The following is a 72,089-nucleotide window of genomic DNA, read 5'->3' on the forward strand; positions in this document are numbered from 1 at the left end:
ACCTCACCCTGCCAATTCCTTAGCTGATCCTGTTTCCTCAGACTGGAAGCCTCTGAGTCCTCATTCAGAATGAATCTCAGCTGAACTGCTGTTAAAAGCCTAAAAGTTTAACCATGCTCTAGTTCCTCGTCCTCACAACTTATATACCTTTCTGCTTCCTGCCATCACTTCCTGGGATTAAAGCTCACTTTGTGGGATTAAAGGCATGAGTCACCATGCCTGGTTGTTTCCTGTGTGGCTTTAACCTCGCGGATCAGATCTCTGCCTCCCAAGTGATAGGATTAAAGGCATGTGTGTCACCATTTTCTGGCCTCTATGTCTATCTAGTGGCTGTTCTGTCCTCTGACCCCAGATAAATTTATTAGGGTGCACAATATATTGGGCAACACAATATCACCACAGTCTTAGTTGTTTCTGGGGTCTCTGTTCTTTGGTGATACAGTGTTCAGGTTTCTCTATTTTATAGGCAAAGTTTCAAAGGAAAGATAAGTTTATTCATTTTTCTTTTAGTATAATAAGAAATGACTAATTTCTGGATGGTTAAAATGATGCACATATATAAAGAGTGTGCATGAGATCAACAGTACACTTATATTAAGCAAGTATATTGGCCCAATGCTGTGTTTATTGTGTGCAATCTGGGATGTGTTTACAAGTTACTCCACTTTAATATTATAATAAAGTTATTATTAGTTATTCATTAAGATGAAAACTCATGTCCCATCGCACTCCATTTCAAAGAACTAAGTTGAGAAGTAAGAAATTTTAAATGTGATTAAAAATAGAATAATTTTAGTTCCAAATTTATATTAGTTGTTAAATAGTATAATTTTATTGATTTTTAAAATAGGTATATTAATTTGTACAATTGCATAGGAAATTTTCATTTCAGTATCCGACAAATGACATACAGTAATGGCATAGGAATGTTGTCACCAAACCCTAAGTCAATGAGCAAAAATCCCCTGACATTTATTTATATTCACCATACAAGCAGAGAGTTTACATACAAATTCTATTTATTCTATGCATCATATCGATCTAATCCATAGACATAAATACATTTACAATTAGTTAATTCTGGGTTACTTTTCCCCCCTCCTAGTGGGCTCCACTGAAATTTGAGAAGCATGTAATTTTTAGTACTTTCAAAAACCTTTCTTCAAATTTCTTAGTTTATGTAGACTGACTTAGAATAGGCAACAGGAGAGGTGGGTAACAGTTCCATCTTACCCTATTTGTCCTTTAAGCACCCATTTCTTTGTTTGCGACAGAAGAAAGAGGGCTAAGGTACAGGAAGGGCAGCAGCCCCTTCAGGGGTTCCTGTTTCCTTAGAAAGAGACAGAAGCTGTTCCCCACATGGCATGTCCACTGCAGTTCCCACAGATGGCCTGGCAGTGCCTGCAGTTTGTCCTTGTGGGACTGAGAAATACCACCAGCAGGACACAGGGGACACAGGCCCACTCCAGAAAAGATCAATGCTGGTGCGAAAGACTTGGTTCTTGAAAAAGGAGTTACTAACACATGCTTGTCTTGTGTTACAAACACATCTGAGCTGACTTCTGAAAAATTTACCTGTGGCTTCAAGAATTTAGAGAACTCCCAGGGAATGATCTGTCCTCAGCATAATGCTTTGTCAAAGGAAAAGAGACACTAACAAGAATGGCAAAGGCAGACACCCTCTGCGTGAAACAGGCCATTTTAAAAGGAAAGGAAACCTGCCAATCACTTGCTGCAAGTGCCCTCCCTTTGCTTCCGTGTGTAGAGGTTGAGGGCTTCTGGCACAGAGAGCGCCAGCTATAAGGATTCCTTCTGACTGGCTGTGCTGCAGAGAGCTAACAGCTAATGTGATGGAGCAGTGAGCAGCCGTCTTTTCATCTTGCTACTGTTTTCCAGAGTGCGGTGTAATCTATTCCAGGCATCTGCAACTAGAGGCAAAACATGCCAATTATTTTTATTGATCTAAATCCTTCATAGGTGCGACACCTTGCCAGGGCAGCATATGGAAATTTAGATAAGGAAATGATTGCAGAGACATGGAAACGGCTTTGCTATTTGGAAAAGGATGTGTAGTCCTTAAAAAAAAATAAATAAAGAGAAAAAGAGGCACTTGGTATTCCAGAGCCTAAGAGCACCAAAGACAAATTATGCAGTCTCTGCAATGGAAATTGATTACTAAGCCTTCCATGAGTCACATGCCTTAGGAATTAAGCACTCCAATCTATTATTGTCAGTATCCCAATGGGTCAACCAGGCTGTGAATGGGAATTTGCATTAAATTGATTTGCGTGTTTTTTCTTGAACTAACATCACTCAATCAAGAGACACATTCAGACAGAGTGAGATAAGTCTGAATTTGATTTAGAAAAGTGAAGGAGGAAGGGATTAGCAGGCAGAATTTAAAAGCACCAGAAAGCTGGCAGCCTATGATGGTCTGGGAAAACCAGGTGAGCAGCTTCTATGCCATACATATAGCACAGACAAACAAGGCGAATTTGTTTTCCAGCTCTGTAGCATGTCAAGACCAGCATGATGCCAAAGCTCACCCATTAATGCTGAAGGCTTCTCAAAGGATTCTGGATATGATTCAGAAATGACAAAAACATTTGTTATCTACCAGGGTCGAGTGTCCACATTTCTGGTGTACATTAACAATGATATTTTGGATTCAGGAAAGTCACTCACTCTGCATGAAGAAGCTCTTTTTATGTAAAAAGAGTTCTGCGTAGGTCTAACAGGCCACGATTCTATAAACAGGAAATATATCCTAGATCAGATCTCACCCAGCTGACAGCTTTTGCAAACTACAAGCTGGCATTCCTAATGCACCCTAGCTACATCCCAAAAGTTCTCATAACACAATCATAACCAACGGGTTAGGAAAGGCATGAGTTCCGAGGCTTATAGTGGGTTTTAAAGTTACTAGATGTATTTTGATAGGCATTAAGAATTGATAATAATAGATGTTTGAGGCACCCATTGATAGTCAAAAAGATTCTGTTCAACTAACAAATTATGAATAAAGCAAATGAGTATTCATTTATAATTAACCATGCACACATATAAGCCAACAAGAATTCACACAAGTTGCTTCAAAAGTGGAATGGGAATAATTATTTTATTTAGTTCTTTACAGAAGGAAAAAGATGGTAAATTCTCCTAAAGCCTAAATTTTAATGTGTTCTTGTTAAATATTTCAGTTCAAGCTGTATGCCTTCAAGTCTAACAAAACATCTTAACTTTGAAGTATTATTTTATTGCTTGGAGCTGGTTCAAGGATATGAAGATGACGGTGAGTGACAGGTCTTACCTGTTTTAACTATTGGGAAGAGAAGCTGGGAAATGTGTGAGTTAACTGGTTTACTGACCAAACAGGACCTGTAGGAGTAGTGATTGGCCTCTTATGTTAGAGTCTCTTTTCCCATCCTGTCTGTTCTTGGGGTTGCCATGGCAACTTTGAATGTGTCCTCACTCTTGATTACTGCCTGCCACAAGTCTTGAGGTATCTTAGAATTTAGGTGTCAGCACTGCCACATGTCCCTTATATGATTGTCATTGAAAGACACAGCAATCAGACTGTGTCTTTAATCATGCTGTGACTTAGTATTCCCAGGTTATGCATCTTCAGATGTATTAAGCTGTGTCTTTTCTGGGTTTAAAAGTGCTTCCTTAAGAGATCAATATTTTTATCTTAAAAGTTACTTAGTCCCTTGAACTTCTCTCTTAAGCAGAAGTTGGAGAAGTTTTGGAGACAAGCTGTTTGCACAGGGTATGCTCTCTGTTTGAAATGTTGGCATTTGAGCGAACTGCAGTCAACAATTTTCCTCCATGTGAATTAGAATTGTTTAATCAAACTCCACTTAACTTGAACCACGGTTCTGTTGTTGAATTCTTGTTTAAACCATACACATCCTTATTAAAACCTTGAAAATCCAATATTCCAGTAATAAAAAATTACTGTATTATAATGCTATTGCAAACATACACTATATACTGAGGCCCAGGATGATTAAAAAATAGGTAGAAATTGATAAAAAATAAACAGCATCTATTTTTTCAAGGATATAAAAGTTTGGTCAAGAGGAGACTTTGAAAGAGTATGAAATGTTTATATTAACCTCACCTGTGAAATGCATAGCAAAGATCCAGGAGACAAAGCTGGAGGGAAGGTTGTGTGTTTCCATCACTAAGGGAAGATGACCTTGAACTGTCAAGTGTTCAGTGGGGCTGAGGTGTGTTTTTTAGGATACCAGGACTGTGCCAATTTGGGATACAAGTTGGGAAATGGAATATTGTCAAGTGGTAAGGATCCAAAGATTGAAGGATGGGTGTGGAAATCTGCACTTCTACAAAGCTTCTATCAAAATTTGGGAAATTTTGAGCAGGAAAAAATGTGGGCTCACATTTCCTAGGCCATTAGGGGGCATCAGCTGAATGTATGATGTTTATCTAAAGCAAGCCCCCTTCTTCCACTCACTTTCTGACCCTGGAGAGAAGATTAAACAGCTGGTCAGTGTTTATGCAGATGTCATGGTTGAGTTTCCAGCTGTACAGACATGTCCTTCAAAGAGGAGAGACACTGAAAACTCTAGCTTAGTTTTGTGATTCTCTTTACTTAACAGTAAGATGCTACAGTGTGCTGCCTGAGCACAGTCTTGATGTTTACAAATGGAGAAATCCAGGTTATTACTTCTATCATTAACATCACGCAAGCCAAAGCATCCAATAATAAATCCAAATCCTGTAATAAAAATATCAATATGTTATGGTCTCAGTTATAAAAGGAGTGGACCCAGATCTCCATGGTAGGCATTAAGTTGGCCACAATAAGTGTTAAACTATCCAGTGCTTTTCCTACTTATATGTTTGCATCCTTGTTTACCATGCCTTTCTAAGTATAGGGCTTTAGTGAGCTTCACAAGTGGCTGAGTCCCCAAAGTCCTCAGTAGGACACTCATGTAAAAGTAACCCTACTTTTCCTTTTTGATCTATTTCTGCTGCCATGTCTGAGACTTAGTTCTGTCTTTGCTAGGCCCTAGATACAAGGAGACCAAAGCACCGGTAGCTACCAACTGTAGCTTAAGATTCCATGACCTTCCCAGCTGCTACTGTACAAGGACATGTAGAAAAATGAAACATGAGTTACCAAGTTAGGGTAAGTGGCTATGATTTGAGCTAAGACTTAGCCGAGATCTTGATAGCTTATAGCTATCCATAAAGATCTGTTTGGCTTTCACAGGATGGGAGGGTGATTTAATTAGAAAGACTTGAAATCTTTCTGGCATCCACTTCCAAAGATACAATGTTTTTTGATTTAATTAGAAAGACTTGAAATCTTTCTGGCATCCCTTCCAAAGATACAATGTTTTTTGAGTTGCTACTTTAGCCGGAAGGAGGCATGTTGTTGTTTGTTTTTCCTTTTTTTTTGGGGGGAGGGACGCCATACAGCTCCCAAATAATTCATACACGGAAGCTTATTTTTACTTATGAATGCTCAGCCTTAGCTTGGCTTATTAAGAGCCAGTTTTTCTTAACTTTAAATTAACCCATCAGGTTTAAATGAATCCCCAGGGTAGTCTTGGCCAGGAGGAGATGGGAATGGAGGGGAGGGGATGGGGCAAAGGTGGGGGCAGGGGTGGGAGGGGGGAAGACAGGGGAACCCATGGCTGATGTGTAAAATTAAAACACAAATATAATTTAAAAAGTTTTAAAAATTAATTAATTAATTAGCCCATCTATCTTTTGCCTCTGGGCTTTTACCCTTTTCTATTTCTGTATATCTTTTTTACTCTGTTGTTGGTTGTGTGACTGGGTGGCTCGTCCCTGGAGTCCTCCTCCTTCTCTGGCTCCTTCTTTCTTCCTCACAGATTTCTCCTTTTATATATTTTCTCTGCCTGCCAGCCCCACATATTCTTTCTCCTACCTCACTTTTGGCCATTCAGTTTTTTTTATTAGACCATCAGGTGTTTTGGACAGGCACAGTAACACACTTTAAAACAATAGTCTACCACAGAGGCACCTTATAGTAGCTTCCAGTCAGCTTATATGATTATAATTTTCATAGGTGAGACCATGACTCTATTAGGAAAGTTGCGCTATGTGCTAAGAATCCCAATTCTATCCATGATATCTGGGAGGGAGAGATCAGGTCTGCAGAATGGGATGACTATATTAGGCACTGTTTTCTTCATTGCAATGAGTATCCATGGGACACATTTTAAAGGAAGGATTTCTTTTGGCTTACAGTTTGTCTAGGGTTGACTGAGTCCATTTTTGGGGGCCTGAGATGAAGCAGAATATCATAGCAGCTGGAATGTGGTAGAGTGGAGCTATTCATTTTATGGTGGTCAGGAAGCAGAGAGAGGGAGGGAGACAAGGGGATGAAGACAGTACAATCCTCAAGGACAGGATCCTGGTGACTTACATTCTCCAATAGAACCTACCTTCTATTGTCTCTGAAACACTGCACATTGTTGGTGTCAAAATCTTCAACACATGAGCCTTTCATATTCAAAGTATGGCACTGACCTGCTATAGTATAGATTAGTCAGGATTCTGCCATTATCTGGCCTTATATGGCTCAGCTATGACAAAGGACTACCCTGATGCTTTGTGTCTTCACAATCATTATCAATCTGTGTTGTCCAAAAGTCCTCAAAATCTGTGTGAATGAATTCTTTTCTAATGAATATTTTCCTCACAGAGATGCCCAGAGGATATTCTGGGGAAGGAGCTATTACATTGTACACTTGCTTAGGCTTCCAGAACCCTCCATTTCTTGACACTCAGCTAAGTTTCAATAGATGGGGATGAAAGCCATTTAGGTTTAGAAACTACATAGTGGATTACAACTTTTTAATGGAGACTTTTTAAGTCTCCCCCAGACTTGCCAGCCATCATTTATTTCCTTTGCTGGTACAACTTGAGAGTCACCCATTGGTTACTTGTCTACTTTGCTCCCGGGTCAACACATGCCATGAATGCTTTTTATAGTGTCCTGTGTGTTAGGTACCATTGTTTGCCCTTCAGTTTTGTTATTCTCAGGGACACATTTTCTCTTTTGACTTTTGCCTTCCATTGGTTGGGATCCCATCATCCCAATTATTATAACTGAGCAAAGTGCTATAAACATCTTCCCAAACATCACTGAATTTATAGATATGGCTACCATTTAACATGCTGGTGAGATTGCATTTGTACTTATCTCAACAGCACATTTCTTCTGGACCTAGAACATGAATCTTAGTAGTGGGTTTTCTTGTGACACATAACTGTTAGGTGGATCTTCAGCTGAAGATAGCATGCCCACTGTGATGTGCTTACTTCACAGAGTGCTTTAATGCTTTTCTTTCCTGCCTTCTAAGGAACTAGTAATGTTTCAACTTCTCTAGCACACACTATTGCTTTTTCCATATTCCTAGTAATCATGCTTATAAAAATTCATACCATTCCCTGGAATTCTTGCTAAGATCCTAAATCATGCACCTTAGGAAATTATTCTCAAGTGTTTTTATCCAGTGTATCTTACATGGGTTTGTATTACATTTGTTGTTATTTTCCCATGGTGTTTGAGACAAAGACTCACTGTGTAGCCTGGGTTGGCCTTAGGCTCTCAGTCCTCCTATTGTTTCCTCCTAGCACTGGGATTTATATCATATCGTGTGCCACCATAATTAGTTTAACCTCTGTTTCTGATAAACATTTCATTATATAGTCATTAAAAGTACTTATAATTAAAATATACATAAAATAATTTTTTATCATTATTGTGTGCGGAGTTAGGGTGCAGCACATGACATGGCATGCATGTGGTGATCACAAGACACCTTTGTGATGCCAGTACCAAATTTACATGCATAACTCAGGGTTTCTGGGCCTGCATGACAAGTGTCTTTACCTACTTACTTGTCTCATCAGCTCCTTTTTATATTTTAATTGACATATAGTATTTATATGTATTTATGAGGCACAGCATGCTGATTAAATGTGTGTATACAGTGGTCTTGTTGGTTGGTTTTGTCTGTCAACTTGACACAACCTGGAATCACCTTGGAAAGAGTTTTAATGAGGAATTATCTAGATTGGGTTGGTCTGTGGGAGACTGTCTTGATTGCTAATTAATTTGGGAAGAACTAGCACACTGTAGATGGTACCATTTCAGTGGGTAGGCCCTGAACCGCATATGAGTGAAGAAAGCTAGATGATAATGAGCAAGTAAGCATCCCTTATTTATTTCCTCTCTGCTCTTGATGTGGATTTAATGCCTTAAGTTCCTGCCTTGAGTTCCCTGCAGCTGTGGACTACAACCTAAGGTCATGAGCCAATAAGCTCATGCTTTTCAACAGAATATTTTATCATAACAACATAAATGAAACCAGGACAAAGGGTAATATAAGAGAAACTAATGTTTCTATTTCCTCAAATATTTATCACTGCTATACATTGAAAACTCTAAGACCTTTTAGTTATTTTGAAATATATAACACATTGTAATAGACTATAGTTATCCTTCTTTACATCTTAAAAATGAGATTAAGAGTTTATTAGCTCAGGAGTTGTCTGGCTCTCTTGACTCTGCACCATCACAATCCATTCGTGTGTATACTCTCTTGACTTCTGCCCCATATTCTAGCTGTACCCTGCAGCTTTTCATTGGCATAGACCCTTTCTTGCCCTTGAGCAAGATGCTCTCAGCAAGACTATGTTTTCATCTTTACTAACTGGTATAAGATCCTGTACTTCTACAAATTTTCCAGCAAAAATAACGCCTTTGGGCTAGCCCATAGGGACTCTATGAGAAGTAAAAAAGATGTCGGCCTTTGCTTCATTATCAGACTTTTATGGTTCTGAGGTCTTGTCTACAGTTCTTGGAGACAAGAAGGAGGTTGTTTTCTAGCCCCCTTCCCATTTTTAGCACCTAGAACTTGTATACAGTGACTTGCTCTTGGCATTTATGTTTGTCAGGGCCTGGAAAGCAGTTTTCTCTGGTGATTATCACTTCTATGATAATTTGTATTTCCTAAGCTACATGCTGACTGATAGATTGGATTAAAAGGCCTTAGTATTTCTACATAGAAATTTGTATGCTTCATAAAAGAAAATCTCTGCATAATCTTGTTAAAATAGTTTAAACATATTTACTTTAGGATTTCCAGATGGTTTTCTTGGTCAGTGTTTTTATTTCTTCTGCAAAGGAGAAACCTATATTTATGGTTATTTATGCAGTGAGTCTGTGAACATACAGATTAAACATTCTCTCTTTGATTTCTATAAAATGTGCATAAGCATTCTCATACATATAATTCAGGTGTGGTATTAGTTACATGTCTTGTCATTGTGTTATTACACCTTTTGGATATGTAGTTCCCTCCCATCATGGTGGGAAATTTATAAAGTCAAGAAGTTGAGGCAGCTGATCTCACTATATCCACAGTTAACAAGTCTTGAAAGATGAACGCTAGCACTAATTTTTTCTTTTATTCAGTTTGAAGCCCTAGCCTGTGGAATGGCTCTGCCAGTCATCAGGACAGGCCTTCTTATCTTAATTGACTAAATCTAGATAACCTTCACAGAGATGTCTGGAAGTGTATTGCCTATCATCCCGTCAAATTGACAATCAATATTAATCATACAAGTGATTATATTTAAGTTTGAATTTTGAGTGTAAACCTCATTTTTCTTGTTGCAAACCATTCATTAACAGTCTTAGAGAAGAGCTGGTAGGATTGCTTAGTGGATAAAGACAAAGCATTTGTCACCAAGCCCGACAACCTTAGTTGAACCACTACAATCCACACAGTGGAAGGAGAGGACTGACTCATGTTCTCTGACCTCTACCTGTGCTCTGTAGCATGCATACAAATTCTTGCTAAATGAATCAATAAATAAAATTTTAATTAAAAATTGAGACTAAAAAATAAGTTATCAGGAAAGGACATTTTGTTTTGTTTTGTTTTTTTAAGAGAAATGAGTGGAATAGAACTTCTCTTCATTGACTTGTTTCTTTTTTTCTAAGTCTTCTTCAAAACCATGAACAAAAAGCTGCAAAAGTAAGCTAGTGGGATGCACATGAGTTTTAGCACCCTATAGGTTATAATGCTTAGTTTATTCATAAATATTTCAGTATGTGCTTCCAAGGTTGATTTATTAGATTTGTTTCAAAATAATATGGCATCGGGGAAGTAGGCAGAATATAGATGAAATAGAAGTGGCTTTGAGTTAATAAATGAAGCTGCATTTTACGTACATGGGTTCATTAAGTATACGAGTTGGCAAATAACACAGGCTATTTTACATTTATTGTAGAAAGTATCATTGATCTCTTATTTAATTTTAAATGTATTGTTGTCAGTTTGGCATGGGATTCTCTGTCTCATACATATGTTGTTGAGGGAGGCAGATTGGAAGAAGTAAAGAAAACAAATATCAATTTTTTCTTAGCTGTAAGTTTCTTCTAGTTATCATTATTAAATTATTAATAGTTCAAATTTCCCCTTTGTTTACTGATCAATTTACCAATTTGAGAAAAAAAAAAACTAACACAAATGCAAGGAGAAATTGGCAAATGTTATGTGCTAATAAGATCTGAAAGGACTTACTTTATTTTGAGATTATATTATATGCATACAAATCAAAGTATGTTTTCCATTAATAAAAGTTATTGTCAAGGATAAACAATACATATTGATGTAGGAATACTCAGTACTAAATGACTATTTTACTATCATCTTCTTTTATTTAGCACTGGCTATACATATCTCTTCTATCAGTTTCTTTTCACATTTTTCCTCCATAAGACTATAGCCAGGATTTTTAGAAAATATTTAGATTCTCAGTATTTTATTTTAATTTATGTTTAATTATTATAATTGGTAATTCTACTGTCTTGTGGATTTTATGACCTTTTTTTCACCCCTAATTATTGTCATGGCTTCTTGGATTGGTTGAATCTTCTTATACCTTTTCTTTCAACTAGTCTGGGATTTATTGATCATATTTCTAGTATTTTAATGCTCGCCTTTATTTGTTAACATGACTATTGGCTTAGAGGGAGATTGATCTTAGTCTTTGTATTGATTAGGTGGGGGATAAAGATGGGATAGATTCTAAGTGTCTCTTCCTTCAACTCCCATGTTCTTCTGATGCTTTAGCCTTATTGTTTAGACTCCTGGTTAGATACCTCTCACTCTAAGCTGCAGATCCTTTCAGTTTTGCCTGTATTTTTAAAATATTTTTTAATGATTTATTCATTTTTATTTTGTATGTACTGGTGTTTTGCCTGCACATTTGTCTGTGTGAGGGTGTCAAAATACTTGGAGCTGGGGTTGCAGACAATGGGTTCTGAGCTGCCATGTGGGTGCTGGCAATTGAACCTGGGTCATCTAGAAGAGCAGCCAGTGCTCTTAACTGCTGAGCCATTTATCCAGTCCCACTTTTGCCTATGTTTTATCATCTATAGATGCCACAGCTACTCTGTGTGGGCTATGATCAACTTGACCCAGATGCCACTTGACAGCTCCTTGCTTGGTATTCTGTATTTCTTGCTTCCTGCTTTGATCCTTTTTTGTAGTTCTTACATCCATCCTGAAAGAAAACAGAGCCAACACAATGCAAAGCTTTGCTCATTCCCAGTGACCTAATATGACATGTTGTTACCTGATTTTCCCTACAACTCATTTGAAATTCTTAGATGTATTTTGTATGACTATTGGGGGAATTTTTACAGGCTTAAGCAATGAAGGTTTTCCTTTTCTGTTTTGTCCTTCCTATCACCCACTCCTTCTCTCTAGAACTATCCTCTCCTTCTCTCTAGAACTATCCTCTTCAATAAAAGAGTGACATGCAAGTGCTCCATCTTAGGCGCTCTGAAAACTAAAGGTTGGATTCCAGGGTTCTGAAATGGGGTTTTGGGCTCCTCAAGGCTGTCCATAAGGGCCGATGCTACTATAGCCCTGCTTAGTGACCTCAAGCCAACCTTCAGATACATCTAGACCACAATGGACAGTTTCTAGTTCTACACTTACATCTCTTTATGTATCTACCACTGGGCTTCTTCTTGTGATCCCAGAGCCTTAAACTCACATGATCAGTAGCCTAGACATGCTCAGAAAATATTCTTAGAAAAAACTTCAGTCAATGAAGAATGAGAGTTGATAGACAAAGCCTACACCTTCATGGACAATGCATGCATATTCTGCAAGGGTGCTAAGGCATGCTGGATCTTTGGCTAACAAAGGGAAGAAAGAATGTAGATTCATGAGCAGAGTCCCACCTTTTTGAATTAGGGGCCTATGATAAATCTATTAGGATGTCTCTTCTGAGCTTCGAACAGTGAGTCCCTTTGAGCAGTCCATACTGTAATGCCATAGAAACTGAAGGCTCCCCTCAGGGAACCATCAAGTACAGAAAATTAAACCTATGCAAAAAGAGTAGTAGCCTTACATATCTGGCACAAGGGCTGGAGTGAGAAATGACTCTGGAGCTGTGTGTAGGTGGCACCTCCAGGCCGGAGAGTTTCTTGTTTGGATATTTAACAATTTGACACAGGAGCTGGAGATTTTCCACAAGGAACCATTGTACTTTGTCTTTAAATAAATTATGTTAGAACAGCTTGACAGTCAAAGAACAATTGTGAAGATATTGTAAAATGTTCTCATCACTCTTAAATCCATTTTCCCTAATAGCATCCCACATTAACTCAGATCTGTTTGTTTCAGTTAATGAACCAATTCTGATACATTAACATCAGCTAAAGTCCATGCTTTATCCAGAGTTCCTTAGTTTCTACCTACTGCTCTTTTGCTATTTGGATTCTGACAAAATTACCAGGTTGTATTTTGTTGTCCCATCTCCTTCAGCATCTCTTGTATAGGACACTTTCTCAGAATTTCCTCATTTTCAGCAAGTTTCACAGGTTTTAGGAGTACCAGTCAGATAATGTTAAGAATTTCTTTAGTTAAATTATGTGTAATATTTAATACATACTTTTGACTGGACTGGTGGGTTTCAGGGGGAAGATGGCAGAGATAAAGGGTGGTTTTCATCCTGTCACTCACATGATGCACATTGTCAGCATAACTCATTGTGTTGGATGCCCCCTTTGAGCACGTGGCTGAAATTGTGTTCACCCTGTTTCTCCACTTCACAGCTATAATTTTCTCTTAGTTTTTGACTTTAGGGAAAAGGGATCTAAGACACCTACTCATTTAGAGACCTTATCATAAAATCTGCTACTTCCAATCATACATGCTTTAATGAGAAATAGTTTATAAACACATTTTGTTTCCACTGATACAGGTGTTATCCTCACTATTAGAAACAAGACAATAAAGCCCAGAAAGCAGAGTCTTTTTGCTTACAGTGCTAACTAGGAAACAGTAGAAGCAGAGAGCGCCACCTTTGAAGGCAATGCCTTTTCTTGTATACTACTGGATAGCTTTACGCAGAAGCCGAACACACAAGCAATGGATCTTACTAGTCAGCTATAACTCAGCAGTTCCTTTCACAGTTTTGCCTTGCCTTTTAAAGTGACACCCTTGTTGACTGAGATTTGTAGCAAACCAATGTTTTAACACCTTCAATTTTTAAAATTCTGAGATCAGTTGTTTGTCTTCAGATAATAGCGGACCCTGGTAATTCTCAGCACTCACTGGAATGTCATTTCTAGGTCTGTAGAGACAAAGCTCCCAAATGGTCAGTCATCTCTTATATGCCCATAATCTTTAGTAAATCTGCACAAGATAATACCCCAGCTTACCTTTTATTTTCAGAAAATATTTTCTGCCAGATCTGCAAGAGATATAGGGGCTATAGATGGGAAATTACACTTCATCTACATGCCTTTCTGCTATATACACTAAAGCTAAAGGCCCAGAGGATCAAATAAGCTAATAGCATTTGAAAAGATTCATCTTATCAATGTGCAAGAATTCTAAGTGTATCACAATAAAGAATATAATTCATAGGTTCTTGTGTCTCCAATTACAGAAGACTCAGTGGGGATATAAAGAAGACAGGTCATGTTATTTCTGTTCCCCTCTTCTTACTAATATTAATGTGGCCATTTCTCCTGCTGAGAGATCATGTACTTACTAATCTGTCTCACTCAATAACTTATCCCCCTTTATAATGGATTATTCTTCATAGGGCATTTCTCTTGGCAGGTAAGTGTCCTTCTTAAGTCTTTGGTATTTTGTTTGGGGAATGAAAAGAATGACTATATGGCCCCAGCTTCCTTCCATTTTTCCTTTACATTTTTCTTTAACCTACAGCTAGGCAACTCTAGTCATTTCTCAGAATTCTCTGAGTATTTGCAGCCTTGCTCCTGCTTACGGTAACATCACACTTGTTTCCCCGATCAATTCTGTACCCTCTCCATGGGTTGAGAGCCCTTCCTCTGTAGTCTTTCTTCAAGTAGTCTTTCTCTTTATTCCAGAACTACATAAAAGTGGTTACATATTTTATAATTAAATACCACTAACTAATACACCTGTGCATATCTTCCATCCCTACATCTCTAGACTAATTAGAAAAGAGAGATCCAACTTTGCTACCACAAGAAAATATCAGAAATAATGCCTTTTGTCAACTCTCCTCACAAAGAAATGTATAGAATTACAAATGGTAGAGCTGAACTCAGCATGTCAGTCAGTGCTAGTACCTGGGAGACTAAGGCAGGGCCAGGAGGGGCTCGAGTTTAAGGCCTTTCTAGGTTATTTAGTGAGACCTTGTGCCTAATAAAAAAATTACCTAGAGGCCAATGAGTTTCTCAAGAGTAACTGTTTAAAAACTAACTAATCATTTTCTATTCTGAATAAATATAATAATGATTATATTCTCTGCCTATTAAAATATACATGGAAACATAAATATTACAGCATCAATCAAGATAATGAGATTATTTCTTTAATGTTAATAAGATTCACTTATGCTTCAGCTTCTTTCAGCTATCCACATATTCAACCTTTGGGAAAACTGAAAATAAATTTCCCTGCAGGTCCATGATGGGCATGGGTGGCAGAAATCATACTCTGCTGCTCAGATACTCCCTATAGGGTATAGGCCCGAGTCCCAAGGTGTCAAGAACACTGTGATCACAGATCATTTAGTCATTGACCTTGTTTTTCCTTTAAAAATTATTTAATAAATGTTCTATGTACACTCTTTTTAAATCCTATTCTTTCCCCTTTTCCAACTCCTCCCAGATTCTCCCCACTCCCTACCCACCCAAATTCCTTCTCAAAGTTCAAAACAAACAAATGAACAAAAACTCCAATAAAACAAAAATTACTAAATCAAAACAAAATGCACATGTACACACACACACACACACACACACACACACACACACACACACACACAAATGGAGTCTGTTCTGTGTTTGCCAACTACTCCTGAACCTGGGGCCCTTCCTAGAGTGTGGTTATGTCCCTAATGTCATCAGCCCTCTTAAAGGATTCTTCTAGGGCAGAGAGCAGTTGTTTCTACAGCCAGTGCAGATGGAGTGCACCCAATACACCACCGTTCCAGGAGTAACAAGCCCCAGCCTGCTTGCCCCAGCTCTAGGCAGGTCTGAACTATATTGTGTCTGTAGATCTGTCTTCCCACAATCTTGACAGGTGTATTCCTTTGGACAGCATTGAAATCTACTCTGCTAGGTCCCATTTGCTTCCTTTCCCTTCTACATCTGAGGACCCCAAAGCCCTCTCCAATAACTTTCCTGCCTGTTAATTCCCATCCAAAAATCTGCTTGTTGCAGACTAGTTCCTAGAAAACAGGGCACAGGGGGAGTAACACAATGAGTATTGTGATGTATCCCTTTGGATAAAATTATTACCTCCTCTAATAAAAATGAAAGTCTTTTATCTACTGGATTAGGATACAGGGAGAGAGAGACACACATAACCTGAATATCAATCTGGACATGAGTACTATCTGGAGAATATTAAATCAAAGCCTGCCAGATCCAAATGGGCATTAACACATAGCATCTACCTCATGTCAGGTAGCACAGTGGTCACACTCATGTTCCTTCTTCATCTCACATTTACCCCACCCACTAACAAACAATCTGAATTCTTTTATTGAGAACTTAAGTGTTAAAGAAATGTCTGCTTCAAGAAGTGTGTCTAGCAGAGATAAGTAGATCAGTCATGCTCCCAGAAATTGATTGCAAGAAGGCTGTAATCATGGAGAACAAGGACAGTATAGCAATGTTTGAAAGCATGCTCAGAGAGTGGAGCCAGGAGTCAAGATGGGGCTATATGCATTCTCTGCTTCCATAACTGCACAGTTGTGGATGGTAAAGAGGTGAACTGATCTTTTGTACTTTTCTATGGATTAACGGTTGAATTTGCTTTAAGTTCCTTAAAAGGTCCTAGCAGGCAGAAGAGAAGAATCAAGCTAATGGAACCTAACTTGTATCTGTACTCCAAGCAGCCCTCAGATGCTTCAGGGGAAGGTGATCTGGTTCATGTTGAACTCTTGCCCTGTCCATTGTAAAAACTCGTTTACATGACCAGAGAGGAAGAACGGAAAGCCGTGTTAGAGACAGTCAAGAACAGCATTTGTTAAACTCCGTGAAGTTATAGATGACATTTAATCAAAAGGAAGAGGAAGGTGACTAAAGTAGCCACCATCTTGCCATCACTGAATAGCAAGGACCGCTTAAGGAAGAGGGAGTTTAGCCTTAAAGTCCAAGGCAGTGATACACAATTGTGATTCTATGAATTCTTGGGAGAAGATGAATTTCAGATGTCACCTGAGGGTGCAGCAAATAGGATGAGGGGAGCTAGCCACCTCTGACACATCTTCAAGAAGTAAAAGCCATGTAGTCACAGGCATCTTGCATACCCTCTTCCCTCAGGCTGAATGGAATGGAAATGTCAACCTATGTAAAAGCACAGAAGAATGTTGAACGTTTTTTACATGCTGCAATATTTCAGGGCTTCATTCTATTTCATCCAGGAAGATAACATGCACTTATTATTATTTTTTTAATGTGGAATTAAACTGACTTTTCAAGATTCTTGTTTTGTATTTCCTTTAACCCCCAAACTAAAATGTCTCGTGTTATTTATTTGTTTGTTTGCTTATCTATCTATCTATCTATCTATCTATTTATTTATTTATTTATAAGTACTGTGGATTCAAGCTATGCATGGCTTTGGTATTATTCTATCTAGGTAAGTATTCTGTCATTGAGCTATATCCTCAGCTAAACTCTTTTAACTTTTTAAAATAAGAACTGTAGCTATGGATACATGGTTTCATCAAATCATAAAATGCTTTTCTCTGTCTGTATGAAGATGATACACCCATATACACTGGTTATTGTATGTAAAGTGATCATACCTATTCATACAGCCTAACTCTTTTAGTCTGCTAGTGTGTTAAATTACATCAATTTTCAAATTGTGTATAAACTTTTTATTGCTGAAATGAATTCAAGTTTGTCATGATACATTTCAAATATATATCAGTACTCATTACTTATTTTAACTGTAGTTTATCAATTTAAAAACAATAAAGGCCTTGGTAGCAGTATTCTTACACTTATTTTTTTGTGTGTTATTCACAATACTATAATCACCTTGTAACAATATTTGTAAAACTGAAAAGGAAAGGGACCCAAGTCTAGTCCTCATATGCTCTCTAGATTTGACAAACTTATATATCAAATAAATGATTGTTGAATTTCAGAAAGGAATTTTAGCTAACAAATTACATACTATGTCTCATTGGTTCAGAACCTGGCAGTTAACAGAGATTCAATGAAGGCAAGGAGTGGGGGCAGGTTTTCTCTAAGAATGTGCTAGTTTGTAATATGACACACATTTAATTCAGAAGTCTCAACTTGATAGTAGCCTTCCCAGGGGAGAAGTGGCCCCATCAGCCATGTTACTCCTTCTCTGTTTGCTCAGGGTGTCGTAGATTCTTTACACTCACATCTCTCATTCTTCCTAATTAGTTCTCCTTCTTCATTTTTCCTAATTGACACTAAACACCATGAAGTCAATGATGATGTAGTGTCTCTCTAGCATACATCCTAATTGGCACACACCCTTTGTCACTTTGAACATATAAGGCTTCACTTCCTGTGATTTTTCACTGAATGTGACACTTGAGAAATTATGAACTTACTGAAACAGTAAGGAAGGAGAGAGTGGTCTGTGAACTGGCTACATTCAGAAGAGAACAAGTTAGATGGATGAAGTGCACGGTAGACATCAGGTGAGAGTTAAGATGCTCTCAATACTTATGGGCAACATAGTGCTTATCTTTCTGCATTTTATTTGGAATAGTGTCCAAATAAAGAAGGTGTACCCAGACCACATCAAGTGGTTACATGGTCATTAGCACCATGTGGTCACAACTGCTTTTATGTGTTAAGAACAAACCTTTTTTAGTTGTTTCCTCAGAATTGGACATGACCATTGTCACCCGGAGTCATAGCAGCTGTGATCACTCACAGGAGTCCCTCTCAAGGCCTGATTTATTAGAGAAGGATGATCATAAGATCCTCACAGGTCCTTCCATTTCCCCAAGATTGTGTCACAGGTATGCAATTGTCTGGGTGGAACTCTTCAGTCACCACATAGTTTTACCTAAGTTGTTCATGTTGGGGTCAGACTTGCCAGTGTTTCAGCTGCCCCAGTCACTCACACTCCAGGAACTCATTGGTTCACATTGGGCATCCTTTCTTGGTCTGTGAGAGGCCTCTCTACCTGGGGTGATTAAAGGTTTCCACATGTCTCCCCAGAAAAAGTCAAGTGACCTAAACAATCATTTCTGGGATGTCTGTGAGAGTGGGTCTAGAAAGAATTAACATCTGAGTTGATAGACTGAATAAAAGAATCTGCCTTTTCAATGTGAGTGAGCACCACCCAGACTCCCAGGTCCCAAGAGAAACAGAAAGACTAAAGATGGGAAATTTCATTCTTCATCTTCATTCATGCCTGAACAGCGGAACTCACTTCCTGCTCACACTCTGGGGCCAGCTTCCCTACGGTGCTGTGGGCCTTGGGCTGAGCAGCACTGCCCGAGCTCCTCTTTTTCAGGCCTTTGGATACAGACAGACTTATACTACTTTCTAGTTCTTTCTCTTCCAGATGGCCCGTGAAGGGACTTCTCTGACTCTGGGATGGTGTGACCCCTTTCTCACAATGAAGCACATATCTGTATCTCTAGGTAGATAGATATCACATATCTATCAACATTATTTCTGTTTCTCTGGAGAATTCTAGCAAATGCACACATTTTATTTATCCATATATCTGTTGATAAACACTTAGATTATTTCCATATTTGTGGCTCTTGTGAGTTTTACCATTGTGACTATGAAACTATGGAATGGCAAATGTCTTGATCTTAAGTCCTTTGGATGAACACCCCAATGTGGTGCTACTGATAGATTATATAGATGTTTTAGTTTTAACTTATAAAGACTCTCCATACTGTTTCAATAGTGATTATAAAAATTCACATTCTCACCAATGCTCTACAGTATACCCACCTTAGTCTGTCACCTATATTTACTTTGTATTCTGCCAGTAGCATAGCATGTATGCAGTAATAGTTCATTAGGAATATTTAATTTTCTGATGGCTAGTGGTGCTTTAAATTTTTTCATATACTGGCGGGCCATTTGCATGGAGTTCCTTATAGTTAATGGTAGTCCTTTAGGGGACATAAAAAGTATTTTCTATCATTCTGTAGGTTGTCTCTTTTAAAAATATTTTTATATTATAATATACAGTTACATATCCTCCTTCTTCCTTTTCTGCTGGTGGCCATGTCAGAGGAGCAGCAGGTGGCAATTGACTTTAGGGGATCAACCCACCAGGAAGCAAAGTTCCAATGAGTGGATCTCAGATCTGCAAGGCCCCCAAGAACCTCAGCTCCAGAATGTTTCTTTCTATTGCTGTATCTTTGCATATTTGTCCCTGCATTTTTTTTTCTGGTATCTGGTATGGTGTAAATGGGTGTGGTGAGATTCCCACTGTCCTTAATGTAGTATGATTATCTCATGGAAAAATCTTGTTCTGTTGGATATTTTTATCTGTGAATTAAGAAGATGATTTCCTCCTAAGCTGTACTGTTTAAAGCAATGATTTTATACAATAATAGTGTTAGTTTAAATAGGATTTTGATGATTGAGGGATTATGATAGAGGTTAGCTTAGCGGGAAAATTAATATAGTTTAAAAAAAAATGTGGTGTTGCCTCCAACACCTGATAAATCAGAGGCTGCAGAGGATAGAAAATGTGAACAAGGATATGTCATGCAGCTAGTTTCTCTTGAGGAGTCCTATAGACTGTGACTTAGGTTAATGATTAAAAAAAACAAGTGAGTCCCAGAAGCCCAGCTAGCTCAAGTTCTTTCCATCTAAATGATGAGATATGTGTTTACAAGTTTTGGTGTGCGTCATAGATAAAAACAAAGCCTTAAATATGACTTGAGGTTAGGTAAAGTTTTTTTTTTTAATGGTTTGAGGTAAAAAAAAAAATCTTGGAAAACAATTTAAAATCACATTTTTAATCACTGAGTGAGGGACACATTGAGGTCAAGAAACAAGATTAATGACAGCCTGGCTATTGCTGGCTGATGTACCTTTCTTGGTAGGATGGGTTGGTGATCAAGGGTGATGATTAATTCCTTGAACTGATTTCTGCCCTCAGCTTCCTGATTTAAAAAGCTTTTGATGAGTGGGTATGCACCCTGAGGATTTAAAATAGAGCTGACTGGTTGTTTTTCATACATAAAAGTTTAGATTTGTGATTTTTCTAAGATGTCTTATGATTATCTTTTGAGATAAGTAATAAAACAAATCTCCTTTCTTTGTAAACCCAAAATGCAGCCTACTAGTAAAGGACCTAATTGAGAAAAATATTTTGTTTGCTTATACTCTGTTAATATATGACAGGTTGCTTGGATATGAATGGATGTGGGCTCTTGGTACAACTTTTTTTCACCTGTAATACATAAAATGTTTAATCATATAAGGGATATAGGAAACATGCTGTCTTTTACTTGTATCATTGTAATCATTCACTTGAAAAATAGAATATAACCATATTGTAATTTTTATATTACTTGAAATTTTTTTCTGTGATATTCAGGCTATAAGGGAAAAAATATCAAGTTAGTCAGAAGGAAATCATCAAGAAAAACAGAAGGGATACATATGTATAGAGGTAAGATAAGGAAATAAAAAGAAAGAGAGAGGACAGAAGCACTTGAAGAGTGTGTGTGTGTGTGTGTGTGTGTGTGTGTGTGTGTGTGTGTGTGTGTGTTTCTTCCCGTTTTGCAGTCCCAGAGTGTTAAGTTTAGGCCCCCTTGTTGGTTCCACAGAATTAAGTTTTATGCCCTTGAATGGAAGAGTCAAGTTGAGTGATTAGTTTGCTGACTCCATGGTTTCCCCTCAAACCCTGAGCTGCTGGAGGCTGGTCCGCATGGCCATGATACTTTTCCTCCTTCCAAACTCTCCCATGCACTCCCATCCCTATCCCACACGCTTTCAAAGTCATGGTTGCTTTTCTTCTAATTGTTATATGTGTTCCTAAATATATAAATAACACATGCTCAGTCTGTCTAATGTTACTTGTATTTATATGCTTTTTGGGCTGACAATTTGATACTGAATTACCAGTTGGTCTGCTTTTCCATGGGTAAGACTGTTTCTCCTGCTCTCAACATTACTGATATGACTGTGGTTTTTACTCTAGGGTGAGTGAAGTCATGGATCTTGGAGCATAACCTACAACTTCCACTTTATTAAACCACATGACTGCCTTAACATGAGCTGGATAGAGACAACATCAATAGACATGCCAAAGCAGATGGAGAAAGTTCAGGAGGCTTCAACTCTACACAGAGAACTACAGGCAACTAAACATATCCAAATTAACTACTTTTTTTATTGTTTTGATAAAACACCATGTCCAAGGCAACTTATAGAAGGAAGGGTTTGTTTTGAGTTTGAGGTTCTTGATGGTGGAACAAAGGCATGGTGGCTGGAGTACCAGTGCATTATGGATGGGGATATACCTAGGTAGGTGGGCCTAGGTGTGGTGATATATTGTGTACCCTAATAAATTTGCCTGAAGGTCAGAGAACAAAACAAGCCACTAGATTAAACACAGAGAAAGGCAGTAGTGGCACACACCTTTAATCCTAGCACTCAGGAGGCAGAGATCTGTCAGAATCTGTGAGTTCAAAGCCACCCTGGACTACATGAGACTGACTCAGTCTAGGAAAGAAACAGAGCCAGACAGTGGTAGCACACACCTTTAATCCTAGCATTTGAGATCTCATGCCTCTGCTTGGGAAGTACACATGCCTTTAATCCCAGGAAGTAATATGGCAGGGCAGAGAAAGGTATTATTATAAGGTATGAGGAGACAGGAACTAAAAATCTTCTAGCTGAGGAAAGCTTTGCAGGTTATGGAGTCCTAGAGATAAGAGGTGGCTTGTTCCTTTGTCTCTCTGATTTTTCAGCATTCACACCAATATCAGGCTTCATTTTTTTTTTTTTAATAAAAAGACCATTTAGCAATTTGTGTTATATCTAGCATCCAACTTGTGGGGCACAAATTCATGAAAAAGACACTTGGCTGTGGCCTTGCAGTCCCCAGCTCAGGCCCCAGCTACATGTGGCCAGAATCTCCACCTTGCCTGGGCCAGACTCCCTAACCTGCTGGCTAAGTTTTCGCTGCGGCCTTTCTGCAGCAAACTCCATAGGCTTTTGGGCCCCCAAAACCATAGGAGTTAGCCATTTTTCACATATCGCTCCTGTGAGATGGTTGGATTTTCCCTTCTTTCATCTCCTGGTAGGTTTTGGCTTTCCTTGAGGCCCCTCCTTGGGCTGCTGTATCATTGTCATCTGAATCATCATTGTCAGCCAATTTGGTGAGTCAATTGGGATTTCTTTTTTTTTCCAGTTTTTTTTTTTTTAATTATATTTGTGTTTTAATTTTACACATCAGCCATGGGTTCCCCTGTCCTTCCCCCGCCTGCCCCCACCTCCCTCCCAGCTCCTCCCCTCCATTACCATCTCCTCCAGGGCCAAGACTCCCCTGGGAATTCATTTAAACCTGGTGGACTCAGAACAGGCAGCTACAGCCCCCTCCTTCCAGGCTGAACAAAGTGTCCCTGTGTAAGCCCAAGGTTCCAAACAGCCAGCTCATGCACTAAGGATAGGTCCAGGTCCCACAGACTGGGTGCCTCCCAAACAGTTCAAGCTATTCAATTGTCTCACTTATCCAGAGGGCCTGATCCAGCTGGGGGCTCCACAGCCTTTGGTTCATAATTCATGTGCTTCCATCTGTTTGGCTATTTGTCCCTGTGCCTTTTCCAATCTTGGTCTCAACAATTCACACTCTTACAGTCCCTCCTCTTTCTCAACAATTGGACTTCTGGAGCTCCACCTGGGGCCTGGCTGAGGATCTCTGCATCCACTTCCATCAGTTATTGGATGAGAGTTCTAGCATGACTGTTAGGGTGTTTGGCCATCTGATCACCAGACTAGGTGAGATCAGGCTTTCTCTCGACCATTGCCAGCAGTCTACAGAGGATGTATCATTGTGGATTTATGGAGACCTCTCCAGCACTCTGCCTATTCCTGTTCTCATGTGGTCTTCATTTATCATGGTCTGTTATTCTGTGTTCTGCTTTTCTGTTCTTGATCCAGCTGGGATCTCCTTCTCCCCTAAGCTTTCTTTCCCTCAAACCTTGCCCTTCATTACTCCCACTGTCGTCCAGGTTGTTCATGTAGATCTCATCCATTTCTCTGTCATTGGGCAATCCCTGTGTCTTTCCTAGGGTCCTATGTTCTAGGTAGCCTCCTTGTAGTTGTGTAGCAGTCTAGTCATCTTTGTTTTACATCTAGTATCTTACTATGAGTGAGTACATACCATGTTTGTCTTTCTGAGTCTGGGTTACCTCACTCAGGATGATTTTTTTCTAGATCCATCCATTTGCCTGCAAACCTCATGATGTCATTGTTTTTCTCTGCTGAGTAGCTCTTGAACAGGAATAAGCAAAGTCTCCGAGGAGGCACAGATGCCAGGAAATTATCAAATTGAGAGCTGAAATCAATAAAATAGAAATAAAGAGAACAATACAAAGGATTAATGAAACAAAGAGTTGGTTCTTTGAGAAGATCAACAAGATAGACAAGCCCTATCCAAACTAACCAAAAGACAGAGAGAGAGCATCCAAATTAACAAAACCAGAAATGAAAAGGGGGACATAACAACAGACAATGAGGAAATCCAGAGAATCATCAGGTCATACTTCAAAAACCTCTACTCCACAAAACTGAAAAATCTAAAAGAAATGGATAATGTTCTGGATAAGTACCACATACCTAAGTTAAATCAAGACCAGATAAACCATTTAAATAGTCCAATAGCCCCCTTAAGAAATAGAATCAATCATTAAAAGTCTCCCAACCAAAAAAAGCCCAGGACCAGATGGTTTCAGTGCAGAATTCTACCAGATCTTCCAAGAAGACTTAATACCAATACTCTATAAATTGTTCCACACAATAGAAACAGAAGGAATATTACCAAACTTCTTCTATGAGACTACAATTACCCTGATTCATAAACCAAACAAAGATGCAACAAAGAAAGAGAACTATAGACCGATCTCCCTCATGAACATTGATACAAAAATACTCAATAAAATACTGGCAAACAGACTCCAAGAACACCTCAAAACAATTATCCACCATGATCAAGTAGGCTTCATCCCAGGGATGCAAGGGTGGTTCAACATAGGAAAGTCCATCAATGTAATATACCATATGAATAAACTCAAAGAAAAAAAACACATGATCATCTCACTAGATGCAGAAAAGGCATTTGACAAAATCCAACACCCCTTCATGATGAAGGTCTTGGAGCAACCAGGAATACAGGGAACATACCTAAACATAATAAAGGCAAGCTACAGCAAGCCAACAGCCAACATCAAATTAAATGGAGAGAAACTCAAAGCAATACCACTAAAATCAGGAACAAGGCAAGGCTGTCCCTTCTCCCCATACTTATTCATTATAGTACTTGAAGTTCCAGCCAGAGCAATAAGACAACATAAGGAGATTAAGGGGATACAAATTGGAAAGGAAGAAGTCAAGCTTTCCCTATTTGCAGATGACATGATAGTATACAGGAGTGACCCCAAAAATTCAACCAAGGAACTGATACAGCTAATAAAAACCGTCAACAACATAGCAGGATACAAGATCAACTAAAAACAAATCAGTAGCCCTCCTATATACAATAGACAAACAGGCTGAGAAGGAAATCAGAGATACATCACCCTTTACAATAGCCACAAATGAAATAAAATACCTTGGGGTTACTCTAACTAAGCATGTGAAGGACCTATATGACAAGAACTTTAAGTCCCTGAAAAAAGAAATTGAAGAAGATGTCAGAAAATGGAAAGATCTCCCATGCTCATGGATATGCAGGATTAACATAGTAAAAATGGCAATCTTACCAAAAGCAATCTACAGATTCAATGTAATCCTCATTAAATTACCAACACAATTCTTCACAGATCTGGAAAGAATAATACTCAACTTCATATGGAAAAACAAAAAACCCAGGATAGGGATTTCTTAAAGGGAGAAATTCATTAAATGAGAACTTTCCCCCACATTAAAAAATGGGAAACATTTTTAAAAAGGAGGGTGTTTGGTCTCTGTTTGATAATATATTAGACAATCTGAAAATGGAACAATTAAATTAGAGGATAATTAATGTTAATGGGATAGATGTAATGTCAATTATAAACATTATTTGTTTTATCATTAAAAAAGTTGGTTAATATGAGTGTCACGATAAAAGTTTTAGAAAACCTGGTTAAATCAGGTCATAGAGATATTCAGATTCAGACAGAGGAATTTCAAGAGCCAATTTCAGCATTTCATCATAAGGTTACAGAGAAACAGCCTAAGGCTTTCAAACAGCCAATCTTAATCTATCCAGTAACTTTACAGGAACTACCCTAGTGATAGATGTCCTTAAGGCTGTGTAAGACCTACTGGAATTCTGTGCAAATGTTAGATTTGAGGAGATTCAAAGAAGCAATAGTTTCATATGGCATCCACTCATCTTTCATGAAGTAGATGTTGAACTTGTGGTCAACTTGTAATAGAATTATCCCTCAAGACTGTAGTTAGAGTTTTTCTGCCTGGCCCAGTCAGGACAAATCTCTCTTACCCTCCAGTCCTACAGTCGCTCAGACCCAACCAAGAAAGCACACAGAGACTTACATTGTTTAGAAACTGTATGGCCGTGGCAGGCTGCTTGTTATCTACTTCTTCTCTCTTAAATTAACCCATTTCTGTTAGTCTATACTTTGCCACATGGCTTGTGGCTTACCAGTGTCTTTACATGTTGCTTTTCATGGCGGTGGCTGCCGGTGTCTCCCCTCTGCCTTCTACTTCCCAGAATTCTCTTCTCTCTTGTCCTGCCTATACTTCCTGCCTGGCCACTGGCCAATCAGAACTTTATTTACACAGAGCGATATCCACAGCACTTCCCCCTTTTTTTTTTTTTTAAGGAAGGTTTTAACTTTTACATAGTACAATTACATATAACAAAACAATTATCAAGCAAGAATTACAGTTACAATATTAAAGAAGATATCCTATCTTATATTTGTGAGTCTAAGGTTTTATATCTAACTTATCTTGTATCATAACTGAGAAAACTATCTAGTCTTCAACCATATCAAAGACCTCAGAAGGCTATAATATTACCTGAGAACCGGGAGAAGGATGTAAGCATTTTTCAGGAGTCTTGTGAGAGTAGACAGAGACAGCTGGCAGCCTGGATAGTCACCAAACGTTCCTTTGTAAAGTTGGGGCATCTGTTTTCAGCCCACAGGGCTAGAGTCTCTCGATCACTTCTCTCAGTGTCCTGTAGAATGTCTGGTAGTTTCCTCTGCGAAGGAGGAACCTGAAGGACCATTTTGTCAAGCAAAGTTTAGTGGTCACCTTTCTATGGGTCCTGCATGTCCAGTCGATCAAGCAGTCCAGGCAAGAACAGTTTCTTGTCCAAATGGCTATTTTTGTCAAGGTGAAGATAAATTCCATATGAAGTGTCTTCAATGCCCATCCTCCTCTCTGAAGTAAAACGGTGCTGCCAGGAGCAGACACGTCTCACTGTCCAGAAAGTCTAAATTTTAAAAGTATTATAAATGCCATATTCTGTAGGTCTTTGAAGTATTTGAAGATTACCTATCTATCTGAAATATGTCTATGTATATCTAGAAGACTTAACTAACATGGCTACAAGTATTATTATCATAGATGACTAATTATTAATCTATTTTTAATTATCCATTACAATTTTAAATGAGCTATATAAACATAACACCTTAAACACGAGTAGAAATATATATATATATATTATAACAAAATTAACTTTAAGTTTGTATCAATAGACTAAAATCTATACCAATGTAAAACATTTTAAACAAGTTGTTGCTCTTTAGAAGTAAGTTCCTTCCTTAATCTACCCTTTCATCCTATTATATCTATATCATATCCCCTTGTCTTCTTTAGAAAGAGATCACATTTATAATCAACCTGCTTTAAAGAAAAATATTGGTTTTTCTCTGTCCCACACCAGAGGGCTCTTCTGATTTGGGACACAAGAATCTCTTAACCTTTTCATTTAGCAATATGTCTGGGTTTAGAGAAGGAGTGAGCCAGTTCTATCTCCAAAGCCAGCTTGATAATTTTGGGAATGTGGACGTAGTTTCTCTTACTACTTCCTGCTGGAGGGGGGCGCTGCATCTTATGGGGACACAAAGAAAATTTTAGGATTATGGAGTAGTCCATTAGGGTGAACCTCTGAGCCAGTTACCTTGAAAACATTCTGGATGTCAGATCATCTGGGCCATGGTGTCATCGGAGACCTTTCAGGTGGTCTTGGCTGATCAAACCTGATATATCTTAATCTGGAACAAATCCATAGCCTCTGGCTTTCTGTGGAAACAAAAGCAGAGACTCTTTTCCAAAGCAACATATCCTTATATCCAAATTTCAAAGTCAAGGTACCTTTAAAATTTACATATTTGTTTAACTCAACAGTTTTTACGATCAAATCTTTTTCTGTAGTTAAAAATCCCAAAGACAAGACAAACCAGATTCTCTGTGTAATATCCATCTTTGTAAGACTGAAACACCGCTGTGGCTGCTGGCTCCACCCACCTCAGCTTCCCAACATGGTGTAGGTACAGTTTGCCACCAGCTCTGGGTCTAGAGCCATGTGTACCATCAACTATCAGAAGCAGTTCTATTAAAGCAGCGCATAGCCCAGAAATCTTTTTTTTTTTTTTTTTAAACTAGCAAAGGCTAAATCCACCACGCAGCAGAGTAAAGTGCCGCTTGTAGACTCCTCATTCCCGCCACACTGCAGGTCAGATGCACACGCCAGGAACCCGCCATAGTAGCTCAAACCGCTAACTTGAGAGAAACAATTAGGAAGCTGTTTTTAGCTCTGTTTAGAATCTTTTTTCTCAGGTTTTAGGTGGAAACTCTTGCCAACACGTTGGGCACCATTTGTAGTTAGAATTTTCCTGCCTGGCCCAGTCAGGACAAATCTCTCTTACCCGCCAGTCCCACAGTCGCTCAGACCCAACCAAGAAAGCACACAGAGATTTACATTGTTTAGAAACTGTATGGCCGTGGCAGGCTGCTTGTTATCTACTTCTCTCTTAAATTAACCCATTTCTGTTAGTCTATACTTTGCCACATGGCTTGTGGCTTACCAGTGTCTTTACATGTTGCTTTTCATGGCAGTGGCTGGTGGTGTCTCCCCTCTGCCTTCTACTTCCCAGAATTCTCTTCTCTCTTGTCCCGCCTATACTTCCTGCCTGGCCACTGGCCAATCAGAACTTTATTTACACAGAGCGATATCCACAGCACAAGACTGGAGAGATTTGGTTACAGCAGTCTTAGAGGCTGGTCCCCAGTTACAATGAAGGACGTGGTGGAAGGATGAGGCTAAGACCATTGAACAATAAATTAGGGCTAGAGGTCTTGAAATCTCCCAAGATCAACTTCTTTTGGAAGATGATTATATTGATATACAAAAATAATCTTTATATGATGATCATACCCTCACTTTATGCCACATGGCAGCCATGAATGATTAGGACAAAATTGAAGAAGTAGGAAAAGAAAATTGAGTCATTTACAAAAGATATACAAGGCACAAAAGAAACCTTTACTGATTTCTTACAAAGATTAACTTGAGCAGTAAATAGAATGATACCAAATTCAGAAGCTAGACAGATAATAATTGAATTTCTGGCCTTTGAAAATGCTAATGCATAATACAAAATGGTAATTAAACCATTAAAGGCAAGACCAGCATCCTTGGAGGAATGGATCTGAGATAAAATAAATATTGAATCTCATGATCATGATGTTGTTTGGATAGGAGAGGTGATTTCCAGAGGTGTGAAGAAAAATGGTAGTGTTATGTTTCAATTGTAGTAAACAAGGTCACCTAAAAAGGAACTATAAACAAGGAGTTCCTAGAAATAATGTTTTTTCTTTCAAGGAATAATCCCAACAGAATGCCCTTCTCTTCTGGATTATGCAGAAGGCATGGCAAAGGCAGATATTGGACTAAGGAATGTAGATCAACAAGGGACAGACAAGGTAATCTCTTGACTTGGCAGTTGGGAAACTCCCTGAGGGGCCTCTCGCAGGCCCCCATGTCAAATTTGTTTCAGTCATTTTCTGTCATTGTGGAAGAAACTCCTTGCCAGAGCAATTAAATAACCTAATGCATATTATAAGAAACCACATTGCTGTGAATTATAGAACAGCTATACAAGAAAGAACAAAAAATCAGGAGAAACTATGAATCAAAATTGATAAAGATTAGATTGGGAACCTCCCCAAAGTTGGGTTTGGGGAAGTGTTTTGTTTTAGTCTTAGGAAAATGAAGGCATCCATCTAATGAAACTGAAAACCACTGGACAAAGGAGACATCTAAAGTAAAAGGACAAATCATCTAGAAAAAAATGTTCCACAAAAAAGATTTTCTGCAGTGAACTGTGACCATACCTAATAGTGACCTTTGAAGTCTCCAAAAAGATGATGGGACCCCACAATGATGATCCCATCAGGACAATGATAATGCCACTAAGCTGATGAACTTCACCCAAAGATCAGCTTTGGACTATAAACTGCTCAGGACAATAAGGAGATGGCTAGCTGAGGTCATCCAGCCTCACAGTCTATTTGAATGAAGACTTGAGATAAGCCCTGAACTTTTGCATTATGCAGAGACTGGACAATAAATTATATAGTTTCCTCTCCCAGTACTTGACAATTAACCCCAAAATTTTCTTTTCAGGATACCCTAAAGATGCCTTTACCCACAGACAGCAGGAAGAAATTTTAAGAACATGACATCCACATTCCCAAGAGGTGGGGTGGGTGGTTTTTTGGGCCTTTCAATGGATTATGGATAATTGTCATTGTTTAGGATGGTTGGTTACAAGTTGTTAATTAATAATGGTAAGGAAAAAAGCTAAAAAATGAGATTAGATTTAAGTTTTTTTTATAAAAAAAGAAAAAAGAAGATATAGATAAGAGTTAGATTGTAGAAGCTGAAAAAAGATATAGAAATTATAGGACAAAAGGGTAGGTTATTGAATTTATTCTGAAAAGAAAAAAGGGAGGGTATGGATATAATATGATTTAAAAGGTAGATTATTGAATCTTCTTTTTAAAAGCAACTACTAATTTTAAATATTTTATATTGGATTAGATTTTTGTATATTGTATACAAAGTTTGTATATTGATACAAATTTGAGATTAATTTTGTTAGGACCTATTGTACATATGTTTATAATCTTGTTCAAGGTTTTGTACCTATAGAACTCACTTAACAATGTAATGCAAATTGCTAGTCCCTGAAAGTTGTTATTACCAACTAGTTAGGATATAAAGAAAGGAAAGTTAGTAGTTATTTCAATCAAACTTGTAGTCGTATTAGATATGTTTTCAAGGTCAAACATATATTTTAGATAAACAAGTCATCTTCAAACACTTCAGAGATTTACAGAATATTGTAGTGTGTAGCCATCCCAGCTTTGGCCTGGAAGTTCCAACACCCATTGATGCTTTGGTAAAGGTCACACCCACAAGGCGTGGCTGAGGGAGGAAGCAGAAGACCCAGGATCAAGAGGAGAGGTCTCACCGCAGACTGCACCATACCTTTGCCAGACCCTACAACCTATCACTTCATTTGTAAGTTACCCCACAAAATAAACCTCCCTTTTAACTATGTGGAGTGGCCTTAATAATTTCACAAATACCTGGTGCCCAACATGGGGCATGAACCCACAACCCTGAAATTAAGAGTCTCATGCTCTACCAAAAGAACTGCCCTTGCTTCAACTGCTGACAGTACAGATGCTGTCCTCTCTGGACAAGCAGGACACAAGGAAAGCGACCATTGCACTCTGCCAAGACAGGGTAAGATGGTCTTTTAGAATTCCTGCTTCTGAAAGTGGTCTGTCAGATACTCTAGGCCTGTAGCCAATTTGAGTGCACCGACGATGCTGAGAAACATTTGGTGACTGTCCAGGCTGCCAGCTGTCTCTGTCTTCTCTTGCAAGACTCATGAAAGTTGCTTGCATCCTTCTCCCATATCTCAGGTATTATTATATTCCTTCTCAGGTCTTTGATGTGATTGAAGACTAGCATTTATAGTTACAACTTAATATCTTAGATAGAATATATTAAGTATTAGACTCAGGTTCTTTAGGATAGGACACCTTTTGGAATGATCTTTGTAACATGCCACCTACCCATGCTCTAGACTTCCCTGGATTTTAGTATGTGTTTCTTGCTTGATATTGTTTGCATTGATTGTAGTCCCATCTTATCTAGGTCATTATCCCTCATTACTCCTGGATAATATTTGATAACCATCTCTTTGCATATAGTCTTGTATTAGGTTAGAACCTTCTTATTTAGACAAAAGGGGGATATGTAGTGGGTAGCCATTCCAGCATTGGCCTGTAAGTTCCAACCCCCATTGAAGCTTTGGTAATGGTCACGCCTACAAGGCAGGGCTGAGAGAGGATGCTGAAGACCCAGGATCCAAATGAGAGGCATCTCTTGGTGCCCCGACCCTGGATGCTGGAGGTAGACAGAGCAAAGTGTCTCCAGAGAACACCACCTGACTGTGCCATACCTTCGCCAGACCCTACAACCTACCTATCCCTTCATTTGTAAGTTACCCCACAAAATAAACCTCCCTTTTAACTACGTGGAGTGGCCTTAATAATTTCACCAACAGGGTAGAAATTGAAATTTCAAAGACTCACACCAGTTACAATTTGTTCTTTCTACTTCCTGTTTATACTTCAAAATGTGAGCCCTCAGATCTCAGCTGGTCCTCTAGCCATCATGCTTTTGATTGCACCATCATGGGCTCCATCCTTCCAAACCTCAAACTCATAGATGAATCTCTGTGAGTTCAAGACCTGCCTGGTTTGCATAGTGAGTTCCAGGACAGTCAGGTCTACATAGAAAGACCCTGTCTCAAAACAAATAAACAAACCAAACCAAACCAAACAAAACAAAAATAAAAAAGAAAAACTATTATTGTTATTACTTCTTTAATAATTATTAAAATTTAATGGTGAAATTACCAGATCCTGAGATTTTCTTTGAGGGATTTTTTGATTACTGATTTAATTTATTTACTTCAGGTTGTATTTTCCATAGTGATTCCTTGGTAGGTTGTTTGTTTTTAAGAATTAAGCATTTCTTTGAGATGATCCATTTTATTGGTATGAAATTGTTCTATTTGATCTTTATAGTTTGTGATATTGATAGAGTTGAATTTCCCCCTCTTTCATTTACAGTTAAATAAAACTCTCTCTTTTTCTTAGGCTAGAAACAAGGAATTTGTTTTTGTTCATCTTAAATAAAAACCAGCCTTAGTCTGATTATTTCTATTATTTTTCTAGTACCTTTGGATCTTGATCATTTCTGACTTTCTGATGGATGATTAGGGTTGTTTTTTTTCCCCTTGGTTGAGGTGTATCATTAGGTTGTTAACTTGAAATCTTTATTATACCCTAATTTGGCATTTCTTCCCACAAATTTCTGCTTTGAATGTATCCCATTCAATTTGGTAAGTTGTGTATTTGTTTTAGTTCTTTCCAAGATTCTTTAAAATCTCTTTTTCATTTTTCCCTTGCCTTACAGGTTGTTCTGAGGTATTGTTTATTTCTGTGTATTTGTGACTTTTTCCAGTTGTGCTGCTATTACAGATAACTGATTTTGTACTATCATAGTTAAAAAAATACCTGATATGCTTTTGGCATTGTGAAATTTGATAAGAATTATGTTCTGAGTGAATATGATCTCTACTTGTGAATGCACTTCTTACAGTGTGCACAATCTGTATTCTGCTACTGTTAGGTGGCATGTTGTGTATATCTCTTGGGTCTCTTTTTGTAGTCACATTAAAACTAATCCATGTTGCTTTATTTACACATTATTCCTCCTTATTGCTTAATAGTATTCATTTATGAATACATTATAATCAATGTATTCATTTATCTATTGATGGACATTTGGATTGTTTCCAGAGTTGAGTTATTATGACAAAACTAATAGAAACACTCTGGTAGAAGCCTTTTTACAGAAACATGTTCTTACTTTGTTTGGACACTTGAGGATTGGGTGACTGGATCGGAGGGTGGATATTCAACTTCTCAGAGAAAGTGTACGAGAGAGTGAAATTTGTTCCTTACCTTGGTCAGCACTGGAGGGCAACAGCACGTGTACAATGCATTTGGGGCTCAGTTCAAAATGTACTGTTCCCATTTTTTTTTTAATGTTGGACAAGTTGAGCACTAATTATAACTTGCTTGGTTAGAAATAATCCAGTACAACACTGATAAGACAAATGGTTACTTTTGCTAGGTTTTATGTAGAAAAGGATGCAGTTTGAGAGAGGAATGGAACCAATTTGTCCCTCAGGGTAAAATGTTTAGTAATGTCACCAAAAGCACTGCAGGGTTTGAAGTAAAGCTTCAGCTACACATTACACAGAAGGCAGGGGTTACTTTAAGGGCTCTTAGGAGGAGGTAGAACACGGAGGTGTTATACTGCAAGGAAGTAAAGGTACCTTGGTATTGCCAAATTAGGTTAAAGGACACTTTGTGCTCTGTGGTTTGGGCTGAAACAAGCGCCTGGAAAGCCCACAGCTTATCTGGGGGTAAACAGTCAGATGAAGACCCCCACACAATATTATGCTTGGTTGATATACATGTCAGTGCTCAGGCTGTCTCCAGTCTTGATTTCATTCCTCTCATTTGTGGTTTGGGTGCCTGAAAGGCCTGTTTCCAGAAAGGAAAGTTCCCATCTATGTGAAATCATGACTTTTCCTACTGTGATCAATATTCCATTCTCTCCAGCCTCTTGTTCTATGCCAGGAGCTAATTTTTGAAGGCATCTAATTACCAACTGAAAATAACATAAGCTAATTTTAGAGCCCCAGACACTCTCCATAAACTCTACAATGAAATAGTTTCCACCACGAAGTTTTCTGACTTTCCCTAGATGTCATGAATCCATAGGGCACCAACAACATACCAAAGAAACAGTTTCACTCAAGTCTATCTGAATAGCGCAATGGTTTTACTGTGGCAGGAATAATGGTAAGGAGTTAGACACAACATGGATGATTCTAACTGCAACTACATCGATGAAAAGCCAAAGACAGCATGGGTCACAAATCAGAGACTCTGCAATCCTGGAGTTCTTCACACAGCCTGCAGACAACTGTAGTGATCAGAATCTCTTCCCACAGCAAGGGTTACTGCTTATGTAACCTTGGAGATGGACCTAGTGATTCTTGTTTTAGGAACTTCCCAAGACTTGTGACTTTTGATTACTTCCTGAGTCTTAATAAACTTATTTCCAGGATGAAATGCTTCAATTTGGGGGGAACTGCTACATCACTGACTGCTCAGTCATTGATTAAAAGATCTAAAGCTTCTAGCATCACAGGCCAAACATTCAAAGAGCACAGTTCTTCACTTAAAACTGGCAGCCTTTTGTACCAGTTTATTGTTCAGATGAAAGTCAAGTTACAAATACACAGCCCTAAATATTTGAAGAAGTTATTTTGCTTCCTTTTTATAGGGACGCATGCATACTATAGCAATTGGTGTTTCAGTTTGGGGACACCAAGCACCACCTGACTACTAAATCCTTAGATACTCTATTAATAGCTCATGCATATATCTGGAAAGCACTCCTCTTTTGCTTTCTAAGTCTCCAGTGTGCCCTGTTGACACAAGTATAATAAATGGTTCACTAAGTTCTTCACATATCCATACGACTCTACTCTGTTTTGATTATATTTTGGCAGTGAAAATGTGTTGTCATACCTTATAAGTTCATGTTGCTGTCTATTCCATGCAAATGACATTTCACCCAGGGCTGTGTTTTATATCCTTTCATGGGATTGATAGAACCAAAGCACAGCCATACGGACTGGCTGCATATAATCTATCCGTTAGTCTGTTCTAGCAAAGATACACTCTACAGCACAGCAAGCACAATTATAGTTTCTGCTTGGCTAAGTTTTCAGCACTCTACAGTCATTTTGGAGATCCATCCTTTGCAGGATATAATGAGGCAGGCCATAATCTACCATGGCAACTCAGGAAATCCAGCTTTGCTCAGCATGGGTCATCATCTTCCTGTGGCTTCTAAGTGCCGTGTTAGCACTAAGATTGCCCTATTGCCTGGGATTGGAAGAAATGCTGTCAAGACCCAAGTACCTCAATCAATCAGCTACTGCTTATTAAATCTTGTTATCTGTTTTTTTTTTTTTTTTGATCAAGAATTCTCAGAACCTAATCCTACAGGGGTATCTTTGGTCAGCTAATTTTCACAACAGCCTATGCTTAACCTCTTCCCCTCTGCTTCAGAAATTACAGCTTTGTTGAAGGGGCATGTTAGTCGGGGCTCTCTAGGGGAACATAAACAATATAATAAGTCATATTAAATGAGAATTTATTAGGTGGCTTACACTATGTAACAATGGCTGTCCTAACACTGGGGAGGATAGGAATTCATGCCTGTTTAGTGGACAAACCTGGATGCTCAAGAGTCTACTCTAGTGCTGATGGCCTTGGGGGGTGTTCTGAGTCATGGTGTTCAGTCCAGATAGGAAGGCTGAAGAAGATGGGTTTTGGTGTCAGCAAAGAATGATGACAGCAGTTGCTGTTGTAGCAACAGGGTGAATGAACTCACCAGTATGCTGCGAAGACAAGCAGGCCAGAAGAACCAAAGTCTTTGCCTTGGATGTCCTTTTGCCTGGGAAACCTCTAGAAGGGTCTGCCCACATTTAGCACTGGTCTTCCCACTTCAAGTTCCTTAATCCCTTACACATGCACCGATCCTTGTCCTTTAGTTTGTGCTAGGTGGAATCAAGCTGACAGCTAGAGAGAGAGATGAACCATCACAATGCAGCAACTCTCATTTTGTGTTAGGGGAAACTTCTGAAGACAGCTTCTATGCTCTACATGGAGATGGTCACTGGGTGCTCATCCACACTTGGAGTGAAGACCCGCTCCAAACAGAGAGAGGATGCATTAGGTTTGAGGGCTTATGGAAGTCTAAGGAGCCACCATTTTCAGGAACTTTCACTCAGATATGCCTATTCTGTATGACAAGTTTCAATCTTTTCCTAGCCAGGGCCCTAAATTTAATGTAATTGACTTGCCTTGGTTCAACAATTTAGAGATCCATTCTTCTTAGTGGTTCAACAACTACCAGATCCCCAGCTCATTTCACGATAGTGATCACTGCCTTGCCCCTGACACACACTGTGGGAGGAGTATAAGAAATGTTTTCCTGCTCCCTCAATGAGACTTTAACCATTTGTCAACCTCTCTTATGTTCTTACAAGTCTTCTATTGAGAATATCATGTTATTTTTTGAGTACACGTATGCAGTTCTAAAGATATGGAGAACAATGCACACAAATACAAAATCCAGAATCATTCCAGCAGCCACAGAACCAGTCTCTCAATGGTGATATTTAATGAGAGGTTAGAGTAAAATCCTTGGTGATACAGCTTTGGTCTCATACCAAGGACTATTCATGTTCTACTTTCCTCTGAGGACAAGGATGTTTTACCAATTTAGCAAATATATATATATATATATATATATATATATATATATATATAAAGCCAAAAGAAACCCAAAACTATAATCTGTTTTCAAAGCTCTATCTTACCTTCTACATTCTCAGAGTTCTACCATTACCAACCCTCTAGGTTCTGGTCTTCAGAGGTAGACATGCTCAGAAGGCTTAGAGGGAGAGAAAGCAGTGAGAGAAAGGAAAAGATTTCAGACCACAATAAAGGATTCATAACTCTGAAAGGAGGGATCAAAGGAAAGAACAGTGTGGGGACAAGCAAGTTCCCAGGCTGCAGCTCTAAGAATGTCTTTCTTCACTGCAAGAACGATTGGCATTGCCTCGAGCACTCAGGTCCTGAAAGCAGAACTATCTCAGTCAGTACATCGGTGCTCCCGCTGCTTCCCAGAAAGCACTTGGCCTTGTCTTGACCACTACAAGGGATCCTAAGGAATTCCTTACATGGTGAAAATTATTTCTTGGAAGGAGGTTAGCATTTCTTCAATGCTGTCATGTGCCCTACTCTACCAAACCAATAGAAAACTCCAGTGAATCAATGCTCCCAGAAGAGATGGATGACTACTTAATCAGTAAGCCATCTCAGCTCTGTTCTTTTCAAGAATATTCAAGAGGAACAAAGACATTCTCTGGAGCTTAAAGTCATGCTTTTCTATCTAAACCCATGAGTGAATGAATAAAGAAAATGGTTGTTGGTCCTCCATATCACATCACAAAATTCATTCTAAGAGGATTTTTTTAAAAAAAGAATAGACATAAAATACAAGGAGAAAAATATCCTAAGAGGAAAATAAAAGAATTGGAATATCTGGGGTTGGGGATTTAGCTCAGTGGTAGAGCGCTTGCCTAGCAAGCGCAAGGCCTTGGGTTCGGTTCTCAGCTCTGGAAAAAGAAAAAAAAAAAAAGAATTGGAAGATGTATGTATTTATTCATATGAAATATATAAATTTAATTAACAGATAAAATATGCTATTTTAATAGTAATACATAATATGTATGAAATTTATGAATTAACTGTTAAGTTGTACAAGTCCTAATTATGAAGAAATGGGTGTGTACTGCTGATATGCAGGGAAAGCAATACTTAGATATTAATAGAAGAAAATTTCAATGAAATTGAGACTGGAATTTTGTTTGAGGACTAAAAGAACTCATTCCATTCAAGCATGGATTGATGACAAAATACCTATTTACACATGTTTTAATCACATTCCTCAAAACCTATGAGCAGAGGACTTTGACTAGAAAACCCAAGAAACATGAAGGAAAGACAGACAGGGAGCATTGTTTTGGAAGAAACAGTACTTTCTCCTGGCTGTCAAACAGGCATTCTTTGCTTTTTATAGGATTCTTGGCTTGCAATCTTTTTATCTCTTAACAAAACAACAAGATATTATATAAGAATTCATAGATACCCACTAACACCACATGTTGTGTATGTCTGAGAAAAATATTTGCTAATAATCCTCAAACCACTGAACAGGATGGGAAAGATGCATAGAGGAAGCAATAGTAAATAATGAATTGTAACACATTTAAATGTGAATAGCTCATAGGTCATTTGAAAGAAAATGAATGGCCAGTAAGGACAAACAAAAACTATAATTGCTATTGACTGTGTACTGAGTCACACCAGGCAAATCTAGAAGCCACCAGAACATCAGAAGAGGGAGGGTAAAGTAAACGCAGTCAGTGGGAAAAAAGAACAAAGAAAATAAAAACTGTTCTCTGGACCTTATTGAGTGTGAGAACCATCTGTTTGTTGTTATTATTATTATTTTTTGTAGAAGCAATTGTTTGACTGTGAGAATAAAGGAATATCAAATATTACTGGGTTAGTAAAATAAATAATGGATAGTAAATTAGAATACCAAAAAGTACCGAGGAAAGGAATGGAAAGACTACAGAGTAAAGCTGAAGAGACCATCGACCCATTCCATTAAATATGCTAGACTCAATTGTTTAGTACTACAGACTGAATTAAGAAAGTGAAACCCATTTATATATCCTTTACAAGAAATTCTTAAGCCAAACAACTAAGGTCAAAATACAGGCATGCAGAGAACTAATGCACATAAAGTCAAGTCTTTGCTCATTGCAGCATTATTTTCAGCATTCACTACAGCATTATTTTCAGTGGCCAAGCTTTGGAATCAAACTAAGTGTCAACTGATGGGGAAACAGGCACAAAAAATGTGCACGTATCTGCATTTGTGTTTATGTCTCATACACTCAGTGTTGCTTAGCCTTAATGAGAAGGAAATTTTGGTATTATTTCAACAAGGGTCAATTTGGAGAATGTTCTGCAAAATGAAATAAACCAAGCAAAGAACAACAAATACTGCATTATGTCACTTACCATGGACTCTGTAATAAAGTCAAAGGCACAGGAACAAAAGGTAGGATGGTGGCTGCCAGGCAATGGGTGGGAGAATGGGAAAGGTTTGTTATATGGTATATCTTTTAGTTATGTAGAATGAAAATATTCTGGATGTCTAATGCCCAGAATGGACTCATAGATTATGATAGTCCAGAATACTCAGAATGTTTTTGTGAGATTAGATCATGAATGTTCTCACTGCACAGAAATGTAAGTATATGAGGTTATGGAAATTTGAATGACCTAGATGTTGGTAGTTATTTAACAATATATTTAAAGAAAATAGCACATTGTACACTTTAAAACATGAAAATTTTGTCTACTCTATTTCAGTAAATCTGGATATATTACTGGATCATATAGCATGATTCATAAATCCAGACATCTACATTGTAAAATAAATACATATAAAACAAAAGATTGTTATGAATGGAAGTATTTGATACAAGTGTTGATAGGAAGTGTTTATAAATAAAGACTTCATTATACCTGCCATAGATGAACAGATCTAGATTATAGTACAGACACAGAAATGAATTTTTAAAGGATATTGCATAATGGTTGGAGATGTGACTCAGTGGTAGAATACCTACTTACAACCTGTGAGGACCTGGCTTTGAGCTTCCTATCAGAAAAAAAAGAAGGAAGGAAAGAAAGAGAGAAAGAAAGATGTACCAAACAATGAATTATCTATGCCACGGACACTTTTTCTGACACTGAAATATTTTATTTTCAATTGTGTGCCACGCTAAGACATACCCCAGTAATTCTTACACTGTTTAGTTTGATTCAAAAATGTTGTGAAAGGAGTAATATGCCCATGAGTTCTTGGGAGGGAATTCTCCACACTTCTTTGAATCTATGCTTCAATATAATGCTTGGAAAATCATTGAGATGTTAATGAACAAAAATTGAGGACTTCATAATAACTGAGAGGAGGTTTTAGATTGTGCGGGTAAAATTTGAATACACGGTCATTGTATTAGTTATTTTCCTCGTTGTTGTGATCAAATGCCTGGCATGAAGCAAGTTGAGGAAAAAAGAGTTTCTTCTGGGATACAGTTCTTCAGAATGAGACACAATGGAGACCATGGTGGCAGGAGCACCTGGGACTTCTCACAGCTGCATGTATGATTCAGGTTTGAAACACTTGTTTCTGAGTCCTCTATCCAATTAAGAGTCTCTAACTTGATTTCTGAAGTCCACAGCTAGGTTGGTCCCTACATGATCTGTGAAAGATATACAACCAAAACAGCAGTTCTTAGAGATAAGAAGTTACTGTTTTTTGAAATAAACAAAACAAAAACAAGGATTCCATCTAACCTTGAGAACTGTGAACCTAAAAGTGGGAAAGTATGCATAGAAAAGCTGATTTAGAGATTGGGAATGAGAATGGAGTATTCAAAGAGAAGAGGCAGAGAGAGACATTGCTCTATTTCTATTTTACATGAATAAAGGGTATCATTGGACAGTACAGTAGGTGCTGCGAGGATCGGTGAGCAATAAACTAGTATATGAGGGACTCCAGAAGATGAAAGGCTGCACATTGTGACTCCGTTACCTGCATTTTGGAAAATTCCTTTTGTTGAAAACCCCATCCTGTTTATTAGAATCTAAAGGTGTCTTTTATGGAATGACTCAAAAGCTCATCAAAAACTCTTGAATCACACATTTGTCGCAATTTCATTTTTATTAAAAACCATAACACTGTATTGTATCACACACAATTCTAGAGAAAAATGAGACATGTCCAAATTGCTAAAGTGACATGGGTATAATTGTCTGTTATTGGTCTACACTCTGATTAAAGAGTCTAGAAGGCCTAACTTGGCTTATATTTCTTTTTTTGGGATTACATTGTGAGTGGCAATTCTTGACTAATGAAGAAGATACTATATTTATAGCCAGTTAGCCGAGGACTAAGAGAATGGCAGTGAGGATGCTTGGTAGCCTACACTTCTCGTTCATAGTGAGGAAGTAATGCTGAGACATGTGCACACATCAGATAAACACATCAGTGCAGCAGCTGTGGTGTTGAGAGCCTTACCCAACCACCTGTGATAGGCCAAGATCACCTATATATGTTTTGGCCTTCAGTGCTATTTATACATGCCAATTTACCCATCTTCTTGCCTGTCAGGCTTTAACCCATGACAAATGCAGTTAAAATGCAATACACTATAGATGAAGTACTAGTTGTGGACGCTTATTTGATTGGTAGACTCAGGAGATTAAATTCAAATAAGTATGCAAGCACATCTCCGGCTTCATACAAGAGAACTCAGCTGACCTTGCCATGTTCAATTAGACAGTATAATATGCAACAAGGGCACTTGTTTCTGGCCTGAACTTGTTTTGGGCTCATCTGCATCTGTCCTACTGAAGGAAAAGAGCCACACAGGCAATGCATATCATTTTAGGTGAAGGCACATGCGTGGCCAAGAAGGAGTGGTAACCTTATAATCTTGATCTTTATAGAAATGCAGAGTGTCTGAGATGGGTTGATCTCCATTCTTGTGACCTAAATGTAGCTTTCATTCCACTTGAAATATCTGGATCTAGCTGGTGGCTTTCCTTACCATAGAATCCTCAAACAAGTGAAGAGCTATGACCCCAGCTCTTCTTACACACTACAGATGTTGTAGTCTTCCTTAGAGCATAGCAATGCTATGTATTATTATATGTACATTCTTGAATTGTTTTCTGGTCATCATTTGGTGCTGTCAAACTTCTCGCACTCTTTACAGGCAGCCCTAATGTCTGCTGGCTCCACAGACACTCCTGTTTTATCCTTGACCCTAGTGAACGAGCAGAGACAGAGATGTTAAGCAAACTGGAAAAGATGATCTTTGACTCTCATAGAGAATGCATCCTCTTAAAAGACCTGAAAATGATAACTGTCCCCATGATTATGTAAATATACACCTGAATGAACTTGTCCCCCTTTGAAGTGATGGAAAGTCTCCTTGTTGCTATAAACTAGGTATGAGGAGAAACTACAGAGAATGAAGTGTCACCTGGAGGTCAGTGCTGGTTAGGGGCATTGGTACTTAAGAAGAACACAGTAATAGCTTCCAAGCAGAGCTCAGGTAAAATATACTGTAGGTAGACAATAATGATCTGGGGAAGGACATGGGAAGCTTGTCAAGGTATTTGAGGAATGAGTGGAGCTTTGATAATAAAAAGTAGCAAGTGGCACAAGGTCAAATTCCATGATGCTCATTTTGTGTATAGGATTGGATATGGCTCTCCTGTAATTCCAAGGTAGCTCCTTGATAGCTCAGGGGCAACACCAACGCACTGTGCTGTACTATTTTCAGGTTTACCATTTCAGGATCAGATTTTTTTTTTTTTTCATGAGCAATGAAAATACAACAGCAGGATGAATTGAAATCATTTGAATTTCAGTTAGTTCTAAGATGGTGGTGGAAAGTTATAAAGGAAATGAAGTCATTGGCAATTGTGAGATATCATAGAAAGGTGCATCTTCAGCAAAATAGACTTCACAGTCCAGGCGGAAGAAAATGGCTCAAATGACAGAATTAGTGTGAGAAATGTTCACCCAGTTTAAAAGAAAGCAAGCTCACTCTGTAATCTCTTCTTTTCTTGTTTTCCTTCTAGCTGTCTCAGTGTTCTGTGGTCTTCTCCATGGCTAAAGCTCTCGCTTGACAAGGGACAGGTTTTAAACAGCTTCCAAGGTGAAACAAAATTTTGAAATAAAATTTTTCCTTTCATTAACTCTTTCTCTATTACAGACACAGATGACATGATATCTCCTTTATTTATCACCATAGCTTGGGCTCTACCTTTGGCCTGTGGAATCCTGTGTTCACACCCCATGAAAAATTTGAGTGACAATGGCATTAAGATGAAGTAGAAAGCATTAATCTCAGGATCTGAATTTAATTTGAATTCCCAACTTTTTCTTGGTCACTTAATGGAGATAGCTTAATACTGAGCAATTTCATCAAACCAAAATAGCACATATCTTTGAGAGGAATATCAGAGACAATAAATCCAGTTCATAATATCAGGGCTGAACTTCAAAAGGCACACTAATTCTGCTAAGCAAAGAACCCCAAGTCATACAGTTTTGATGGAGCTTGTAGAACATGTGGACACAGGCCTAGGATAGCAATATTTTGGGAACCTGGGCACAGTTCAGAAGACTCTGGTACTCCGTGTCCTCTTCTGTCCCAAGTCAAAAGACTCCAGAGACTTTGTGGTTTCCTGTTAAGCACAGTTCTCACACTTCTGCTCTGAGAAAGGGTTTCAGAGAGTCTGGTCTTTTTTTGAGAATTTGCTTGCACTCAGCCAGCCATTTCAGTGCACTCCATGCTCAGTGCTGATGGTCATCCTGAAGCTAGAGTTTTCCTGGTCCTGCCTGACCCACAGTCAGGACAAATCTCTCACCTGCCAGTCCCAGTCAGACCCAACTGAGTAAACACACAGAGACTTATATTGCTTACAAACTGTATGGCTGTGGCAGGCTTCTTGCTATCTAATTCTTCTATCTTACATTAACCCATTTCTATCACTCTATAAGTTGCCACATGGCTTGTGGCTTACCAGTATCTCTACATGTTGCTTGTCATAGCGGCAGCTGGCAGCGTCTTCCTGCCTCAGCCTTCCTGTTCCCACAATTCTCTTCTCTCCTTGTCCTGCTACTGGCCAATCAGTGTTTTATTTATCAATCAATCATTCACAGCATCATCCTGTGGGAGAGTGATGTACAAAATATGGTAGGCTCGTTCCAGGAGGCCAAGGAGAGCAAAGTCAGTCACAAACATCAGCTATGGTTACCACAAAAGGCCTCCCTCCTTCTCTTTACCCCTCCCTCCTCCCTCCTTCCTTACTCCTCCTTCTTCTCTCTCTCCTTCCCTCCCTTCCTCCCTCCTCTCTTCTCCCACCAACCTCTTACTCTTACTCTCATGCTTCTGCTTGATCTTGAGACCAAGTCCACAAGCAATTGCTTGCATCCAAGCCCCATTATCAGGCATTTTTTTATGCCTCTAAGTAGATGGTCCTCTTTGTGTCTCTATGCTGTCACCATCCTGCTTTCTTGAGAATTTACCTAATGATGAATCAGTACAATTATGCCAGGCCTCTCTCACTCTCTAATCTGAATAGCTCCTTTCTCCCGGCTTCTTGATCGCTTTGCCTATTTTTAGTTTTAGTGACTCAATTCAATTTTAAAAGTCCCAGCTGAAATTTAGTGCTGAGGCACAGAAAAGGTTCTGAACAAAAGCTGCTTTAGCAACAACAGGCAAGTATTAACTACTTTTCAATGCTCCAGTCTTCATGCTGTTGATATTCAGTCTGTCATTGAAGAGCAGCATGTGACTTGCTTGCAGTTCAGTCATGTAGTCCATGCTCATCTCTCACCAAGCTTTATCTTTTCATCTAATTTCTGCCTCCCATTGGCTTTCTACATTTACTAATCTGCTCCTTTCTCTGCTCAGTATAACTGGAAGTCTATACCCAGAGTGGCTGAAGGCATAGTTGTTGATAAACCAAATTTTTCCCACTTTAATCCAAATTATTAAAGTTGAGTCAAGCACTCTTGTTAACTCATCATGACAGACTTTGAAACAATTCCCACAGAGGGACTTGCTGCCACCCAGGCAGTCACAGCTTTTAACTAAACTGGAAAACTGTTTAATCTGCAGTCATTTGATGTCTCTGATGAAGACAAGTACCAGCTTACATTTCTACCATATTCATGAACCTCTTCAATTCAGAAATCGTTTTCAAAAGAGTTTTGCGTCATCACAGGACAAGAAAGTTTATTAAGGCATCTTTAAACTTCTTTCTCACTATGGATGCTATTGTATTAGAACAAACAGACCACCTTCACATGGATTACAAAATCTGTACTGACATCATGTCACACACATGGAGATCAGAGAACAGCTTGTGGGTGCCAGTTCTCTTGTTCCATGATGTGGGTCCTGGGGATTGAATGCTGTTAGTCAGGCTTGCTTGGCAAGCACCCTTCCCAGCTATATCATCTCACTAGCCATATTTAGCTACTTAATCAATTTAGTATTGGTTTGTATTATTGTGAGTTCAACTTCGTTCTTTTGCAAGTACATATCCAGTTGGCCAAGCAACGTTTGTTGATAGCATTTCTCTTTTCCCATTGAATGACCTTGGTACATTTGTTGAAAAATATGTAACTGTAGGTATAAGCATATGTTTCTAGGCTCTCTAGACCTATTCCATTGTCTTCTAGACTTATTCCATCGGGCTTTACACTAAAAATCAAGGGATATATATATAACATCTGAACAAATATTAGGAATTAGGGAATGTCTGTCCTTCAAATTTTTCTTTTCCAAGATTGTTTTAGCTGTTCAGGGACCTTTAAGATTCCATGTGAATTTTAGGACTTATTTTCCTGGTTTTGTAAATTATGTCTTTAGGGGTTATGACAAGTTATGACAGCCCCTACTCTCATCTCTTCTAAGATGAAACAAGGTGTTTTCTTTTAAAGGTTTGAAGGGAAGGAGAGGTCTTGCACCACAAGGAAGCAAGTTTAGTGAACATGGGACTTCTTTTCTGTGACAGTATTTATGTTTTCTGTAGATAGGTAAGTTGGGCCCAGTAATGAGTGGCCCATACTTCTTGAGAGTAATAGAAAAGTGGCACACGTATGACTCATGCTAGGTGACAGGGGTTACTCTTTCTCTGAAGAACAATGGAGCTTGTGTGACTGATGTTTCCTAGGGAGACATAACACACACACACACACACACACACACACACACACACACACACACACACACACACACACACATACCTATTCATCCTAGAAATGGAACACACAGAGACCAAAATAACAAATGTACCAATATCTAAATTGGTGAACCAAGGAATTTTAATTCTGGTTACTAATGAGTATCACAAAGAGCAGGATGAGTCAAAAGGAACTGCATCACTGAAAAGCCCACCCTGACACAGTTGATGACTCATAGAAGCTGCAACACTAGATTTCTTTGCACAGCATTCAGGCAGCTGGCAGTCTTAATATTTCTCTTTTCTGCCGTTCTCATGGTCAGAGTCTCTCAACAATAGTTGTTTACTCATTTTTATATCCCTGTAGTACAGGGGACTCAGAATTCAAACATTCCATGTTAGATTTTAAGCTTTAGATGTGATCCAAGTAGATTCGCATAACCACAGAAGTTAGGTTCTTCAAACATGACAAGGATAGAGGAAAGGGTCTTCCAAGGAAAGGAAATAGAACATGGTTTATAAAGGAATAAAAGGTGGACTTAGAATAGCATTAAATGGGGAGGGTGGAATGCTGTGGATATTGCTCTGTGTAAATAAAGTTCTGATTGGCCAGTGGCCAGGCAGGAAGTATAGGCAGGACAAGAGAGAAGAGAATTCTGGGAAGTAGAAGGCTGGAGGGAGATACTGCCAGCCGCCGCCATGAGAAGCAATATGTAAAGACACTGGTAAGCCACATGCCATGTGGCAAAGTATAAACTAACAGAAATGGGTTAATTTAAGATAAACGAAGTAGATAACAAGCAGCCTGCCACAGCCATACAGTTTGTAAACAATGTAAGTTTCTGTGTGCTTTCTTGGTTGGGTCTGAGTGACTGTGGGACTGGTGGGTAAGAGAGATTTGTCCTGACTGTGGGCCAGGCAGGAAAACTCTTAACTACAGTGGAAGGGTAGGGAAAAAAGAGGGAGTGTGAGGAGAGGCAACTAACGTGAAAATCCTTTTGAAAAGCCTGTATGAAAACCTACTGCTTTAGAAGCTTCCTAAAATAGACAAGACAGATATAAATGGAGTTACCATATAAAGAGAGAGATAATATCCCAACTAGATAACATAAAAGCCCAGTACCAGGAATGGACTCTTGTTTTTAACAAAATATCAATCATTCAATTTTACCAATAAAGACTTGAGAGCCAGATGCTGGGGTGAAAGCCTGCTAGCTCAGACAGGCAGAGAAGCACCCAGGTGACCCTCCTCCTCTGCTGATGTCCTTGAAAATTCTCTCTTCTCCTATGCTGTCTCAAACACAAACCTCAAAATGAATGTCCCTCTCTTCTACTTCCTGGGTGTCCATCTATCCATTCTCCTGACTCCCTTTACTCTATGGTTTTTCCTAATAATCCCACATTCACTTACTCTCAACTGGTTGCTTGCTCTGTCTCTTGACCTATGGCTGATTTCATTTAATCCTGTTTACAATATTCAAGCAGAAAGCTCTTGGATTGAAGGTATGTGCTAGGGCTGAGCCACAATATAACTAGAAACAATTTTTTTTTCAGTAAATAACATGATCTCAGTGTTCACAGTGTGATCAAATATACTGCAACAATGGACTACATCTTTTTAAGTCATTGGTCCCAGGGTTCCAGTAGACCCCCTAAACGTTACAGGCAATTGTCCACAGCTATAGGTTTCCCTCCACAACTTGAGGGTAAGGCTCTACTGTTGAATGTACCACTTATGTCATCAAACATGGACAAGTTAAGCTTGTCCCTACTGACTTTCACTAATAGTGCTGTAAGGTACTAAGCATGCTATTCCAGGAGAAAAGTAATTGTCATCCTGCTACAAATAACCTAGAGCAGAATTTCTCAACCTGTGGGTCACAACCCAATTTGGGATCAAACAACTCTTTAAAAGAAGTCACCTAAAACTATCAGAAAACACAAGTATCTGCATTAAAATTAATAACTATATTAAAATTATAGTTATGAATAGCAATAAAATATGATTTTATAGTTGAGGGTCACCACAAAATGAGGGATTACATTAAAGGGTTACAGCATTAGGAAGGTTGAGAACCACAGCTCTAAAAGGAAACCTACTACTATTATTCTGTTAAGTGAACATATCAATTAAAATGACACCTAATGACATTTTGCTATACCCATAGATATTTCCTCCACTGAAGTCTTGAATCCTTGAAGTCATCCTTGAGGGGTGGAACGAACTGCTTCCAAATACCTTAGTGTTTATACTCTGACCTCCCATAAATCATGAGTGTTATTTTTGGGTGTGTTAACATGTGTTCAGGTGAGTGCATTTGTATGTGTGTGTATACATGTATGCATGTATCAGGAGGCCAGAGGTCAATGTTAGGTGTCTTCTTCTATTACTCTCCACCTTATTTTTGGGAATATGCTTTCTTAGTGAACTTGGATAGGCTGGCAGACTGACAAGCTTGGGGCATCCACCTGTTCGCAGCCCTCTAGCATTGGTAACCACTTACTGGCAGAGCCATCTCACCAGCCCAAGTGTTGGTACCAATATCAGGAATAGTGAATAATTTCCAGGGTATTCAACTCACTTTCCCTAGATTCACTAGAGGAATTACTGTCTTCCTGGTAGCCACAGCCTTATGAAATGTATTTGTTAAATACAGATTTGAAAATCAAAACTGCTTATAGATCTATGGGTTATAAAATTAATGTTAGCATGCATTAAAATATCATTAATTCTGTTGTACATATCCATGTAATTCTTGATTACTGAGGACATTGCCAATGAGTAATATTTTTGAGAACTTTTTATTTCTCCTCTGAGCGATGGAACTCAACAGTGGGCTGGAAATAGTCACTAATGTGTGCTGTAAACACTTGCGCTGTCACCCTTTTCTTTTCATTTATAATACACAGGTAGAGTGGATTTTGTATAATTTAGAAGAGTAGGTTTTTCATGGTGGCAACTGAGCCTTGGCATCAACCGGCAGCAGTATCTTTAGTAAGAGAGTTGGCTTTTTTTTTTTTAAACCCAGACCCAGACTTCTTTCTAACTAAGGAAGTTGGAGATGGCATCTCTTTCTAATATAAGACTTTTCCCCCTATTCTGAACATGTTTTTATGTGTAGCCGTCTTTATTAATTATCTGAGAGACTCTGGGTACCTTGCCTCAGATTCTGTGTCAATACCTGCTGCTTCACATTGCACTTTTATGTCCCACACAGCTTCTTCCCTTATGTCTCATGAAGACATTTCTGCCAGCATCAAAGCTCTCTTCTGAAGTTTCCTCACTTCCAGACTTGCTGCTCTGCTTCTACCTGCTTTGATTTTTATGCAGGCTACCAAACGAAACTTTCTGCATGTCAGCAGTTGGGCTACTGTGCTTTCTAAGCTTTTGTGCTCTAATTCCCTTTGAGAACTGTTACAAAATGAATGTTTGGTTCTAGAGGTCTACCTTTTGGGCAGTTTGGCTTTGAGTGTGTCTCCCTCACTAACTTTCATCATTCTGAGCATTGATTTAATGTGAGAGGGATGGGACTCTTCCTCTTACTTGAACACTTCCAGGTCATTACAACGTTATTAATTGGACTAATTTTAATATTGCGTTCTCAGGAAACAAGGAGGCCAAAAGAAAATGAGAGTCCCAAGAGAATAGCTCCCAGAAGGCAAGGTCAAAAGATATGCATTTAGCAGTCAAGTTTACTAACCCTTCATGAAACACCAAAATGCTTACATTGTTACCATCAAGGTTCACTGATTGCAAATCACTTCAACAAATAGCACAGTATTCTTGTTTATAGTTTTTCGAGAATTACGAAAGTGTGGCAGGACTTAAAGTGAGTTCATGCCTTAGGAAAAAAAAGATGGTGATGACTATTGATCTACAAACAGCAAAGCATCAGAAAACCTGATACAGTGACATAGGTTTCCACAAGTCTTTCTCATCACTTAGATTTATCCTGAAGAACTTTATTGTTTGTGGCATTGTTGCTTCCTTTCCTAGAAATGGGCTCAGTTTTGTGCATTTGCTTTGTTGTTGTTGTTGTTGTTGTTGTTCTGCATCTTTACCAAGTATGTTTATGTGCCTTTTGTTGTTGATTGTTTTTGTTTGTCTTATTAAGTCTTGAAGATATATAATACATGGAAGGTTTGCCCTTTGTAGCTAAATGATCATTTCCCTAGATATCCTAAGCCAGCTTTGACAACTGCAAACCCCTCACTGGCTTTCCTCAGCCAGCACATGCCCACTCACAAAGTGCTCATCGTCTTCAAACTCTTCTACAGACATCTCCTGCCACAGCAGTAAGTGCACTACCCATAGACTCATTGGTGACTGGTTTTGTTGAATCTTGGTGACTGCTGTCTACTTGATAGAGTCTAGAATCACATGGGAGATGTGCCTCTGTACATTCCTGTGGGAAATGCTCTTGATTTTATTAATTGAGGTGGGAAGATCTCCCACTCTGTATTCTACTGATCCCTTGCTGAGATCCTCAGCTATGTATATGAAGAAAGGGAGCCAAGCAGAAACAAGAAAACATCTCTCTGTGTTTCCTAATTGTGGATATGTTGTGGACAGCTGGTTCAAGCTCTTGCTGCCACATCTTACCTCCCAGCCTATGATGGATTGCACCTTGAATTCTAAAGGTAAAATAAATCTTTCCTCTCTTAAGCTATTTCTGTCAGAATATTTTATGACAGCTACATGAAGAGAGAATGAAGTAACCTTCCTTCTTTAGGCCAGATGCCAACCTTCAAGCTTCTATATCCACTACCAGCAAATATTCCAGGAATTTATTTTATTATTTTCATTTTGTTTGTTTCTTACCAACAAATATCAATATTCTAACACAAGTTAATTTTGTTCTTTACTTACAAAGAGTTTTCCCACTCTAGTTATTTAAAAAAAATATTTCCTTTATTATTTATTCTTAATTAAGGGTCCTCTCTTTCATCCCTCCAACTACCCCCATGTCTTTCCACTCCTTTCAAATTTAAGGCCTCTTTATCTTTAATTATTGTTACACATATGAATAAATACACAAATATGACATGCTGAGTCTTTATAGTATCAATTGTATGTATATGTTTTAGAGCCAACCATGTGATATTGGATAACCAATTAGGGGGCTCATTTTTTCTTTTATTATTATTATTATTATTATTATTACTATTACTATTATGTTTATGTTTTAATTTTACACATCAGCTATAGGTTCCCCTCTTCTCCCCGCTCCTGCACCCACCCCCACCTTCCCCCTATCCCCTCCGCACCATTTCCATCTCCTCCATGGCCAAGAATCCCCTGGGGATTCATTTAAACCTGGTGGATTCAGAACAGGCAGCTCCAGTCCCCTCCTTCCAGGCTGAACAAAGTGTCCCTGTGTAAGCCCAAGGTTCCAAACAGCCAGCTCATGCACTAAGGACAGGTCCTGGTCCCACGGCCTGGATGCCTCCCAAACAGTTCAAGCTATTCAACTGTCTCAGGATTCTTTTGGCTATCCTGGGTCTTTTGTTTTTCCATATGAAGTTGAGTATTATTCTTTCCAGGTCTGTGAAGAATTGTGTTGGTAATTTAATGAGGATTACATTGAATCTGTAGATTGCTTTTGGTAAGATTGCCATTTTTACTATGTTAATCCTGCATATCCATGAGCATGGGAGATCTTTCCATTTTCTGACATCTTCTTCAATTTCTTTTTTCAGGGACTTAAAGTTCTTGTCATATAGGTCCTTCACATGCTTAGTTAGAGTAACCCCAAGGTATTTTATTTCATTTGTGGCTATTATAAAGGGTGATGTATCTCTGATTTCCTTCTCAGCTTGTTTGTCTATTGTATATAGGAGGGTTACTGATTTTTTTTGAGTTGATCTTGTATCCTGCTATGTTGCTGAAGGTTTTTATAAGCTGTATCAGTTCCTTGGTTGAATTTTTGGGGTCACTATCATGTCATCTGCAAATAGGGAAAGCTTGACTTCTTCCTTTCCAATTTGTATCCCCTTAATCTCCTTATGTTGTCTTGTAGCTCTACCTAGAACTTCAAGTACTATACTGAATAAGTATGGGGAGAGGAGACAGCCTTGCTTTTTGCTGATTTTAGTGGTATTACTTTGAGTTTCTCTCCATTTAATTTGATGTTGGCTGTTGGCTTGCTGTAGATTGCCTTCATTATGTTTAGGTATGTTCCCTGTATTCCTGATCACTTGAAGACCTTTATCATGAAAGGGTATTGGATTTTGTCAAATGCCTTTTCTTCATCTAGTGAGATGATCATGTGGTTTTTTCTTCGAGTTTGTTTATATGGTGTATTACATTGACGGGCTTTTGTATGTTGAACCACCCTTGCATCCCTGGGATGAAGCCTACTTGATCATGGTGGATAATTGTTTTGAGGTGTTCTTGGAGTCTGTTGGCCAGTATTTTATTGAGTATTTTTGCATCAATGTTCATGAGGGAGATCGGTCTGTAGTTCTCTTTCTTTGTTACATCTTTGTTTGGTTTAGGAATCAGGGTAATTGTAGCCTCATAGAAGGAGTTTGGTAATATTCCTTCTGCTTATATTGTGTGGAACAATTTAAAGAGTATTGGTATTACGTCTTATTGGAAGATCTGGTAGAATTCTGCACTGAAACCATCTGGTCCTGGGCTTTTTTTTGGTTGGCAGACTTTTAATGACTGATTCTATTTCCTCAGGTGTTATTGGACTATATAAATGGTTTATCTGGTCTTGATTTAACTTAGGTATGTGGTACCTATCCTGAAAATTATCCATTTCTTTTAGATTTTCCAGTTTTGTGGAGTAGATGTTTTTGAAGTATGACCTGATGATTCTCTGGATTTCCTCATTGTCTGTTGTTATGTCCCCCTTTTCATTTCTGATTTTGTTAATTTGGACGTTCTCTCTCTGTCTTTTGGTTAGTTTGGATAAGGGTTTGTCTATCTTGTTGATCTCCTCAAAGAACCAACTCTTTGTTTCATTAATCTTTTGTATTGTTCTCTTTATTTTTATTTTATTGATTTCAGGTCTCAATTTGATAATTTCCTGGCGTCTGTTCCTCCTGGGAGACTTTGCTTCTTCCTGTTCATGGGCTTTCAGGTGTGCTGTCAAGTCACTATTGTGAGATTTCTCCAGCTTCTTTATGTGGGCATTTAGTGCTATGAATTTCCCTCTTAGCACTGCTTTCATAGTGTCCCATAAGTTTGGGTATTTGGTGTATTCATTTTCATTGATCTCTAGGAAGTCTTTAATTTCTTTCTTTATTTCTTCCTTAACCCCTTGGTGATTCAGTTGAGCATTATTCAGTTTCCATGAGATTGTAGGATTTCTCTAGTTTTTTGTTTTTTTGTTTTTTTTTTTGTTGTTGTTGTTGTTGAAATCTAACTTTAAACCATGGTGGTCCGACAGAACACAGGAGGTTATTCCAATTGTTTTGTATCTGTTGAGATTTTCTTTATGGCCACGTACGTGGTTGATTTTAGAGAAGGTTCCATGGGGTGTTGAGAAGAAGGTATCTTCTTTTATGTTCGGGTGAAATGTTCTGTAGATATCGATTAAGTCCATTTGAGCCATAACATCAGTTAAGACCATTATGTCTTTGTTAAGTTTCAATTTGGCCGATCTGTCCAGAGGTGAAAGTGGGGTGTTGAAGTCTCCCACTATTAATGTGTGGGGTTTTATATGTGATTTAAGCTTTAGTAATGTTTCTTTTACATATGTGGGTGCCCTTGTGTTTGGGGCATAAATGTTCAGAATTGAGACTTCATCTTGGTGGATCTTTCCTGCGATGAGTATGTAATGTCCTTCATCATCTCTTTTGATTGATTTTAGTTTGAAGTCTATTTTGCTGGATATTAGGATGGCTACACCAGCTTGCTTCTTAAGACCATTTGATTGGAAAGTCTTTTCCCACCCTTTTATTCTTAGGAGTTGTCGTCTGTCTTTGAATTTGAGGTGTGTTTCTTGTATGCAGCAGAAAGATGGGTCCTGTTTTCATATCCATTCTGTTAGTCTGTGTCTTTTTATAGGTGAATTAAGTCCATTGATATTAAGGGATATTAATGACCAGTGATTGTTCGATCCTGTTATTATTTTTATTTTTTAGTAGTAGTGTGTGTGTACTTCTCTTCTTTGGGGTTACTGCTGTGGTGTTATCTATTGCCTGTGTTTTCTTGGGTGTATCTGCCTTCCTTAGGTTGGAATTTTCCTTCTAGTGCTTTCTGTAGGGCTGGGTTTGTGGATAAGTATTGTTTAAATCTGGTTTTGTCTTGGAAGGTCTTGTTCACTCCATCTATGATGATTGAAAGTTTTGTTGGGTGTATTAGTCTAGGCTGGCATCCTTGGTCTCTTAGTGTCTGCATTATATCTGTCCAGGTCCTTCTGGCTTTCAAAGTCTCCATTGAGTAATTGGGTGTTATTCTGATGGGTTTGCCTTTATAAGTCACTTGGCCTTTTTCCTTTGCTGACTTTAATATTCTTTCTTTATTCTGTACATTTAGTTGTTTAATTATTATGTGTTGAGGGGACTGTTTGGGGGGTTCTAGTCTGTTTCTTGTTCTATAGGCTTCTTGTATCTTCATAGGCATTTCGTTCTTTAATGTGGGATAGTTTTCTTCTATGGTCTTGTTAAATATATTTTCTGTGCCTTTGCGTTGGTATTCTTCTCCTTCCTCTATCCCTATAATTTGTAGGTTTGGGCTTTTCATAGTGTCCAAAATTTCTTGGACATTTTGTGTCATGACTTTGTTGGTTTTAGTGTTTTCTTTGACTGATGAATCTATTTCTTCTAATGTATCTTCAACACCAGAGATCCTCTCTTCCATCTCTTGCATTCTGTTGGTTTTACTTGCATCTGAAGTTCCTGTTTGTTTACTCAGATTTTCTATTTCCAGCATTCCTTCTGCTAGTGTCTTCTTCATTTTTTCTATTTCCCTCTTCAGGTCTTGGACTGTTTCCCTTGCTTTTTCATGATATTTTTTCAGGGACTTATTGTTTTCTTCTGCTTTAATTGTCTTTTCCTCTAGTTTTTTTTTATAGCGTTCTTCCCATTTTTTTTTTTTTTTGTTCCTCCACTTTATTTTTGATTTCTTCTATATAAGGCTCTAACCTCTTCATGATGTTACTTATAAGGTTGTTTTCTTCTGCTTCTTCCATTCTGTGATGTTCAGGTCTAGCTGTTGGAGAAGGGCTAGTTTCTGGTGATGCTGTATTGCTCTTTATTTTGTTGTATGTACTTCTGCCTTGATGTCTGCCCATCTCCTTGTGGGTTCGTTCTTGGTCTTATCAGTGTACTTGGTCCAGACAGAGCTGACAGATTTAGGGAGCCTCTCTCTGGTCCAGATGGAAGCTCTAGGCAAGATGGGAGCTCTGGTCCAGATGAGAGTGCTGGCCAGATAAGAACTGGGCGTCTGGACTCTGAGTCTCAGGAAGTCCTTGGGGTCTCCTTATCTTGTCCCGATGGGAGCTCCTCTTGTCCAGATGGGAGTTTCTGGACAGGATGGAAGCTCTGGTCCAGATGGGAGTTCTGGGGCAGTTGCTAGCTGGGGGCTCTCTGGTCCAGATGGGAGTTCCAGGGCAGATGTAAGCTGGGGGCTGGTCTCTGAGTCTCAGGAAAATGGGTGTGGGGGCAGGGTGTGGAGACTGCAGGGTCTGTCTGGAGTCTTGGAAAAGGGAAGCCTTCCCGCAGGGCCTGAAGAATGGCCAGAAACTGGGGCCAAGTTGGGCAGGTCCTCTCGGGATGGCTGGTGCCCAGGGGTGGGACCCAGAGGTGGTTGCCTCTCTGACTATAACCCCAGGCACTCACCTCTGGTCCAGATGGGAGTTCTGGGGCAGGATCAAAGCTGGGGGCTGGTTTCTAATTCTCAGGAAGTGTCAGGGGTCTCTGGCAGATGGGTGTGGGGGCAGGGCATGGAGGTTTTAGGGTTCACCAGAGTGTCTTAGAGAGGGGGAACCTTCCTGGTGGGAATGGGGAGTCCTACCCTATGGCCAGAACCTGGGGCCCAGTTAGGCAAGTCTTCCCCGGAGTGGCTGATGCCCTGGGCTGTGATCCAGGTGCGGGCCTCTCTGGGTGTGACCCCAGGCACTCACCTCTGGTCCAGGTGGGAGTTCCAGGGCAGGATGGAAGCTGGGGGTTGGTCCAGGGGGCTCATTTTTGAGGAGGACTAATTCTCCCTTTCTCAGAAGTCATTAATTGCCTGTATCTCTTCATCTAGGGGTAGTGCCCTATGAGTCTTCTGCTGTGCATGTTGGTATGTCAACTGGTATTTTCATTGTTCAGGTCTTGTTTTGGCAGCCGTATTTTTGGAATTTTCTAAGTGTAGCTTCCCTTTAACATAGAGAAGACACAAGTTCACAGTGGATTTCCTGGCTCTCCACAATCTTCTCACTCCTTTTCTAATGCTGCCAGAGCCAATAAGGCATTAGCATTGCATTGCAGATAATATCACCTGGGAGTAGGCACTCCATGGTCAGTTGTTCTTTTCAATTTGACCAGTTGTGGCTTTATGTGGTGGCACCTGCTGCAAGAAGAAACTTATTTTATCAGGAGTGAGAATTATGAGTGTAAGTATTTAGAATACAGTTAGGAATTATGTTGGTTTGGGAAAATGGCAATAGTACATTCTCCTCTAAGCTCTATGACCTCCCTCTGCAGGGGTAGTTGGCTAGGTTTATAGTACCAGGTATTATTTCCCTTCTGTTGAGCTGGCACAGTTTCCCTTCTAATAGGTATTAACAACTTCTATTAAACAGCTGCTAAGAGCCATAGACCATCTAGCAAAAAGTCTCAGGAATAGGAAAGAGAAATCTCCTTTGGAGGTTTTGGTCAGAGTGAATCCAAGCAACTCCCAAAACAATATCAGCTATTGCTGTTGCCCTTGGTTGCCTCCTAGAGGTTTGAGGTAAAGTCCATACTGCTGAGGCCACCACCTACTTCAGACATGGGACTCAGAGGAATTGACCTGAATCTGACCTGAAAGCTTCGTCCCTATGGACTAGCTTTATAGTACTATTTTCCCTTTTGTTCAACTGGCATGATTTCCATTCTCTAAAAAATTAATATTGTCAGACCATTGGGAATTTGTCTACTAATCAGGGAGACATAGCTCTCATATTGTTAGCCTGTTGTCACGGTTTCTACCAGTTCAGAGATCTTTGTGTCCTTAGAGTAGAACATTAAGACTATTTTTTTTTTTATTGAGTTCATCCTGAGGATCTTTTCTGCTGCAATTGCAAGCAAAAGATGAAACTCTCCTTATTCCAAGAGATATACAAAACTCCCCTCCAATACAAGCCAGCATGATCCTATTCTGAGGAAGTCCTGACTCCCCTTGTCACCAGCCACAGGCATACAGAAGAGTGAGAACATAAAATAGCAGCTGGGAGCTCTTCTCTCTGGGCACAATCTCCAGCCCTGTCAGGAGAGCTACACTGGGATGTTCTGTGGACCCTCTGACAAGAAGCAAAGATTTGTATAGGAGAAAAGTGGCTTGTGCTGCCTCGGCAGTGCACAGGGCTGAAGGTCGAGAGGATGCATGTCTGGATTGAGGGATGAGTGTCTGAAGTCATCCCTCATGTCTACCTGGCCAATACCAGGTGGGAGTAGGGCTACAGCATGAAGGCCATAAGTTGTATTTGATAAAATAGATTCATCTGGCTGGCTTGTGCTGAGGTTTGTGGTAGAAGTTTTTAAGCAGTCTCAGATTAAATTTCCTCTTATATCAGGTACACTTGTGCCTATTTATTTTATATTTTGAAATCTATAGTCATCCTCCTCACAGGGAGACTGACCTTCATAGGGTAACCTAGTTCCAAGACATAGAGAACAACAACCTGATGGGCCTCATGCTTTCCGTATGCAAGATAACCAAACCTAAACTCACAGCCACAGCCACCTCCACTATTGGGCTCATTGAATTTTCACAATCAGGTCCTAATATCTTATTCTTCTCCAGTCACCACATCCAGACATGCTAAGCAGCTATAATTGCTTCCACATTTATTTCAGAGTCTGGAGAAATTATTCAAGCTAGTTGTATCTCTACACACCCTCTCTTGCTTCCCATCAAAAAAAATACATAGAAGGCCATTTCCTAGGATTTTCCCTTCCTCCCTCTTGCTTCAAGGTGATGGGGTTTGCCACCTTGGGCCTCTAATTAGAATTCATTCTTGTTGGTGACTTCTAACACCAAAGTTTCATCCCCAACTTTGTCTATGTTTACAGTTCTCCCCGAAACTAAGTGACAGGATAGGTCCTGAACTGATTGGAAGGGCCACTAGTCTTAGTGCTTTCTTCCAGCTTCTCCTGTAGCCCCTTCTCCTCCTCCCTCCACATTTTCTCAGATAACTTTTGGCCTTTAACCTATACTACTGAGGCCACCACAGGTGCCATCCTTATGTTTGTTTCTTCTTTATGGGGCTCCATGGAGTCTGTAGCTTCTCTAGCTTCTACTGCCTGAGTCTATGCACATACACATACAAAGCTCTATCTCCTTCCATTTTCATGTGTGTATGTGGTTTGTGGTATGTATTTGTGTATGTATGTTTGCATGCATGTGGAAACACATAGATGTGGATGCCCATGCTCATAGTTGTGCCATGGGAGACTGAGGTTGATTTCTGGAATCATCTTCACCCACACAAAGAAGGCACTTCAGGCTCAGCACTGCTTCAGTGTTGAGGAGGAGCATGTCTGGGTTGCCATGAAGACATTATGCTTTTATGCATAATTATGGAGTCCCTGTTTCCTTTACTTCCTGGGAAGAAACCAGAAAAGCTCTTCAGAATACCAAAAGATCCAGCTGCACAAAGATTTGGGGCCAATCCATGGGTACAATTAAACTGACCTAGACTTGCCTTGAGTGGTGGATAGAAATCTCCTTATTATCAATTAACTCAGCTTTCTCTATTTTATTCTACTAAATTCATCTAGTCCTCTCTGCTGAATGCTTTTTTAGGTTTGTCCACATGTTCATTATATAGTTTGTTTACACATTTTAAGTTATTTTTCGTATGTATTATAGCGATTATCTTTTAAGACACCTGAAAATTTTCTGTAGTTTACAAAGACTTCTCTATGACAAAATATACAGTAAAAGCATCAATTGTTTTTAAACCTTTTTTGTTTGTTTGTTTTCTGCTTTAAAATCCCGCTTTTGCCTCCCAAGTTCTGGGATTAGAGACATGTGCCATTACACCTGGTTCATGTAGTGCTGGTAGGAACCCAGGACTTTGTAGGTATTAGGCAAACACTCTGTCAGGCGATCTACAACCCTAGCCCTAATTTCTTTTTATTGATAGTTGATATCCTTTGTATTTTTGAAGAATTTGATAAAATATTTAGTTTTCATGTTCATTTGTATTATTCACATTGCCTTATTAATACTGGGTTTGAAATTGTTTTATTTATCAGAACAGCATTCTTCTTCAACAGAAGATATGAAGTTATTTAGAGTGTATAAATTTTGGGTAGGGCATTTCAGGACTATTTTGTAAAGTATTTGTAGTGAGAGTCATTCAAGAGCTTTAAAAATGACTTAAACAGGAATCAATTCTCTTCCATTTGAAAGCATCCTCCCACAGGAGTTTCAGATAGAGCTGTGTAGAAAAACACTGAGTGACATAAACCACCATACCTCTCACTAATTCCGTGGTTGTTAATATTGCATGTCTAATATTGCCACCCATCAATGCCATCAGTTGTAGGTTGGAAAAGGGAAGACAGATGGGATGTGAGAAAATTTCGCCAACAGAGATTAACACAGGAATATGAAATCTGGAGTATTAGCAGAGCCAAGACAATCCCATTTTAGCTGGGGGGGATTTTAAATAAAATCCTTTCACTCTGAAGACTGCAAAATTGAAGTGCTTTCAATTGAAAGATTAGTAGACAGTGTAGGGAAAGAGCATGTATACATTTCTTGAGGCACAGAAAACAGGAGAGAATGACAAGCCAGGGAACAGGGACAGTTTAGATTTTTAGATTTGAGCTGTACCACAGTCACAGCCAAAGTCTTCATACTGACTAATCAAAAGCAGCCTTAGGCATCAGCATCCTGTGTCTCGAACAACTAAGGCCTTCATGTGGATGTGGCATGTTTTTCCAGGTGTGGTGTTGCTTATGCACTCAGCAAATGTGACATGTTACAAACAAAGGCCACTGGAAGATTCTTGTAACTTTTCAGCTTTACTGTGATATAATTGGCAAAAGCATATATATTCAAGGTAAAATGTAGTATTTTAATGGGTGTAAACATTGTGAAATGATTAATATTAAGCTAATTATCACATGTGTCACATCGTTCACGCACTAATTTTTTATTGTGTGTGATAAGAACACTGAAGATCTAGTCTTTTATCAAATTTCAAGAATACAAAATTATTAACTATCTCACCAATGTTATGCAGTATATCTTCAGGACTTACTCATGACTGCAAACTTGCACTCCCTTCATTGTTCATAACTTCCAGCTGTGGTAACCACTTGTGTACTCTCTGTTTTGTGGGTTTGACACTTCAAAATCCTTATGTAAGACAACCACTGCAGTGGTTAATATTGGCCATCAAACTTAATATACATTGGAAGAGGGAACCTCAATAGAACAATTGCTTCTATCAGACTGGCCTGGGAGGCCATTTTCTTCATTACTAATTGATGTAGGAGGACCAAGTCCACCCTAGGAGGCATCATCCCTAGATAAGTGGGCCTTGGCTATATAAGAAAAGTCAGTAAGCAACATTTTTAAATTGATTTCTGCCTTGACTTCCCTGGATGATGGACTGTAACCTCTAAAGTAAAATAAACCTTTTTTTCTTCCTTGATTTTAGGCATGGTGTTTTATAGCAACTGAAAGGAAAATAGGACTTTCACGAAACCCTGTGCTTTCCGTGCCTGGCTTATTTCATTTAACATAATGTTCTCTGGATCCAGCCATGTAAAAAGGTGTCAAGGTTTCCTTCTTCTTTTAAATACTGAATAACAGTCAATTTTCTATACACATGCACAATACTATCACCAATCTTCATATTGTGAACAATGAACAAGGAGGTACAGACAGATATCTCTTTAAGATCTTGATTTGAATTAATGTTCTATTTGCTCAGAAGTAGATTGGTAGACCATATAGCAGTTCTACCTTTGGATGAGGAACTTCCATACTGATTCTCATAGTGGTCTGACTCATTTTATAGTCTCAACCACAATGCATACAGGTTCCAATTTATTCACACTCACAAAATGCCACTTTCAGTCTTTTCTTTATTTTGATAATAGCTATTGTAACAGGTATAAAATGGTTTCCTCATTGTGTTTTTACTTATATTTCCTTTCTAATTAGCAATGTCAAATGCTTTTCCACACAGGTGTTGTCCATCTCCACGCCTTGTTTGGGCAGGCAACTTCAATTTCCCTTTTACTTATGCTTACTGCTGTCAGTAGACCACCATGAAATTGATTTTTTAATGAAATTGGAAGCACTGTATGAAATATTTCTAAATTCAAGTTTTATATGTAGCCAACTTCATGTGCTTTGTCTCACTAGGCTAGAGCCTCTGCAGTTGACGATGTTGTTTTTAAATAGCCATAAAGTATTCATTCAGATACAGAAGGATAATATTGTCCTCATGAATCCTCAGGAAAATCTCCAATGTGAAGATCTATGGGCTTGTTCGTTCTTTAAGAGACACTATAACCCCTTGACTTTTATATTCATCATAGCACTGTCTGCTCATTCACACATCTGTGGAGATAATCATGGGTCTCTTGTCATATCTCTCAGTCCACTTAATTTCATTTATTACATATAGTTGTGGGTGCTTGGGCTTACCCCTTGTCATCTGTGCACACTATTCAGGGAAGAAGTCATGGCTCTTTCCATTTTGTGTTCCTGTGCATTAATGAAACCAAATAATCTGGCCATTTTCTTGATGCAAGAATTGCTGAGAAGCACACAGTTAAGAACCTGGAAGTGAAATTTTGGTTAATTAGAAATATAAATCATTGGATAAATTCTCTTGTCTCTAACAGTCAAGCTATATTGAGGTGTTTTATATCAATTTCAGAAGATTCTGTTCATATAAAATATCTCATTGATCATCTCATTGGCCACTTCTGGAACCCATTCTTACATTGGCTTTTCCTCATCATTTCTCAATCTTTTATTAAGGCATCAAATCCAAGATGAAATACTGTTTTCAAATGCCTATCTTGGCCTATAGCTTGAAGTTACTTATATGAGATCAGTTTATACACAAATGTCACTAGAAAGCAGAAACTTGGGACCACTTGATGATCAAAATTCTAGTATTTAGATTCACTCCTTTGTGCTCTAGGATGAAATAGTGAAGAATACAGCAAACACATCATTTGAATGGTCGATGACAGTGTGCTTCCTGTTTTAGTTTACTTATGTTTATAAGTCTTTAAAAAATGTAACAAACAGACCTTTGTCACTAAACTATAAAGATAGCCTTGAACTTCCATATTACTTTGTGTCCTTGAAATAGATATGTATTTAATCACACAGAATTATCTGCAGGGATACACCGTGTGGGGAAAGTATAACTTAGTCATGAGTTTAAAAGCCTCATCCTGAGATACCTGGATCTAGAAAGGACATCACCCATCAAGTTAGAAATCATGAATGTCTGATAGTTCTTAAAAAATCTGAGTGGAATATTTGCTTCCCATCCTGATTAGAAAGAAGTTGCCATTTCTCCCATCTGTGATCACATGGAAACAATCAATTAATAAATATTCATTCACAGTTTTATTGTGATAAGAATGTATATAGTTAATTATAATCATCCAGTTTGAGGACACATAGGTCTTGGATGTCAGGAATTCTAAAATTTGTTGGTCTTAGAGAAAAATCTGCTGAGAAATCATTAAGAATCTATTGTCTACTTCTGAAGCACTACTACTACCATGACCAAAATCTAATTTAAAACTAGCAGGGTTTTAGACTTACTCAATATAAGATATAAATATATGCAATTACGGAGGTTTAATAGTACAATTTATTCATCTATGATAAATTCTGTTTATATTCTTTTTGCAAAGAACTGTTCCTAGTTGAATGAAGCTGCTTTCAAGTAAAATGGTCCACTTGAATGCTTCTAATGATTCAGGACTTTGTAGGTATTTGGCTTTTAATAGAACTGGATTCCCTTGACAGAATCTTCAGGGCTGTGGAAATGAAATCATCCTTGGACCAGCTGAAAGTGGTTTCTGTGACATCAAGAAACATGGCGAGTAGAATAAAACAATTTCTGGAGCAAGGGTCTAATATATCACCGCACTCTAGAAAGAATAAAGCTGGCCTTCTAGTGGTGTAGTAGCTGAGAATAAGGATGTTACAATATCCCTTCATCCATACACATAGCCACATAGCTGGTACCTATCTACAACTGAAGCAGGCTTTGTTATTGTTATTTCCAATTAAAGGAATGAATATTTTACAACACTTCCATAAGAATAAAAATAAAATCCTACAAGCTAGAATACCATTAAGAAGAATTTAACAAGCCTTTAACACAAACAGAGGATTTCAGATTTTATGTGCTGAGGCAAGGGCATATGTAATTCTTTTGTTCAAGCAGCCAAAACAGCAGCAAGGAATAAAAGTATGAATTGAATTCTGCTGGATTGGCAGTTGTCCATGATTCCTTATTTGTGAAGAAGTTTGTGTAGACCCTCAAATGCTTTTGTACTATTTTTAGTCAAGGTACAACATTCTGTAAGGCCGTTGTATTTTTTTCTATAACAGTATACTCTTAATTGAAATTACTAAATTTTGTAGACAATGTGAAGCTCTTCTGTCCAACCCAGAGGGGGACAGCAGACAGAGATTTATGCTTTAGAACACAGTGAAACTACAAGTAAGTTGATGCAGAAAGTTATGCTCAGAGAGAGCATAGGCATATAGCACACTGTCCGTGTTAAAGTGTGTGGGTACCACTTGGACTTTCAGATGTATCTTCACAGTGTTGCAGCATCCTCTGAGTTCAGAGCACAAAGTAACTATCAGTGAGCTTTTGGGGGGTGGGAATCACCAGGAGCTTAGTGTGTAGTGTGTGTATGTGTGTAAATCCTTGGGATATGAAAATAGTTAGAGTTGAGATTCCTCTTCCTCTAACTTTTGAAGCCACTGTAAGCAACAAAATAGACCAAAGAAAATGGGTGTATATCAGTATGAAGCTTAATCTTGGTTGGTTGCATGTGCCAGTGTGGCCAGAGCACACTTGCCAGTTGCTCATAAATTTGCCAGTCTTTCCTCAGAAACATGATTAGTGTTGAATGGAAGGAAAGGAAGCACTCTGCTTGATAAGCCTGGGATATGGCTCACAGTGATGTGTAGAGTATAAGGCAGACTGTGCTGAATCTCTATTCTATCCAAAATTAAAGCTCAGAATGCTATTTTACGAGAGGTGAGAAATGCTCATTCATAATATTGAATATTTTTAAAAGTTGTTTTGTTTTCAAATGATTTCTCACTGATTATTAGCATCTGAGGATACCCAAGTTCACTACTTCAAAGTTAAGATTTTGAAACATAGATTAGGGAGAGGCTTAGTGGGAAAATACTTACTATGCAACCATGGTGATTTAAAAGCCAGGTGTGATGGTGTGTTCCTGAAACCCCAGCAGATCTTCAGAACTTTGTGGCCGACCAGTCTAGCTGAAAAGATGGGTGATAGCTTCTGTGAGAGACCCTGGGCCAAAATGAAATGGAGTCCCAGTGAATAGTTCCAAATCCATGGTCATATAGACAGCCAGGTTAAACTCAGTGGGTCACAAAACAAAACAAAAGCACATGAATGTGGGGAAGAGATTTGTAGATGGGGTAGGGGAGTTAACAGGCATGGGGGGAGGAGATAAGAGAGCTTGGGAGGCAAGGATAATTAGAATGCATTATGTATACTTATAAAATCCTTAAGTATCAATTTTAATCAATTAAAATTAATAAAGTAGAGGGCCTGCCCCCTCCCTACTTTGGAGAAGGTCTTTTTCTCTGTTTGCCTTGGTGTGTCTACCATTCCTTACTGGCTCATTTTATTTGCTGTGTCTGAAAATTCATACCCTCTCCTACCCACTCTGCAGACTTTTTCTGCCTTTTCCTTCTTTAACTGGCAGAGAAAATAAATCCCATCAAGAACCATAAATGGTAATACTTTGAGGACCTCATCACAGATTCCTTCTGAGGATTTACTGACTAATCAACAAAGAAGGTCAGACCCTGAGAAGACAGAAAGATGTGACTCTTAGCTGCCAGCGCCCTTTCTCCATCCTGGAGCAAGGCAGGTAATTTTACATTCTTCTGTCTAACAAGGAAGGTCCTCATGATACCTCTCCTAACTCAAATGTCCATGTATCATACATAGCAAGGGAAACTGGTGAGTGAAGACCTGTGAACAGAAATTAAACTGCATTATTAACCTGGAGCCTGACTCCACAGTGATGTTACCTCTCATGGGTCAGGGTAGAGCCCAGGTAGAGAGAACCACTCTTGTTTCAAGCTAAAATTAGATGATGGATAAATGTCTTCTCTTCCCCTCTCTAGAGGTAAAAAAGAGACCTCACATTGATTCTCACTACTCTAACAGCAATGTATAGACCCAGCTTATTTGAGCTGAGACCATGGAATTTCTTCATCTGTTTCTTTAATTAATTAATTGATTGATTTATTAATTAATTTATTTACCTTTTTGGTCTCCTTGCCCTGGCCACAGATACCATTCCCTCCTTTAGCCATATGAACAGAATGTAAAGTGTGTGCCTATTTGAAAAAGGTGGTGTTACAGTTTACATTTCATCTGTGAGATGTGTGGATCCCATATGGACCTGTGCCCTGACTGGCAGATGGGATTACTTTTCTATGGAGCTGAACTCACCATGAGCAGAAAGCAACCATGTGGTTACTGCCATATTGGCTAATGACTTTTTAAAATAGAGGAAATCATGTGACTTAGTTGCCATCTTTGATAGTGATAGTATAAGAGGGCAAATGCCTGGTGACTTCACCTCCATCTTGGTTACTGTAATCACATGACCTGAAAGAAAATGGAAGCACCCTTGCAACTTCCTGTTTCTACTGATTCCCTAGGAGACTACTACACCCTGTTTATTTGTTTGTTTGTTTCAGACTAAGGAGGTAACATCAGACCTCCAAGCTGTTTTATGTTTGTTTATTTGTTTGATTTTTGTTTTTAATTTTTAGTTTTTTACTTTGTTTTAATTTTGCCACATTTTTCTATATGATATATTTACTGGTCCCCAGACGGGACTTAAAAACTTCAGGAGGAACAAACATATACTAACAAATCCTGATGTCAAATTAAAAAAAAAATCTCTAAAAACTTTTGCTCATAGAAAATGAATTCTTGGGGACTCTGACCTCTAAGAATTTCAAAAGCCTTATATCTCTGATTTTTTTCTTTTTTGTTCAAAGGAAGGACAAAAGAAAAGCCCTAGATTTTATAGGAGGGAGGTTAAGTTTTTCAAGCTGTCTCCATTTTTAGACACACACTCATTCACCTACCCAAACATGCACATACATATACCACAAACAAACTGATTGGGAGTATACAGTTACAAGCAGTTTGTCACCCCAAGCCTAGTCAGAAATGTTCTCAAATTAGACACTAGTAAAAGGCAGATATCTCTGTCATCTTGGTTATGAGGGTAGACTATCACATACCCATGACCTTATAAAGTTTAAAGAGGGTGAAAAAATCAAATTCTCTGTCCCTTACATTACTTTAAAAGAAAAGAAAATATTTTCTGTCTTGTCAGTTCCTGTTTCCAAAGCAAGACCCAGCATATAAGACATATTTCGACAACTCTATAGAGGTGTTAAGGAGGACAGGTGCCTTGGGTTCCAGACAGTTGTCATGGGACTCATCAGAAAGTTTCCTGTCAGTTATAATAAACTGAGTTCAGTTTTATAGAGAAGTAAATTCCTCTTATGTAAATGCTATATTGGCAAATTATCTTATGCTGTTTAATCACCAAGAAGCTTGCTCTAGAGATGGCTCTCAGACTCAAGCATTTTTAATCTCAAAATGTCCCCCAAAGTCCCTGTTCTGACAATGGAAAGGTGAACAAAACAGCCTTCAAATTGAAAACATTGTGTTCTTGAGGACAGCTAATGGGTAAACTACTTACAACATTGGTTACTATTATTTATTTCATGATACAGAGATGTTTACAGTTAAAGCTATAACATGAATCTTAAAAGGTCTTATAATAAAAACCCAGAGTCAGACAATGGGGTGAAAGCTGAAAGATCAGAGAAGCAGAACAGCCAGCCACTAGCTTACTTCTATGAATTCCTCAGCCTCAAGAGAGCGAGTTCTTATTTCCTCATGCCTTATATACCTTTCTCTGCCCAGCCATGTCACTTAATTGGATTAAAGGCATGTGTGCTTCCCAGTACTGGGATTAAAGATGTGTGCCACCACTGCCTGACTCTGTTTCCATTGTGGCCTTGATCTCTGCCTCCCTAGTGATAGGATTAAGGGTGTGTGCCACCACTGTTTGGCCTCTATGTCTAATCTAGTAGCTGGCTCTGTCCTCCAATCCCCAGGCAAATTTATTAGGGTACACAATATATCACTACATAAAGCAGGCAGTCATAGAAAGGACTTTTTGCCTCAAAGTCGCCCAAACAGTGGGATTCCTTAGTTTATTTCTAGGGAAGACTGTAAACATAGTTTGGAGGATGTTTTGCTGTGTACCTGATGTTTCTCATTGTCTGATACTTTCATTCATTCAAAAGCAAATGCAAGGTCATGGTAAATTATTTTCTAGACTGTAAAAAACATAAAAGCCCCCCAAGGATATTCTCCTCACCTTCTGATGATTAGAAGTCAGTAGTCCTTTTTATTGGGCCCCACCAGAAAAATCTTGATAGATTTCAAGGTGGGTCTATAGAAAGAAAAGATGATTTTTCTGGCCATTGGCTGTACACTGATCTTTCTTAGTTAAAGCAAGGGAAATAAGAAATTTCTATCATTTAAAACTACAATTACAGGAAGAACATATAAGGATTGGTGGCTCCATACTTTCTTTTCTACCTTTTCTTGTTTGCAGAGGGTATTTCATCATGTCACAGTCATTTTGATTATGTGACAAAATGTTTGCTACAATTTAACTGTTTTTTGTCTGCACAGATAATCCTAATATGTTATATGTATTATTCTATGTATACAGTTTGGATTCAACATTGCTGTATTCAGGAGGTTTTACAAAGCACTATTTTCCAAGCCATTTAACTGCCATCTTTGCAAATGAAGCTGTGCCTATTTGCTCAAAACCCAGCACACATGAGCTTGCAGACTATAAAGGCTCCTTTGTACAAGGAGAAGATAGACAATGTCATTGTACGTTCATGATGAGTATCCAGACACTTCTCCCAGATAGCATGCAACTTTCCCTTAACTGCACATGCCTTATTGGGTCTTAGGGAAGAATTAGGATATATGAGCTAAAAATGCTAAGTAAACAAGGCTCCACTTATGTAGCTGTGGAAGAGCCACAATTATTAGCAAGTAAAGACTTCCCAGTATGGCTGCTCCCAGGATGCTCCTGCTGGTAGCTCCTCACCTATGCCATGTAAATAAGTCTTACAAGCTCATTGTTCTCCCAGGGTGAGCTTTGGTCAAAACAAACCTTTGGTTTATCACCATGACCTTAAAAGAAGAAGATAGACATTGCTTAATACCTCTCCCTACCCAAGAAATTCTCATAACAGTTGGTAAATTTGTTTATTAGTGTGACTATGTCTCATAGCATTTAAAGACATAGTAAGATGTTGGAATGTCAACATCTCTTCATGATAAAAGTCTTAAAGAGATCAGGGATACAAGGAACATTCCTAAACATAATAAAAGCAATATACAGCAAGTCTATAGCTAACATCATATTAAATGGAGAGAAACTTAAAGCAATTTCACCTAAATCAGGAAGAAGACTAGGCCGTCCACTCTTTCCATATCTATTCAATATAATTCTTGAAATTTTAGCTAGAACAATAAGATAACTAAAGGACATCAAGGGGGTACAAACTAGAAATAAATTTTAAAAAATCACTGTCTGCAGATGATATGATAGTATACATAAGCAACCCCCAAAATTTGTAGGGAACTCCTATAGTTGATAAACAACTTTAGCAAAGTGGCTGGATATAAAATAATATAAAAAATCAGTAGCCATTCTACCCTCCTATATATAAATGATAAATGGACTGAGAAAGAAATTAGGGAAGCAACATCCTTAACAATAGCCACAAATAATATAAAATATCTTGGTGTAACTCTAACCAAGCAAGTGAAAGACATGTATGGCAAGAACTTCAAGTCGCTGAAGAAAGAAATTAAGGAAGATAACAGAAGGTGAAGTGGAGAATATCCTTGAACACACTCTTCCTGAACAGAACACCAATCATGCAGGCACTACAATCAACAATTAATAAATGGGACTCCAGGTTACTGAAAGTCTTCTGTAAGACAAAGGACAATGTCAAAAGGAAAACTCAGGAGCCTACAGAATGGGAAAAGATCTTCCAACTCCACATCTGACAGAGTGCTGATTTCTAAAATATATAAAGATCTCAAGAAACTAGACACAGATCTAAACAGAATTGTCAACAGAGGAATCTCAAATTGCTGAGAAACACCTAAAGAAATGCTCAGTATCCTTAGCCATAAGGGAAATGCAAATCAAAACAACTCAGATTCCATCTTATCCATCTTACACCCAACAGAATGGCTAAGATCAAGGCAGTTGTGTGGCTTAATGTATTTGTGTGGCTCCTGGCAGTGGGACCAGGACTTATCCCAGGCACATGAACTGGCTTATAAGAACCCACTCTGTGGTGGAGTGCCTTGATCAGCCTTGATGCTGTGTGGAGGTGCTTGGTACTGCCCCAACTTGGTATGCCAGCCTGTGTTGACTCCCCAAGGGAGGCCTTACCCCTATGAGAAATGATGAGGCGGGGAGAGGGAAGAGAGGGACAACTGTGGATAGTATGTAGAATGAAATAAAATTTAAATAAAAAACTTTTTTTTTTTTTTAAAAATCACAAGTCACAGCCCATGTTAGAGAGGATGTGGAGCAAGGGGAATACTGCACTATTGCTTGTGAAAGTGAATACTTTTACAGCCACTTTGGAAATCAATTTGGCAGCTTCTCAGAAAATTGAGAATTGGACCTAACTCAAGACTCAGCTAATCCACTCTTTGGCATATACCCAAAGGGTGCTCTACCATATCACAAGGACACTTGATCAACTATGTTCATAGCCACTTTATTCATAATAGCCAGAAACTGGAAACCACCTAGGTGCCTCTCAACTGAAGAATTGATAAAGAAAATGTAGTACATTTACACAATGGAGTATTACTCAGCTGTTAAAAACAATGACATCATGAAATTTGCTGGCAAATGGGTGGAAGTAGAAAAGATCATCCTGAGTGAGGTAACCCAGACTCAGAAAGACAAACGTGGTATGTACTCACTCATAAGTAAATGGATATTTGCCATAAAGTAAAGAATAACCATGCTACAATACACAGACACAAAGAAACTAAGTAACAAGGAAGGCTCAAAGGAGGACACACAAATCTCACTGTGAAGAAGAAATAGAAGAGACATCATTCAAATCTTGCCCTTCATTACTCCCACTGTCGTCCAGGTTGTTCATGTAGATCTCATCCATTTCTCTGTCATTGGGTGATCCTTGGGTCTTTCCTAGGGTCCCGTTATCTAGGTAGTCTCCCTGGAGTTGTGTAGCAGTCTAGTCATCTTTGTTTTACATCCAGTATCCTCCTATGAGTGAGTACATACAGTGTTTGTCCTTCTGAATCTGGGTTACCTCACTCAGGATGATTTTTTCTAGATCCATCCATTTGCCTGCAAACCTCATGATATCATTGTTTTTCTCTGCTGAGTAGTACTCCATTGTGTATATGTACCATATTTTCTTTATCCATTCTTCAGTTGAAGGGCATCTAGGTTGTTTCCAGGTTCTGGCTATTATAAACAAAGCTGATACAAACATAGTTGAGCAAATGCCCTTGTGGTATGATTGAGCATTCCTTGGGTATATGCCCAAGAGTGCTATAGCTGGGTCTTGGGGGAGATGGATTTCCAATTTTCTAAGGAAGCACCATATTGATTTCCAAAGTGACTGTACAAGCTTGCATTCCCACCAGCTGTGGAGGAGAGTTCCCCTTGCTCCACATCCTCTCTAGGAGATCCCAGCTGGATCAAGAACAGAAAGGGAGAACAAGGAATAACAGACCATGATAAATGAAGACCATATGAGAATAGGAATAGGCAGAGTGCTGGAGAGGTCCCCAAAAATCCACAATGATACATCCTCTATAGACTGCTGGCAATGGTCGAGAGAAAGCCTGATCTGACCTAGTCTGGTGATCAGATGGCTAAACACCCTAACTGTCGTGCTGGAACTCTCATCCAATAACTGATGGAAGTCGATGCAGAGATCCTCAGCCAGGCCCCAGGTGGAGCTCCAGGTGTCCAACTGTTGAGAAAGAGGAGGGTCTGCAAGAGCATGAATTGTTGAATCCAAGATTGCAAAAAGCACAGGAACAAATAGCCAAATGAATGGAAGCGCATGAATTATGAACCAAAGGCTGTGGAGCCCCCAGCTGGATCAGGCCCTCCGGATAAATGAGACAATTGAATAGCTTGAACTGTTTGGGAGGCACCCAGT

This window comes from Onychomys torridus, chromosome 4 (assembly GCF_903995425.1).
Source record: "Onychomys torridus chromosome 4, mOncTor1.1, whole genome shotgun sequence".
NCBI lineage: Eukaryota > Metazoa > Chordata > Mammalia > Rodentia > Cricetidae > Onychomys > Onychomys torridus.